At 39.9% G+C, this 72,089-nt stretch overlaps 2 protein-coding genes, 1 long non-coding RNA gene and 1 pseudogene across 3 annotated transcripts; all 4 read left to right on the top strand.

Moving 5' to 3' along the window:
• Positions 1 to 5,538: 5,538 nt before the first annotated feature.
• LOC147524216 (uncharacterized) lies at positions 5,539 to 6,003 on the top strand. Its single transcript, XM_086573907.1, has one exon. It carries the CDS (start codon positions 5,539 to 5,541, stop codon positions 6,001 to 6,003), a length of 465 nt encoding a protein of 154 aa, XP_086430033.1.
• A 1,298-nt stretch (positions 6,004 to 7,301) lies between these two features.
• Positions 7,302 to 8,501, top strand: LOC147524217 (uncharacterized). The gene has a single exon (XM_086573919.1). It carries the CDS (start codon positions 7,302 to 7,304, stop codon positions 8,499 to 8,501), a length of 1,200 nt encoding a protein of 399 aa, XP_086430045.1.
• Positions 8,502 to 13,308: 4,807 nt separating this feature from the next.
• Positions 13,309 to 14,838, top strand: LOC147524218 (uncharacterized). The gene is made up of 2 exons (XR_015196905.1): positions 13,309 to 13,488; positions 14,496 to 14,838. It is a non-coding gene; the product is annotated as an uncharacterized LOC147524218 (long non-coding RNA).
• A 27,851-nt stretch (positions 14,839 to 42,689) lies between these two features.
• Positions 42,690 to 46,980, top strand: LOC147524219 (putative sucrose-phosphate synthase 1; annotated as a pseudogene).
• Positions 46,981 to 72,089: the final 25,109 nt, after the last annotated feature.

Raw genomic sequence — 72,089 nt, forward strand, 5'->3', positions numbered from 1 at the left:
GACATTATATGGTATGTTATAGTTGTTGTTATGTTAAATGATATGATATGTTATGATATCTATTAAATGCGATATTTTTTTAGAAATAAATGTAAATGCTCAATTATTATATTTGTGAGATGCTATATGGGGTATTATAGTCTTTGTGAATATTTCCAAAGGGATTGTGGTTTAGTACAATAATTTTATTTGGCATGTTAAAGAGTCAAATGGTTATGAGATGGATGGTGATATTTTCAAACGTTGTGTTTTAGTGCAATATATTTTATTGGCACATGATAGAGTGTGGAATGATTACGAGATATAATTGTAAGATATTTGAATAAATTACGTAACGAAAATCCTAGAACCTAGCAACCACAACTCATGTGATTAGCCCTTGTGTAGGGCGTACGTAATATGATTGACCCTTGTATAGGGCGTATAAGATGCTGATTGACCCATGTGTAAGGCAACCGTAGCCGAATAGTGGTTTGATTATCTCGTTCTCAAAATTTAGAACGAGACGCGCGATATTTTATGCCAAATAGTGGCAATACTTACCTAATGGCATTCGTGTGAGGGTTACTTGGTATGCGATATCCCGGTTAGGGTAATTACCCACGGAGTGATTCATTACGTGTGGGGAGGCATGTGGATGTACATGTTCGGTGTTGGGAAGCGATTGTGGTAGCTAGGAAAACTAAGTAAAATATAGAGACGTCATGATTCTAGAGACACTTGAAGAAACTCTAAACAATAATTGTGATGATATATTAAAGTGTACGTTAAATCAATAGCTCATTCGCCAAAATCGGATTGTAATCGAATCGAAAATTTTAGTTTTAAGTTATACGAGGCATAGGACAAGATGGGTCTTACGGATTTGTTTTGGGCTTGGGCCCGAAAATTAAAAAAAAAAAACCCTACAGAGTCACGTGCCACGCACGTGACTCCTTATTTAAAAAAAAAAACCCCACATGTTTTTTTTTTCTTCTCTTCCTCGTCTCTATTACATAACACCGCCTAACCTTAGAAAAACATAGAGCGCGCACGCCCTCGCATTCGGACCATCTTGAGCGCTGCGCCCTTACCTCCACACAGCTACCCCCCAAATTTCAACCGAGTTATTTTTTTCTTCTTCCACACCTTACCCATCACCAAAATTTCTGATTCCAGATCTCAATGGCTCCTAAACCCAAAAATTCTTCCCGAACAAGTTTTTTTCCAGTGCACAGTTTGTGCCTTTCTTCGATACCGAGATGCGTATTTGGAAGTGGGAAAGGTTGTGGTATTCTACTGAGGATTTTTATCACACTGATTTGGTGTTTGCATTTTACAAGAAAAGGGAGATTAGTGGTCGTATGATTTTTCTGGATGTGAATGGTAGTCGTAAGGAGTTGACTATAACAGTGTTGACTGAGGTTACTGGCATTGAGGAAAGAGACATTGTAATCACCATGCAGGAATCTCACCTCGGGGGTATAGGTCCGCTGATGACAGAGACAGTGTTGGAAGGATGTTACAATACTGGGTCGCACTGTGTTCGTCAGACGTCTCTGAGAAGAAACCAACTGGCAGTGGCTCAGTGGGTTGGCATGAATGTTATTGCCACCACGAAAGCCAGTGACATCAATTTGAGTTGTCTACATATTCTCTGGACCCTTTAGAATAGAAGGTATGGGTTTTGCATCCTCGAATTTTTATTGAATGTGATTATAGCAGTTGGTCAACTTACCGCAGCTTTCCCTGCATTGATCACGAAGATTATGTTGTTTTGGGGATGTGTTCCGGAGTCTAGTAAGGTTAAGTTGAAGTTGCATGAGAATGCACGTATTTATTTGGAGTGTATTCAGAAGGAGTGGAATTTGCCTGAAGTTTTGGCTGCTGAGATGGAATTGAAAGAAGAGGAGGAAGATGCAGCCTGTTTTGATGTAGGAGCTTTAGAAAGGGCTACTACAGAGATAACCCGGATCTCATTACTTCATCGTGGCCTGCGAACTCTCTATAACCAGTATGAGACGATTCGTAAAGGCCAACGTTCTCTTAGTGATCTCTGTGAGGCTATCCAGACTAGGCAATGTACCATTCTTTATAGCCAAGAGAAGCTTTAGTCGAATATTGAGTTACTCAGTGATAGTCACGAGGATCTCTAGGCTAACATAGAGACTCTCGCTCGTACTCATACTGAGCGTTGGGAAGCCATGGATGTTGTATTAGAACAACAACGCATGTTTCAAGACAAAATTTCTACGACGCTTGCCATCTCATGATGGTTCTTCCTCTGCTGACTCTAGAAGGCATGAGCATCGTTGACGTAGGACTGATGGCTCTGGCCCTTCCTCATCTCGTGGCTAGTTCCTTTGTATTATTTTTAAGAATATTTCCCTATTTTAGTAGATTTATTATTCCCAGTTGTTAGTTTAAGTAGTTAATATTGGATTATATAAGTGGTTGTTATTTGAATTTTAAGTTGGTTTAATTTTTGTCCACACATGCTATCTATTTTTCATGAATCCCACCATTCCGACTTGTTTGGGGGTGACATTATTTGCATAGCATTGTATTTTACCATATCCACTTGCTTTTGGAATTGATATTGAAATGCTTAAGGAATATAGTTTATATGAGCATCCTGCTAATATAATGTAGCTAGAATTAGCTATTGTTGTTTGGTGCAACCTCATGGGTTAGAAGCATGGATATTGCTATTTTGATTTCATGTGTAAAATCATATAGATTTGGTGCTGAGTCTGCTCTCGGCTGTTTCTATTTTGGTTTTAGAAGCTTTTTTCTTGTTCCATCTCTTTCCTTATCAATTTGGGAACCTTGGGAACCTTTGTTTAAGAAACCAGTGCTCTATAAATACATGGCACGACATGTACTTCATTCTGCACCTCTCAAATTCATATCACAGATCTTGGTCAGAGCGCGTACGCCCTTATATTGCATTAACACAGAGTGCACCCGCGCTCTAATTCCAGTATCGCAGAATTTTCTTTTGTTAGAAGAGAGCGCCCCCGCCCTTGGACATAGACCATTCTGAGTGTGCCTGCGCCCTTACTTCAACATACTTCTAGTTCTTTTTTTTTTCTGGGGTTTTCTGCAGTCACTTCCAGGAGTTCATTAGTGTGTTTGTTTGCTATGAAATTTCCTCAAATCATACCCGAGCAGTCATTTGAAGAATTGCTCGAGAGTGACACCTATGGGTTTGGGTTCCACAACATGATTGTGCAGTCAGAATGGCAACCTCTAATGATAAGTACTAATGAATCTTATTCTCTTGCACTTACTACTTATTTCTATGATAATTGTATTGTTCGCTTTTCTTAATTAGCCCTTCACCCCTCCTCAGAATGTTATGCTCTCAAGTTACAGATTAGGTGGGTAGGTTGAGTGACTGTGTTTTGGAAAGGGTGTTTTTTAATATGAGAATTACAATTCTAAAAGTCTTTGATAGTTGAGGTAATTGCCCAATAGAAGCCTTTCGGAGATTCCATGGAGTAGTAAAGTTATGTCAGGGGTTCTTCTTAATCTTGAGGCTGCCTTTTGGTGTTCTCTGTGTATATTGCTTCAAGGTTTCTTGCATTACCTTGAGGCAACATATGAATGGATGAGAGGGGCGTTCCGAGAGTAACATATATATTGAACCATTAAAATTCTGCTTATTACCATCCATTTTTATTATCTGTGTCCAATATTTTACTCTAAGAAGCTGGCTTCTTCAGATTAATCCTTGTCTGTTTGACCAAAACAATACTTGTATGTGCCTTTTTATTTCTTCATCTATATTTCATGACTATATATTACATTTTTGTCCAATATTTACAGTTCTCTAGAAGCAGTAAATAGAATATACGAGATCAAAGGGCGCAAACAAACAAGCGCTTTAGCTATCTGTGTTGGGGATGTTTTGGACATAGAGCATTTTGCTGTCACAGACTACTTGCCTCATGGATTGTGTGGTGGTAGGGTAAAAGCCTTAGGAGATCAGCGGGCTGATACGCCCAAGTCAGCATATGGAACATAGCCACGGTTCACAGGATCAAAGCAAGGATAGTGGGTCACGACACGGAAACCCTATGCTTGGAAAGATAAGGATCGCGAGATTAGGGGACAGATGGAGGGAGGGCGGGATATAAAGGAAAAGGAGAGAGAGAAAAAGGGAGAGGAGGGATTCATTAGAAAAGGGGAGAAAGACCTAGAGAGGGAGGGAAGCGGCCAAGATAAAGAGAGAGTGAATAGTATTGGGAAGGGGAATAGTGGTGAAAAAGAGTGAATAATGATTGTATTAGAGCTAGGGGTGAAACATTTGGCACCGTCTGTGGGGACGATATCATAGAAATGGCACTGAAGAAGGCAGTGGGTAGACCCAAGAAAGTAAGGGTTCAGGAACCGATGCCGGAAGCAGTAATTGAGGAAGGGGAAGAACGAGAAGAGGGCCGAGCAGCAGAAGAAATGCAACTGATGCAAGAAGAGATCGAGAGGCTGAGGGAGGAAAATGAGGAGTTAAGAAGAGGAAGAGAGAGGGTGGAGGAAGAAATCGGGGAAGAGCCAAGTGAGGGGTCGGAGAGCGAGAAAGCGGGGGACGAGGAGGAGCATGGACCGACTCTAGTGGAAAACCCAGTGGCGGGGTTAACAGTGGAGCAAGTCCAGGAAATGATAAACAATGACTGAGAGGTGAATCTTCAGGAGACGAAAACTCAGGTAGGCGCGGCTAGCCAGGTGGTGGCTGGATTGAATCGCAACCCGTTGGCGGATGCGATATGGACTTCAGAGGTATCGAAGTGGTTTAACCAACCAAGGTTCGAAAGATACGATGGAACAGGGGACCCAGCAGATCACATTCACCATTTTAGACAACAGATGCCACTCTGGCAAGAGTCGCGGTATGATGGGTTGCGGTGCATGATGTTCCCGGCTAGCTTAAAGGGAAGAGTTTCGAACTGGTATTACAGGTTGCCGTCGAAGAGTATAACTAATTTTCAGGAGTTGTAGCAGGCATTCATAGATCATTTTATACATCAGAAGAGGCGGGTTATGGACATCGCGATCTTATTTAATGTAATACAAAGGTCTGCGGAATTGGTCAGGGAGTATCTGTGCTGCTTCAAGGCCGAGACCTTGAAGGTAGAGAATTTGGACGAAAGGACGGCGGTGATAGCATTTGAAAGGGGTCTGCGGCCTGGAACGGGGGTCCATCAGTCCGTGGTAAAGAATGAGATTGCAACCTTGCATGAGTTATATCCGCGGGTAGAGAAATATATCAGATATAAGGACACCATGCAAAAAGATTCTAAAAGGGGAGCAAAGGCAGTGTCATCGGTAAAGAAAGGGGGGGATCGCAGAAAGCCAGAGGCAGCGGACAAAAATAGCGAGCGGTATCGCGGCCAGTCATCGCGTCTGGAAAGGAGTAGAGAGGTAGCGTGGAAAGAACAGAGAGAAAGGAAGCCATACCACGAGCTAGAACACATGCCTTTAAATAGGCCATTGAGTTAGATATTGTCATTGATAAAAAACATGCAAGGGTATGAGGGACCTCGGACCGTCCCCGCCGAAATGCCAAACAAGCCGTACTGTGCGTACCACCAGGTACGCAACCATGAGACTAATGATTGCTACGCATTGAAATGGTTGGTCCAGAGGTTGGTAGAAAAGGGAATGATGAGAGAATTTATAGCGGAGGCCCTGAATGTGGAGCCGGTGCCAGCTCCAGTGAGAATATTGGGAACCATTAATGTTATCTTTAGTGGAGAAGTGCTGAGTCACAACGCCCACAGAGACAAGGTGAGGAGGACAACAAGTATTCAGCAGGTCAATGAGTCGACTAGAGGACCGCGATACAGTGCAGAGGCAATGGGCAGGGGAGACAAGATTACATTTTCTAGTGCAGATCTCCGAGCCGTCGATACCCCACATGAGGACGCGTTGGTCATTACTGTGGCAATGGGCAATTACATGGTCAAAAGGGTGTTGATTGATTGCGGCAGTGCGGTGGACTTATTGTTTAGGGGAGCATTGTAGGAAATGAGGATTGACCCGGGGAAACTAAGGCCGCCGCGGTCCAGTTTGTATGGATTTAATGGAAGCGTCACGGAGCCTATGGGAGAACTTTTACTACCCATGACGACAGGACTGGTGACTATGTTTTCAAGATTCATGGTGGTTGATTCCAACTCTCAATATAATGCGAGCCTAGGGAGGCGGTGGATTCATGAGATGAAAGCGGTGCCTTCGACATATTACCAAGTTATTCAATTCCCCACCCTGACTGCAATGTACGAGGTCCGCGGTGATCAGGTGGCATCGAAGAACAGCCATCAGGATACCGTTAAAAGGATGGTTCACGGGCCGGGAGGCGAACCATTCCACCCCAGGAAAAGGCAAGCATATCAATTACAGTGTGGGGTAGCGGAGGGGGATGATGAGGCCGCGGCGGGACCGAAGACTTTGGATGAGGTTAAGATAGTGAATTTGGGAGAGGGCGAAGAGGAGAAGTTTACATCAGTAGGGTCTAATTTGACGGAGGAGTGGAAAAATAAGTTGGTACAGTGCTTGGCAGAGAACAGGGATGTGTTTGCATGGGGGATAGAGGATATCACCGGGCTGGACCCTGATTTCGCATGTCACCGGTTACATATGAGATAGGACGCAAAACCAGTGAGACAGAAGATGAGGGGTGTGAGACCTAAATATGCGGAAGGAATCCGAGAGGAGGTTGCCATGTTGAAAGGAGCGGGGATCATAAGGGAGGTGGAGTTCACGGAATGGTTGTCCAATATAGTCACGGTCCCAAAGAAAAATGGCAAGGTGCGAATGTGTGTTGACTTTACGGACGTAAACTTGGAGTGCCCCAAGGACAGTTATCCTATGCCGCGAGCAGATGAGTTGGTGGATAGAATGGCCGGGTACAAAATGTTCTCATTTATGGATGCATCCATGGGGTACAACCAGGTTGCGATGTACGAACCTGATCAGGAAAAAACGTCATTCATAGTGGAAGGGGGTACATACTGCTATACGAGAATGCCGTTCGGGTTAAAAAACGCAGGAGCCACCTTCCAGCGGCTAGGGGAGAAAATGTTCGAGAGTAAGATTCGAAAGGAAATTGAGATATACATAGACGATATGGTGGAGAAGAGCATGTCAGAGTCAGAGCATTTGGAGGGGTTGAGGGAAACATTCGGGATACTACGAGCACACAATCTGAAACTCAATCAGAGAAGTGCACATTCGGAGTCACTATAGGGAAATTCCTGGGGTATATTGTGACACAGCGAGGAATAAAGGCAAATACCGAACATATAAGGTCATTGGTGGAGATGCCATCGCCTCAGACGGTGAAGGAGGTGCAGCGGTTGGCAGGACGAGTCGCGGCCCTGAACCGATCCATTTCAAAATCATCCGACAAGTGCAGGCCGCTGTACAGATTGCTGAGGAACACCATAGATTTTGCATGGACAGCAGAGTGTGAAAGAGCGTTTCAAGGGCTAAAAAGGTATCTTGGGGAAGTACCTCTGTTATCGCAGCCCGAAGTAGGAGAGAAATTGTATTTGTACCTGGGGGTCACGAAGTATGCTATCAGCTCGGTCCTCGTTCGTGTTGTGGATAAAATGGAAAAGCCGGTGTCTTTCCAGAGTATGACTTTGCTAGACGCGGAGACTAGATACAACCGAGTGGAGAAGTATGCTCTTGCCTTGGTATTTTTGGCCCTTAAGTTGAAGCCTTATTTTGAAGCTCATGCAGTGGTCGTGGTGACGAATTTGCCTCTCAACCAAGCTCTGAGAGCGGAGAAATCAAGAAGAATGCTAAAATGGGCCGTGATGCTAAGTTCATATGAAATCCAATATCAGATCAAAACGACGGAGAAAGCCCAGGCAGTGGTGGAGTTTTTGGTTGAGTTCCCTGCGGAAGATCCTATGTGGGGGGAAGAGATGGTCTTGGAGCCCGAGCGAGAAGAGGAACCGGATCGTTTGAATCCATGGGATGAAAGGAATGGATGGAGGGTCTTCGCGGATGGATCAGCAACAGATACAGGCAGCGAAATAGGTGTGGTGCTGGTCACACCGGATAACAATAGACTAGAACAAACAATGAGATTGGGATTCACGGCTTCAAATAATGAGACAGAATATGAAGCAGTGATTGCGGGCACGAGGATGTTTGAGAGTTTGGGCGTGAGGGAGCTTACCGTTTACTCTGACTCGAATTTAGTGGTATGTCAAGCGAACGGCGGGTTCATGGCAAGGTGCCCTAGAATGGCGAAATATTTGGGAATATTACGAAATTTGGCGGCGAAGTTCACACAGATCCGATTTGTACACTTAAACCGCGGGGAGAACCGCCATGCAGATGCTCTGGCCTATGTGGCCGCAGCCATGCCAGGATCCGAAGAAAGGATTATCGAAGTGAGGAAACTGGAAAGACCGAGTATCGAGGAGCCTCCGGAGGTACTGAACACCGCGGAGGAGGATGAAGGCCGGGTGGATGGAACCTTTCAAATAATTCTTGTCTGGAGTTGAGGTGAGTGACCCGCGAGAGAAACGAAGACTGGAACAGGCGTCCCAGAGGTATACACTGTTGGGAGGGGAATTATATATAAAGAATTTCAATGGGTCTTTACTGAAATGTCTGGGTCCGAGGCTGGCGCAAGAGGTGCTCGGGGAGTTACATGGGGGCGATTGTGGGAGTCATTCAGCGGGCAGGACAACAGCACACCGGCTGTTAACGCAGGGATATTTTTGGCCTCACATGAAGAGAGACGCTGTGGAGTTTGCCAAAAAATGTGAGAAATGTCAGAGATTTTCTCCACTGATATTTGCCCCAGCTGAGCCGCTGCACAACATGTCTAGTCCATGGTCATTCGCTATGTGGGCCCTCAATATAGTAAGGACCGCTGCCCATGGCCAGAGGAAAGAGGAGATTCATGTTGGCCGCGACCGACTACTTTACAAAGTGGATTGAGGCTGTGCCGGTGCAACAGGTGAAAGAGGTGCAAGTGATCAAATTCTTGTGGGAAAACAAAATGTTTCGGTTCGGGCTGCCCTATGCTATTATCGCGGACAATGGAACCAGTTCATGGGCTCTAAAGTGAAGAGGTTTTTGCAAGCGTATCATATAAAACAGGGATTCTCTGCCCCTTACAACCCCGAGGGTAATAGACAGGCTGAGTCCATCCAACAAAACTATACTTAACAATCTCAAGAGGAAATTGGAGGATAAAAAAGGGGCATGGGCCGACGAATTAAACCATGTGTTGTGGGCCTATCGAACTACTCCACGTACAACCACCAGGGAGACTCCCTTTTCTTTGGCATACGGCGTAGAGGCTGTGATACCGTCAGAAATGGTGGCGACTACCACTCGAACTCAAGCTGTCGAGAATGGGTCTAACTGGGGCATCTTGTCCAGGGACATGAATCTGGCTGAAAAAAGAAGGGACACCGTGCACATTAGACTTGAAAAGTATCATCGCCGCCTCCAAAGGCAGTACAACAAGAGGGTGAAGGTGAGGAGGTTCAAGATAGGAGATCTGGTACTCCGCAGAGTGACCCTCAGCACAAAGAAGGTGAGCAAAGGGAAGTTGGGCCCAAATTGGGAGGGACCCTATACGGTGGTCGATGTTGGAGGGACAGGAACATACAAGTTACAAACCTTGGAAGGGAAGATGGTAGAGAGACCTTGGAATGTAAGATTATTGAAAAAATTTCATGAATGAATGTAATGGGAAAGACCATCATCCGCATGAGCTATTTGTACATATATAAAACCATAACACTTTTGGGATGGACATTGTTGCATGAACTTCGCTTGCCCTTCAAAGTGAAGGCGGTGGAGGGGATGAGCCCTCCGCGGACGAGAGGTTCGAGTTAAACAGGGGCCAAATGAGTTGCCCTTGATGGGTATGAGGTCCCAATCGAACCGGGGCAAAATGAGTGACCCCGGACGACGGACATGAGATCCTAGGCATGTGTCAGCGAGGGAGTTTCCGCCGGCTGCGGACAAGGGGTCCGGCCTGAGTAGAAGAAGAGGGGCCCCAGCATAGGCAGGGGCAATCAAACCGTTGAGCCAAAGGAGGAGGGGCAAATCGAGTTGCCTCCAGTAGGGAAAGTAAATGTGGGAGCATGAGTTTCACTACGACAAGTGCATTACCGTGTAATGAGTCCATGAAGGGATAAAATATAGACAACGACATATGATGTAAAGCAGTTAACACAACCATCACAAGCAAAAGGAGGCCATGAGACCTCATCAACCATCATAAGGGGAATAAAAGGGAATAAAGTGTAGCATAACAAATGTAGCCAAAAAACAATGGCAATGGGAGCAAATACAAGATACACAGAAATTGTTCTCAAGAAAAGGGACATCTAAACTTTTTCTTGAATCATTGCATCTGCGGCCGCATCAATGGCCTAAGATACCAATTCCACTACCTCGGGAACGGTGATCGCGGTGGAAGAGGGAGGATCCACGGGTGCAACTGCGACCTCGGACCCAGAGACAGATACAGGGGCTTCGGGAAGGAGGCGGCCTTCTTTGATAAGCCTGTCATACTCCTCTTTGATTTTCTTAGCCACCCTCTTGTCTGCCTTAGCCCTGAAGTGATTCTGGAGATCATCCATGTCAGATTCATGTTGTTTGAGGAGGACTGTTGTATCTTCCTGATGTTTCTGGGAAAGAGATGAGATGGCGGCATTGTGCTGCAATAGGAGGGTTTCACGCTGTTGACTCAGACGATCATTAACCTTGTCCATATAGGCCAGATGGGAGGCCTCAACAAATTTGAGTTCATCCTGGGCCCTGAGTTTGTCCATCTCCGCGGCCTAACTAAGTTGTCCAAGTCGGGCAACTTCTGTCTCCAGCTATTCAACTTTGGACCTAGTGCCAAAGAGGCCGCAGATCATGTATGAGATATCCAGACTCATCTGAAAGAGAAAACAAGGGTCAGGCAACCTAGAAAAGAGGAGGAAAGCTATCTAGTGCAAGGAGGGGAGAGTACCTTTTCCCAGCCAGTATAAAATGAGGTTCGGTGATGATCAAATGAGCTCCTTTCTGCGTAAGCAAGATCTTTGGGAAGGTGCGACCCATAGAACAGGGAGGAGGCCACTGCGGGGTTCTCTAGGGCCGAATCATTGGTATTAATGACGCGATTCCGGACCTTAAAAGTGGGGTAGAAAGCAGGAACAGGATCAGCAGCCCCTTTGCTAGATCTGAGAGCCGGCTCCTTACCATGCTGCTGTTCTAGATGGGCGGGTGTAGCAAGCATTGTAGTAGGTAGATTGGCGGGGCGCTCATTAGATGCAGAAGGCCGCGGACGCTTGGAAGCCGGGCCAGGAGATGAGCGGGTAACAGTGGAAGGGGCAACTTTGGTGACAACATCTTCATCCGAGTTGCTGTCAAACAGCTTTCGTTTGTTAGCACCCATATCGAAAGGAGGGGAAGCCGCAGATGGGGAGTGAGGAGACAAGTATTGATCTTCCCAAGTGGTCAGGGAGTGGTAAGAGGGATGAACCGTGGAATGAGAGGGGGAATTGGAGGAACGAGTTGGGGGCTGGCGTGTAGCGATTGTAGGGTGTTGGGATTTCTGGGGATGGCGCCTTTTTGGGACAGGGGGTGAATTTCGAGGTTTTCGTTCTTTGGGTGGAGGGGGGCGAAAAAAGGGGGCGGTATATCCTCCGATGACCTTTAGTTGGGGATTGAACAGTAGCGGAGTGGCAGTGTTAGGATCGATTCCAAGGACGGCTGATTGTGAGGGTCCAAGATCGCGGAGTTTTTGGAAAATGGTGGAGGAAATGTGGTTGTAGGGTCGCGACTTCGAATATGGCCACCAACCTGCAAAAAAAAGTCGCAAGATCAGAGGAGGAACCAAGGTACATACACATCGAAGGATAAATAAAAGGGAGACTCACCACTGGGAAGGAAAGCCAGATGATTAAGGTTCAGTTCAGGAGGAAGATCTGCAGATAGGAAGTTTCCTGAGATATACAACGGATAATGGTGCCACATCTTGTCCGAAGAGGTGACACGAAGGACAAAATATTGTTTTCTAGGGCGGACATAGAAGGAATGATAGCCCACGCTGACATCCTTTGTGCTCTTTTTAATGTAAAAGTGAGCGACCATGTCACGAACCGTTATCTTGGGAATCCCAGATCTGTTGTAGTGGTTCGCGACATACATGACCCTCCAGAAATTGCCAATGCCTTGGCAAGGGGGTATGTTAAAATGGTTACACACCTCGACGTCCAGACGGGTGAGGGGTAAGCGAAGACCAGCAATGATTTGCCCTACCGTGGCCACGAGACACCCTGATTTGTAAGGGACCAAATGAGGATAGTAGGTTAGGTTAGGCACGTGTTCTAAAGTGACATCAGCAGGAATACCGTAGGCCGCCTTAACCACCTCTAGGTTAGGTCTATGGCTACGTGGGGGAGGCGGCGGAAGGGCAAAGGGGTTGGCCGGAGGTGGAGGGGGCCTCGGTCGGGTCAAGGGGAGGGGGAGAGGCAACACTGCGAGAGGGGGAGTTTGAAAAGTCATCGGATCTGGAGTCCGACATGTTGGGGAAGACTTCAAGGAAGAAGACACATGGTCACTGCAGGTGGGAGAGGGAGGAAAGAGAAATCATAGTTTAGGGGGGAAATACACAGTACCAAAAGAAAAGGGAAATAGAGAGAGAAGAAGGCCAACCTGAAGAAGGAAGGAGAGTGGCTGACACAGAAGTTGGAGCACAAAAAAAACACGGGAGACGACCACACGCTTGAGCTGAGCAACCGAAAGACAAGATGAAAGAGTGGAGGAGAGTAAATTTGGAAAAGAGTAAAGTGAGAGAGAAGAAGGAATCGAGCGGGTTTTTATAAAGGGGAGGGGTAAAAACCTAATTTGAGAGGAGCTGAAATCGAGGAGACCCCGAAGGGACCAGCCAGGGGATGATGCGTGGAAACACAAGAATCGAAGAGGCGCAGACCGTAGGCACATGCAAAGTGTGTGAATCCAGCGAGGCAAGGAAGGAGGAAAACCCCGGCCGACAGATAGAATAAGCCGGACTCTCGACTCCCCGATCATATGAGGATCGCGGACTCGAGAGGGGGCATCTGTGGTGCTAGGGTAAAAGCCCAAGGAGATCAACGAGCTGATACGCCCAAGTCAGTATATGGAACATAGTCGCGGTTCACAGGATCAAAGCAAGGATAGTGGGTCGCGGTACGGAAACCCTATGCGTGGAAAGATAAGGACCGCGAGATTAGGGGACAGATGGAAGGTTAGGATGGAGGGAGGGCGGGATATAAAGGAAAAGGAGAGAGAGAAAAAGGGAGAGGAGGGATTCATTAGAAAAGGGGAGAAAGACCTAGAAAGGGAGGGAGGTGGCCAAGATAGAGAGAGAGTGAATAGTGCTGGGAAGGGGAATATTGGTGAAAAAGAGTGAATAGTGATTGTATTAGAGCTAGGGGTGAAACAGATTGCTTGATAACTTGCTTCCGGAACCTATTATTGTTATGCTGAGTCGAGGTGTGCTCCCTATTTATGTGCTTGTTTATTATTTATGCCGAGTCCACTTGCCTATGCAAATTCATCATTTTGACCACACATGAAAACCCAGTAAATCGTCACCTCTGGTCGGTGTTCACGATTGTATATCCGCCTCATGTATTCTCAGTTGCTACTCCATTAAGAATGTCCTACACTCCTACACGCCACACTAGTACTTTGCTCGTTGTGTGTAGTGACTTTGAGTCATTTCCTTGTTAACAGGGAATATTGGTGAAAAACTTGAGAAATGAATAGATTGACAACATAGGAGTTCATGTTAGATTCTAACTTTATCCGAGCCATTGCTTGTGGTTCGAGGAGTGCATTTGCCCACGGTTGCTAATTTGATGCATCCTAGATTTCAAAACCTTTGGGAGCAATGTACATATGTGTATGATGGTGGTTTTGCTACCTTTTGGGACGTCTTTGGATCAAATTTGTGGACCTAGTGCTAGGAAAATACAAGATTCCGAGGCACGGAAGGTAAAAACCAAGTAGATTTATTTAGAAAATTGTCTCATGGCCGAGTTCAGTTTTGAGTTTCTTATTTGGATATACATAACACCATGAAAAAGCAGTACTTAATGATGTCTATATTGGATTGGTCGAGGTGCAGTTGAGTACTCTTTTGAGTTCTTTGATTATCTAGAAACCATATTAACCTGGCATTGTGCTTAACTATCTTTTCGAGCTCTAAAGTTTAAGTCGATTTGAATGCTTTCTCCCTCTTTTGTTTTGAATTCTGCTTTTATCCACTGCAACCTGAAAAAGAGTATTGGAATCATTTTGGTTTTGCTGCTAGCTGAATAAGAAGCTGGATGTTGTTTGGTTCAACCTAATTTAATCATTTGCCTATTATTAATTCAATTAGAGTAGAAGGGATGTGTTCACTGTTACCTGCTGGAAGAATATGCAAGATCTTTGCTATTTCCTTTTAATGGATAATATAAGCTATAATCATAATGAATCTTGTGCTTCTATTGCAGTGCCTTGGAGGAGACTCGATCTGTCCTTCAGAGATACTCTTTGCAAAAAGAGTAGGAAATTATTTTGAAGAAGACTGGACTGGTAGATGTTTGATTCTTCAGGCCTTCAGGTTGATTATGTCCATGGGTAATATGAAGTTATGAACTTAGCATAATGACATTTACTTGGATGAAAGATGCCCCTGCTGTGTCTCTGATTGGCGGCCTTAGATGCTAATTTATCTTTTTTCTGATAGAAAGTAGCTAATTTATCAAGGAATATTTGAGGGAGTTCTGCTAATCCTTGAATCCTTATTGTATTTTTGAGTCCATTTCTAATTAATTTATAATTTCATTCGACAAATGGTATATATTCAAGTTATACAAGGTTTTATACTGATCACAACATATTGAAGGACTCGTTTAATAGTGTTCCCTGTTAAGTTCTGCACTTGGTTGAAGTTTTGTAAATATATACCAGTTTTGTTTTTTTAATAACCATCTTCTGTTGATTGATTCACCGTCTACTGAAATGCTCTGTACCTCGATCGAAAATAAATTGCAAATTCTATTGGGACATTTTGTGTAATTTGTTTGCAATTCAACTATGATGCTACTATGTTTAGTGCATATTTTTCAGTCGGCATGGAAACAGAGACTGGTAACTTTTAAAAAAAATTTATAATCGGTTATGTTGCAGAAGACTATGTTACTTCTCAGATCCACGCTGATAATACTTACAAAACTATCCCCCTCCCCCTCTGTCAGGATTCAAGAATGTTATCAATCTACAACGTTCTTGAAAGGACGATGACTCAAACTTGTCGTTCAAAGATTTGGTCTAAAACCTAACAGGTCTAAATGTATCAATATTTCATATCAAAAGCAAGTTCGGACATCAAAAGTTAAAAGGGAGCTAGTAAGGCAACTACTCTATACAGAAAATAAAATCAGCTGCTCTCTCTGGATCACAACACTAGTATGAACACGGGAATACTGACTGTGGGGGCCTGTGGGAGTGTGGGCTAACTCTATGGGCTTTATTCTATTTCGAACACCAAATTAACAAAAAGCCCATTATATTTATTTGAACCAATGATCATAATGTGGTTGTAGGATCCGGGTGTGGAAAATCAGTGGTAGGATGAGCCTGGAGCAAGATATGCTGCGAAGGTGCGGGGTATAGGATCGGTTCACGAACTCATAGGTATGTTGCGGGAACCCTACACGTGGGGAAAAGAAGACCGAGAGATGGAGGGACAGGTGTACGACTAGGAGGAAATAAGAGTTGTATAAAGAGGAAAGAAACGGAGAGAGAAAAGGGGGATTTTCATAATTAGGAGAGGACTAGACCTAGAGAAAGGGAGAAAAAAGAGAGTGTAGAGTAAAGGGTGATACAACATTTGGCGCCGTCTGTGGGGACAGATCAAAGCAACTTAAAGATGGCAACAGTAGTGAAGAGAGGGGTAGGCAAACCAAAAACGGTGGTAGTACAGGAGCCAAAGGTAGAGGTGGTAAGCGATGAAAGGGGAGATTGAGCAGAGGAGACAGCCGTGGGTTCAGCGTCAGAGGAGACACGACTTATGCAAGAAGAGATCATGAGGTTAAGAGAGGAGAATGATGCACTTAGAAGAGAAAGAGAAATGGAGGAGGAGGAAACGAGATAGGAAGTAAGCGAGGAGTTTGATAATGAAGAAGTCGTGCCAGACCTCGTTGAAAACCCGGTGACCGGCCTTACGATGGAGCAAGTTCAGGAGATGATAAACAATGATCGTGAGGCGAACCTGTAGCAGGCAAAAGTCCAAGTAGGAGCGGCGGTTGGTCTGAACTGTAACCCGTTAACGGACACCATATGGGCTTCACAGGTTCTGAAGCATTTCAATCAGGCCCGCTTCAAAAGATATGAAGTCAAGGGAGACCCTGCGGATCACAGTCACCATTTTCAACATCAGATGCCTATTTGGAAAGAGGCTCGATACGATGGGTTGTGGTGCATTATGTTCCTAGCTAGCCTCAGGGGGGGGGGGCCCCAGCATCGGACTGGTACTATCGGTTGTCGTCAAGGAGCATAAATAGTTTTTATGAGTTAGAATAGGCGTTCATAGACCATTTCATACATCAGAAGAGGCAGGTGGTTGACATCGCGGCTTTCTTCAACATCAGGCAAAGATCCGCGGAATCAGGTAGGGATTATCTGTGCCGATTCAAAACTGAGACTTTGAAGGTGGAGAACATGGATGAAAGGACTACGGTAATAGTATTTGAAAGAGGTTTGCGACTAGGAATGGGAGTGCATCAGTCTGTGGCTAAGAATGAGATCGCGACCCTACATGAGTTGTATCCCCGGGTGGAAAAATACATAAGGTATGAGGACACAATGCAAAAGGATTCCAAAAAGTGAGGGAAGGCAGTATTATATTTAGAAATAGGTGGGAATCATTGGAAAATGGAGACGTCGGATAGAGGGAATAGTGGGTATCGCAGACACTCGTTGCGGCCCGAAAGAAGTAGGGAGGGAGAATAGGGAGAGAAAGTTATACCGCGAACTAGAACAGACGCCACTGAGTGAGATCTTGCCTTTGATAAAAAAAATTCAGGGTTATGAAGGACCGTGAAACACACCGATAGAGATGTCGAACAAGCCATATTGTGTATTGATAGGGTTATATACTAAAAACATTACTTTTGTATTAACTCTAATTCTTTATTTTTGAATGAGAATCATATGGGCAAATGTTATGCATATTATATATGTTATTAGTTATATGCATGTGCTTAATACTTTATGTTGTAGATGATATAGTGTGAACACACAGAAGATCATATCATCAGTACCTTATAAAGTATAAGTAATAGTTCACAACCTAGATGGATTTGGACAAACCATTAGTACGGTTGTAGTATAATCTGGTATTAGTCTATCTTGACTATAAGATTACAATAGTACACTTTGTGTGTATTGAACAGGACCAAGTGAGGTTGTTTTTCCTTATACTGACTATATAAGAGAACAAACGCCTCTGTTATTATGGATGCTTGTCCTCCTAATCTGGATATAATAACGGGCACTTACATGCATTGTACATTACTTTAAATCATCAATAAGTGAGATTCATTGGTGAATCAACAAACTCGATGGATTAGGTAATGACATTGTATGTAAGGTGTGCTGTTGATTATAGAAGGAATCCGTGTCTCGCAAGAAGTCGGGTTGATGATGTCCCCTTGAGGAGCTCAAAAAAGATTGTCATGTAAACCCCGCGGGTGGATTTATTCCGACATGACAATGAGGGTTGAGTGGTACTACTCAAGGACATAAAAAGTTGATTAATGTAGTTGTCGAAGAACTTGACTTAATCAACGGACATTCGATATCTTAAACACGGGGAGATCAACGAGCATATAATATGGAGCCCATAAACGCTGACACGTAATTTGGGATTAGGGGGGGGGGGGGTAGTGCAACAATGGCCTTTAATGGAATAAGCTATTTGTTGACGGACTTGGGCCGTGTGTTCGGGGCGAACATGGGAAGCCCAAGCCCGTCAGGATGCCCAACCCTAATTTCTCCTCATGTTCCCTGTTGTAGCCTATAAATAGAATACTCTTTCTCTTTGGCTGAAATTCACTATTCACTGATTCTGAAAAAGAGGCAAGAAAAGTAGATCTAAATTCCTTTATAATCTTGAGAGAAAGAAGGGGATTAGTAGATCGTTGTCCACACAACGTCCAATCTATTCTAAAGGAATACAACAGAAGATCAAGAGGTTGATTGTTGATTTTGGATTTGATAAAGCTTGGATTCTCAGAGTTATCTAAATCGGATTCAAAGGTATGTTTTCCAATCACAAATCGTGAGAACCCATTAATTCCGCTACGCGTGGTTCTCGCGGTTTGTAGAAATATTGCATTCTAAATAACGGTTCCTACATGTATATCACCAGGTACGAAATCATGAGACTAATGAATGCTATGCATTAAAATGGTTGATTCAGAGGCTGGTAGAGAAGGGAATGATGAGAGAGTTTATAACAGGTGCCATAATGAGGAGCATGTACCGGCTCAGGGTAGGATATTGGGAACAATTAATGTGATTTTCAGTAGGGAGGTTATGAGTCATAACGCCCATAGAGAAAAGATAAAGAGAACTGCGAGTATTCAGTAGGTCAATGAAGTATCATAAGCTCCGCGACCTGTCATGGTTTGTGGATGGAGGGGATCGGATTATATTCACAAGCATGGATCTCAAAGCTGTTGATTCCCCCCATGAAGACGCGTTGGTCATTACGGTAGCGATGGGCAATTACATGGTCAAGAGGGTGTTAATTGATTGCGGTAGTGTTGTGAACTTATTATTCAGAGGGGCCTTGGAGGAAATGAGGATTGATCCAAGGCAGCTAAGACCGCAGCGAATCAACTTGTATGGATTAAATGGGAGTATGACAGAGCCCATGGGAGAACTCTTGCTACTTGTGACAATGGGTCCGGTGACGGTATTCACCCAGTTCATGGTGGTGGATTCTAACTCACAATATAATGCAATTCTGGGGAGGCGTTGGATCCACGAGATGAAGGCGGTACCATCAACATACTATCAGGTGATTTGATTCCCCACCACGACAGAGATGTATGAAGTCCGCGGCGATCAAGTGGCGGCTAAGAATAGCCATTAGGGGATGGTGAAGGGGATGGTCCACGGAACAGAAGGAGAGGCATCAAACCCCAGGAAGAGGCCAACATAGCAATTACAGTGTGCCGCCACTGAGGAGGAAGCAGAAGCGTTGATGGGGCCGAAGACCCTCGATGAGGTCAAAATAGTGAACTTGGGGATGGGAGAGAAAGAGAAATTTACATCAGTAGGGTCCAATTTACCGGATGAGTGGGAGAGTAAGCTGGTACAGTTTTTGTCAGAAAATATTGATGTCTTTGCATGAGTAATTAAGGATATCACAGGGTTAGATCCAGGCTTCACATGTCACCGCTTGCACATGAATGAAGATGCAAAGCCTATGAGACAAAAGATGAGAAGCATTAGGCCAAAGTATGCTGAGGTGATTCAGGAGGAGGTTGTAAGGTTAAAAGGGGCGGGAATAATAAGAGAGGTGGAGTTCATAGACTGGTTGTCCAACGTCGTCATGGTACCAAAGAAAAATAATAAGGTCCGTATGTGTGTCGACTTTACAGACGTCAACTTAGAGTGTCCTAAAGACAATTACCCCATGCCGTGAGTTGATGAGTTAGTGGATAGAATGGCGGGATTCAAAATGTTTTCAGTCATGGATGCATCTATGGGGTATAATCAGGTTGCGATGTACGGACTGGATCAGGAGAAGACATCCATCGTGGTGGAAGGCGGTACATATTGGTATACGAGGATGTTGTTTGGTTTGAAGAATGTCGGGGCCACCTTCCAGCGGTTGGGAGAAAAGATGTTTGAGAGGAAGATCCGAAAAGGAATTGAAATATACATAGATGACATGGTGGAAAAGAGCATGTTAGAGGAAGAGCACTTAGAGGGTCTAAGGGAGACATTTAGCATTCCGCGGACACATAATTTGAAGCTCAATCTAGAGAAGTGCACATTCGGAGTGACCATAGGGAAGTTTCTGGGTTACATTGTTACTCATCGAGGAATAGAGGCAAACCCCGAACAAATAAGATCCTTGGTGGAAATTCCATCTCCTCAGAACGTCAAAGAAGTATAGCGACTAGCTGGAAGGTCGCGACATTAAACAGATTCATCTCGAAGTCGTCAGACAAGTATAGACCGCCGTATCGATTGTTGAGGAGTACACTGGATTTCTTATGGACGTTAGAATGTGAGAATGCATTTCAGGTGTTGAAGAGTTACTTGGGCAAGGCTCCTTTGTTGTCACGGCCGGAATAGGGGGAGAAATTGTATCTATATCTGGGGGTCACGGAGAGAACCGACATGCAGACGCATTGGCTTATGTGGTGGTAGCAATACTATGATCCATGGAAAGAACGATAAAAGTAGGGAGGTGGAAGAGGTATTCCAAACTGCGGAAGTGGAAGGGGGATGGATGGACCCTATCAAGCACTTTTTGTCCGGGAGAGAGGTGACTGATAAGAAAGAGAGGAGAAGGTTGTGACAGACTTCCCAGAGATACACATTGCTAGGTGGAGAGTTATACTGAAAGAATTTTGATGGGCCGTTACTGAAATGTCTTGGGCCGAGGTTGGCACAAAAGGTACTAGCAGAACTGCATGGGGGAGATTGTGGGAGCCATTTAGCGGGAAGAACCATAGCACACCGGCTTTTGACTCAGGGTTATTTTTGGCGCCATATGAAAAGAGACGTGGTGGAGTTTTCTAAGAAGTGTGAAAAATGTCAGAGGTTCTCTCAATTGATATTCGCACCTGCTGAGCCGCTGCACAACATGTTTAGTCTGTGGCCGTTCGCTATGTGGGCCATGGATATAGTAGGACCGCTACCCATGGCCAGCGGCAAGAGGAGATTCATGTTAGCGGCCACAGATTACTTCACCAAGTGGATAGAGGCTGTGGCATTGCAGCAGGTGAAGGAGGAGTAGGTGATTAAATTCTTATGGGAAGATATCATATGTAGATTTGGACTGCCGCATTCTATCATAGTGGACAATGGAACACAGTTCATGGGGTCAAAGGTGAAAGATTTCTTGCAAGCATACAATGTGAAACAAGGATTCTTTGCCCCATACAATCCAGAGGGCAACAGACAGGCTGAATCATCTAACAAGACCATAATGAACAACCTTAAGAGAAAGCTGGAGGATAGGAAGGGGGCGTGGGACGATGAGTTGTATCATGTCCTCTAGGCTTACCGAACTACACCGCGAACTTCCACCAGAGACTCCTTTCTCACTAGCTTATGGCATAGAGGTGGTGATTCCGTCGGAGATGGTGGCATCCACAACTCGGACTAAGGTTGTTGAGGAGGGTTTGAACTAGGGCATACTATCAAGGGATTTGAATTTGGCAGAGGAGAGAAGGGACTCCGCGTGTATCAGGCTGGAGGAGTATCACAAACGCTTGCAAAGGTAGTATAATAAGAGAGTAAAGCTATGACAATTCCAAATGGGAGATTTCGTGCTCCACAGAGTGACTCCAAGTACCAAGAGAGAGAATGATGAAAAGTTGGGCCCAAATTGGGAGGGGCCCTATACAGTGGTGGATATAGGAGGGGCTGACACCTACAAGTTGCAAACGGTGGGAGGGAAATTAATAGAGAGGCCATGGAATGTGAGAATGTTGAAAAAGTTTTACACTTGAATGTAATACGTACAGGTTTAGTGCAAGAGACTTGAGCTGTTTGCAAATATATAATACAACGACACTTTTGAGAAATATAAAGGCTTACAATTGAACACTTTTGAGAGATGAATTCGTGGACATGAGGTCTGAATCAAACTGATTAAAGGTTTCCCTCCCGATGGGATTCAATTGAAGACAGCCGGGGGTGGGGGATGAACCCTTCGTGGACATGAGGTCTGAATCAAACTGGGGGACAAGATGAGTTGCCCCTCCCCCCCGATGGGATTCACGACCAAACTAGAGAGGGGGGGGGGACGAGCCCTCCACAAAAGGAAGTTCCGAATTGTGCTTTGGGGCAAATTGAGCTGCCCTCAAATAGAGTTGGGACATATAGAGATGTCCCCGGAGCTTAAGGACAAAGTGGAGTCTATACAAGGAGAGTGAGAAAGAGATAGGGAAATGCATCAAAATGCTAAGGCAAAGAGCCACATAGATCCAATTGTCTAGAAAGTTGTCTAAGTTACAAATGCAAATAACGGGTATCAAGGGCCTATGCAAGTTAAGGAAATACCACAACATATATTAAAGCTGTAGAGTTAGATTTGCCAACCACCATAGAGACAATCTGGGAATAAATGCGAATAAGTTAAAGGATCAAGTGAATAACATCTCTCAATATAGAGTATCAAGAAATAGAGTATCAAACATAAATCACACATAGCTAAACAAAAAAAAATTACAATGCAACACTCAGACATTTTCGTTAATCACTTCATCCGCAGCTTCCACGATAGCGGCGTTTGCAGCTGCTTCATTGGCCACAACAATGCGTTCAGCGACATCTCTAGGAACTGAGACATCAATGGAAGATACAGGAGTTGTGGGGATCATAGCAACTGTGGACTCTTCAGCAGGGGTAGGCATCTTCGGAAGTAGATGACCTTTTTGGGTAAGGTGGGCGTATTCTTCCTTGATCTTTTTAGCCACCTGTTTGTTAGCCAAGGCCTTAAAGCGCTCCTGGAGTTTGTCTATATCAGCCTAGCCCTGATGTTGCTAAGAGAGAGATCTTTCACTGCTTCATTGTGCTGCTGGAGTAGGGCTTCGCGCTGATTGCTCAGGCGGTCGTTGACCCCATCCATATACTGTTGATGGGCAGCCTTAGCACTTTTGAGCTTATCCTGCGCTTTGAGCTTTGCCAATTCTGCGGCCTCTAATTCCTGTTGGAGACGAGAGCATATCTCCTTCAGCTTTTCAAGGTGGGTGACGTCCTTCTTCCATTACTCCACCTTGGATCTAGCTCCAAACAGTTCGCGGATCATATAGGAGATATCCAGGCTCACCTAAAATTAAGGAGAAGGTTAAGGCAACAAAGAGTAGACACAAATAAAGATAAAATCAAGAATGAGGATTACCTTCTCCCAGCTGGTATAGAAGGAAGTCCTGTGTTGATCAAATGAGCCCCCTTCCGCATAAGCTATATCTTTGGGAAGGTGTGACCCGTAGAACAGAGCAGAGGCCACAACATGGTTCTCCATGGCAGAGTCGCCAATGTTGATAGTGTGGCTGTAGACCTTAAAGGTGTGGCAGAAGGCGGCGAGTGTGTTGGCGGACTCTTTACCAGATTTACTCACTAGCTCCTTGCCAGGCCGATGGGCTGGGCGTGCGGGAGGAGCAAGGGAGGTGGGGATAGGAGCGAGTGATATGGAAATTGGCTCTTTGAATACAGAAGTCCACAAACGTTTGTGGGGCAGCCCAGGCGGAGAAGCAACGGTGGAAGAGAGTGGAACTTCAATCACCTCATCCTCATCAGAGTCACTGTCAAATAGTTTCCTCTTCGAGATATCCATATCAGAGTTGGGAGAATCCGCAGAAGGGGAGTGAGGGGATAAATATTGATCCTCCCAAGTGACGAGGGATTTGTAAGAATGGATGGTGGCTGGGGTTGATGGGGAGTTGAGAGAGGGTTGTGTGGATCCACAGTTAACATGTTTTGTGGAACGGCGTGTCTTGGTCTGAGGCCTTCTCTCAGGTAGAAGAGAGGCATGAGGTTTTCTCTCTTTAGGGGGAGGGGGACGGTAAAAGGGGGCGCTATATCTGCCAATGGTTTGAAGTTGTGGATTAGACAGCAGCGGAGTGCCAGTAGAGGGGTCGATACCTAGGACCACGGGTTGAGAAGATCCTAGTTTGCGGAGTTTCTGAAAAAGTGTAGAAGTTACGCCGGTGTAGACGCGCGACTCCGAGTTTGTTCTCCAACCTGTACAAGGAAATTGCAATATTACACTTCATAACACAAACTGCGCATACAAAGGGAAAGATGAAAAGGGGACTCACCATTGGGCAGGAAGGCAAGATGGTTCAGAGTCAATTCGGGTGGGAGATCCGCGGATAGAAAGTTCCCAGAAACATACAGTGGATAATGGTGCCATGTCTTGTCTGAGGTTGTGATACGAAGGACAAACGATTGTTTTTCAGGACGGACGCAAAAGGAGTGGTAACCTGATAAATGATAATAATTGAATAGTCTACCTACGAAATGAACGATGAAATCAAAACGTAAGTAAACTAAACTATTTTATGTGTCTATTTTTTATCAAAGATTCTACTATTAATTCAATCGAAATAAAGTGGAGTAACAAATTCGTTCCACTCCTAGTGCTCTAGCATGCTGTGTTTTCTAATCTAATTAGTCGGTCTTAAGTCTAATGAGAGTTTTACGAGGGGGAATTATACTACGATGCAATATGAAATTGATTATTTTAATTTAAACTACGAATGCTATGGAAATATGATTGTTTTTGAATCTAGATAAAGGATTAGAGGGGAATTGAATCCACCTCGAATCCAACTTAATAACCTAGCATAGATTGTTGTATCTCGATTCTTACGTTCTTACGGCAAGAATTTCGAGTTCTAATCCCTAGTGTTCGTGGCATTTCTACCAAATACTAACTAGCATGTGAGGTCGTCCACCCATTCTCATGGCGAAACACGACCTTCTAGAGTGGAATAGAATCTACAAACAATTCTACACTAACAACTAAGTTTTCATCAAGGCTTCATCAACCCCTCTAATGGAGGTTTTAGCCTTGATTCATCAAACCATCATTTCCCATTGAAATTGAATACAACATATTACAAAGATTCTAACTTTATGAAATTTAACTAAATAATAATCGAAATCTAATTAATTAACTAAGAATGAAATAAGAACAAGAATTTAAACTAGATCTATAAATGCAAATGACAAAAATCAAAATTGAATAATAATAACTATTTTATTTATCTCATTAAATGATGAACAATCATTCAAGGAGTTAAATAAAAACAAGATATGAAACTAATTAAATTAAACTAATTAAATCTAAGGAAAACTGGATCTAGAATTAATTAATGGAGGCTACTAATCTAATTTCTAATTTAGGTCTAACTATCTACCATTAACAAAGAGTGAAGCTTTGGTTTTTATACATTCAGATCCAAAAATCGTGCATGGGCTTGGAGCCATGTTTTGGGCCAGAGAATCAGGCCCAAAACCCAATTCTTTCAGTCCAAAAAGGCCTCTTCAGCTACAGTTGTCTTCAACAGACTTTTCGTCCACTTTTGCTCCTTTGATTGGGTCAAGGCTTGGACCATTGGAAAGCTCTTTCCGAGCCGGTCGTTTTGACATAAGGTAGGCCCCATTCCGAGATCCGAGTCCAAAGATACGGTCTTGGAAGTTCTCACGACTTTGTGTCTTGCATTTTACGCCCGCGTTGACTTTGACTTTTCAGCTTTGACCGGGCTTTAGAAAGGCTTTGTCTTCTTGAATCTTGGCCTTTAATCATGGAACTCCTTAGTAACCGACCTTTGCTCCTTTATCTCGCTAAAGTGGCACATTTCTGCACATAATGGACTTTGAAGCCTGAAATGCATAAAAACACGTAATCAGTATTAACTCTTACTTATTATTCACATAATTGGTCTAAAAGTATGATTGTTAAGGGGTTAAAACTACAGTTTTGGGCTCTTATCAAACCATTTGATAATTGATAAAATGATATGAATAGCTTACCTACGAAATGAACGATGAAATCAAAACGTAAGTAAACTAAACTATTTATGTTTCTATGTTATCAAGGTTTCCTACTCTCAATTCTATCGAAATAGAGTGGAGTAAGAAGTTCGTTCCACTCCTAGTGCTCTAGCATGTAATTGTTTTCTAATCTAATTAATCGGTCTTAAGTCTAATGAGAGTTTTACGAGGGGGAATTATACTACGATGCAATATGAAAAGCAATATGTTGAATGTCACTACGAAATATATGGAAATACTAATGTTCTTGAATCTAGATAAAGAATTAGAGGGGAATTGAATCCACCTCGAATCCAACTTAATCACCTAGAATAGACTGTTGTAATCCAATTCTTACGTTCTTACGGTAAGAATTGGTCGTTCTAATCCCTAATTAACATGACATTTCTACCAATTATAACTAGCATGTGAGGTCGTCCACCCATTCTCATGGCGAAACATGACCTTCTAGAATGGAATAGACTCTACAACGCTTCTACACTATACAACTAAGTTTTCATCAAGGCTTCATCAACCCCTCTAATGGAGGTTTTAGCCTTGATTCATCAAACCATCATTTCCCATTGAAATTGAATACAACATATTACAAAGATTCTAACTTTATGAAATTTAACTAAACAATAATCGAAATCTAATTAATAACTAAGAATTGAATGATAACAAGAATTGAAATTAGATCTAATAAATTGTAAATGACAAAAATCGAAATTGACAAGAATAACTATTTTATTTATCTAATCAATAAAGAACAATGATTTAAAGTTTTAATCTAAAACAGGGAATGAAATTCTAAAACTGAGATCTAAAACTAATTAATGGAGGCTACTAATCTAATTTCTAATCTAGGTCTAACTATCTACCATTAACAAAGAGCTAAGCTTTTGTTTTTATACATTCAGATCCAAAAATTGTGCATGGGCTTGGAGCCATGTTTTGGGCCAGAGAATCAGGCCCAAAACCCAATTCTTTCAGTCCAAAAAGGCCTCTTCAGCTATAGTTGGCTTAAACAGACTTTTCGTCCACTTTTGCTCCTCTGATTGGGTCAAGCCTTGGACCATTGGAAAGCTCTTTCCGAGCCGGTCGTGTTGAAATAAGGTAGGCCCCATTCCGAGGCCTGAGTCCAAAGATATGGCCTTCGGAAGTTCTGCTGACTTGTGTGCTGTTTCTGCCCGCGTCGACTTTTCAGCTTTTGACCGGGCTTTAGAAAGGCTTTATCTTCTTGAATCTTGGCCTTTAATCATGGAACTCCTTAGTAACCGACCTTTGCTCCTTTATCTCGCTAAAGTGGCACATTTCTGCACATAATGGACTTTGAAGCCTGAAATGCATAAAAACACGTAATCAGTGTTAACTCTTAATTATTACTCACATAATTGGTCTAATAGTATGATGGTTAAGGGGTTAAAACTACAGTTTTGGGCTCTTATCAAACCACCCCGAAACAGCATTTTGCTTGTCCTCAAGCAAAGATGAGAAATTAGAATAAGTGACCAAAAATGGAGTTCTATCTACTCGTTTATTTGAGTGCGATTGCATTGACCATATGCAACAAGGCCTTAAACCACTAGGAATTCCCTAGTGGACAAGTTATAGTCTCATGAGAGTTTTCCAGTGAAGGTACTCACAAACTTCATCTATACTACAACGACTAAGAAATAAAACTATTGTTTCCTTATTCATGCTCTAAAAATTAACTATACCTCTTACTAGCAATGCATATAGAGTAATCAAGTCGAAACCTAAGCTAATATATGCATAATAATTAATCATCTACGAATAAACATATATACAATGAGTAATGCTATGAAATGCAGTAACAGGTCCGTTTCTGAAACTTTGGAATAGCGTCCTTAAGTAGGTTCTCACATAAAAGTCAAGACAAAAATCACTCTGATTTTTCCACTCAAGTTTTGCTACTCTAGTGTGCAGTGGGCATACTTTACCTTACAATCTCAATGACACACAAGGAAGCCGAAGTTGATCAAACACATCTGCCACTTACTATCCCACTAACCTATTCCTAATTGAGCTAGAAGTCTTTTTATTAGGTGTCATGGGATTAGGAGATGGTTTAAGAAGGAAGGAAATGGATATTCAAAAGGGACAAGTCTGAGATAATAGAGTCTTCATATTATGTAACTAAAGAAAACCTTGTTATTTACTTTTGCTTCTACACTTTGTTTCCATCGTTAGCCATATTTTTTTTTCCTTTTTCTTTGGCTTTTGACTCATTTTATTCTATTTTTTTGGAGTTTTTATTTTATTTCTATTTTTATTTTTCTTTTCTTTGGATGGAAACTTCTTTTCTTTATTTTTTTGAAGCAATTAACTAACTTTTGTTTACACAGGTTTTTCTCTTCTTCTTTCTTCCTTATTCTATTCTCAGACTTATCTAAATTGGGTAGGTTGATTTTTTTTTTTTTTATTTTGTTACGTTTTGTAACAAGGTAAAAGGATTTGTGGTTTATGAAAGGGCTAATGAAAGGCTCGATTAGGCTGACTAGCGGAAAATATACTTAGGTCGAATTTCTAGCTATATCGATCCAAAAAGGCCTAAATTCTCTCTTAGGACATGGTATAGTGGTCAAGCAAGTGGACGTGTGATTTCTCTATTCGGAATATACTTCTCCCTTGTGTCATTTCTCAAATGTTTCACTCATATAAGGCTTTAGGCTATATTCTCACAGGATTTGTAGAATAAGTACTCTAGCCTAGATTTTAAACTTATTGCCAAACAATCATAGATACTCATGTAATATATTTATAGATAGATGCAACGATTATTACCTACATATTAACCTAAGTTTCTAAAAACTATTCTAATGCAAAAGCTACGTGAGACTTCTAGATTATTAAGAGCATAGAGAAAGAAACAATACCAATATTCCTAAGTGTATAGCATAAACTTTTTATTATTTTTATTATTTTTATTTATTTATTTATTTTTTTAAGACAAATAATACGTAATATACAACCTAATATGTGCTTAACATTTACATCGTGTTTCTATACCACCCCCAAACAATTTGGGAGAAGGGGGTTCATGAAACAATTCAATAGCACAATTAAATTATGTAACTAACTAATTTTTATAATTTTTAATATTTTATAAATAAAAGTGCATAATTTACATCCTAAAAGTGTCTAATTTTTGCAAATGTTTCTATCCCACCCCCAAACAATCGAACGCTTTGTTCTCAAAGTGTAAAGAGATAAGGAAAGAATTTACCATAAAAAGCGTGGCAAAATTGGCGCACTGCAATGAAATATTGTAAAGATGATATGATAATATGAAGCACAATTAAAAGCGTTGCGTACTAACTAACACAAACTCTCTTGGAGTAAACATGACAGGCTTAGGGTGGCAACAAGATTTGAAATGAATACCAAAATCACCACCCCCAAACAAAATTGGAAAACTCTTTTTAAGTTTGAAATTTTTGTTTGGCCTATACTCGAGAAGGTTGGTATTGTACTAAAAACTTGGGTCTTTTAATGTCGATTCGAGACTTGCTAGATTACTATTTTTATAGCTTTAAACTTTTTACTTTTTATGAATTAGGTTTAATATAAAGGAAAACAATAAGCGATAAAGACATAATTCACACCATAGAGAAACATGACTCAAAAATCAAGAAAACATGCAAGAGTGGAAAACGTGAATTATGTGAACCGTGGACTTAGGATCCGTACTTACAACCACACACTCCATAGGGGGGCCCGGTTACCTGAATGGTGCATTCACCAATATATGGAAATGAAAGGAAATGCACCAAACACAAAAATTGAGTCGATTTATAGTCGATACTCGAGACTTTATCTAAATATATGTATGAATATGCAGGTTTATCATATATCAACAACCGAAATAGTTGTGGATCATTCCATAAATAAATATCACAGAAAACATATCCAAACACAATCAAGCACCAAGATTTCCTACAACGCGCGACCTAGTGGAATGAAAGTTTAAGTCGGATAGACCTATAACATAACCGAGCATGCACCTTATGTTTCATCTTTGAACGAGAGGGTGTCCTAGTGAATAAGTGTGGAAAAGTGAATGGTTGTGGAAAATATGGTAGATTGGGATAAGTTTTAGAGGGAAAGCATGGAAAAAATGAGGATGTGCGTTTAGCACAAAACTCATTCATGGTGTAGTTAGGGACTGTCTCAAGTCTGAAAATGAAGGTGTCAAGTGGTTTATCCTTGGGAAGTATTTGTTTACTAGGTGGATTTAAAAAATCATGAAGCACAGGAGAAACTAAAGGATCGAGTGCAAACTCGAGGTTCCTTTGAAAAGGTGGAGGGTGGGAAATATTGGTGATGGAAGGTGAATGATTCTCAGCTAGAGCTCTCAAGTCCATATCATTAGAAATCTTGATATATGTAAGACATTCCTCAATAGGTGGGTCAAAAGGATCACTGGGATAGAGATTGAAAAATTCATCTTCCGTCATAGCATCAAGGGATGAATGGTTGTTGGCAAGGGGGGACTCGCGAAGTGGTAAAGAAGCGGTGCAAAAGAGTTGCAGGAATTCTTCTTCGATTTCGCCTACTACGGGAGTCATTGTTAAAGTCGGAATTTCGAAGGAAAGGAATTTGTTAACTGTTTCTCGGAAACATGTTTTGAAGTAATCTTGAGCTAAGCTCTCGATCATGCTAACCTCGCCATTTGTAGAGGAATCGGATATCGCGGTCCTCGCTTTTTGAAAACATTTACCTCAACGAAAGATGGCCAAAAAGACAAGGACATCGAACCATTGGGCAGGTTTATAAGCCGTTGGCAGTAGCCAAGAAGGGACGCCCTAAAATGATAGGTACAGAGTCATTAGTGACTTCTGTGTCGAGGATAACGAAGTCGGCTGGGTAGTAAAAATTTTGGACTTTAACCAGCACGTTTTCAACCACACCCTTAGGGTACTTAATAGACCGATCAGCTAATTGCAATGTCATTTTAGTAGGTTGCATCTCCTCTAGACTTATTTGTTTATACAAATAAAACGGGAGTAAGTTAACACTAGCCCCCAGGTTTAGTAGTGCGGTCATTGTGTGAGAATCTCCTAAGGTGCATTGTACAGTAGGACGACCAGGGTCCTTGTACTTAACAATTCCATTATTTTCGGATAAAGTTGGGAACTGTTCAGTTAGAAAGGCGTCTTTAGGTATGTTGGTCTTAAGCCTAGTAGTGCACAACTCCTTAAGAAACTTAGCGTGGTTAGGTAGCTTTTTTATAGCTTCGAGAAAAGGAAGGTTTATCGTTAGATTTTTGAAAACGTTCCTAATGTCCTCAAAGTTAGTATCCCTGGTTAGCATGGCTAATTTCTCGAGGGAACGGTGGTTTCATCTATATTTAGCGTATGGCTCGACTTGATGTGTAACCTTGGCTTCTCGTTTCTTAGGTTGTGGTTTAACCGGTACCTCTACAACGGTGGTAGGTTCTTCGGTTTCTATTTCGGTATCTAGTTCGACATCGGTGTAGGGAGTATTGATGGGGTAACTATAGGCATAGTTACTTTTTGTTATCAACCACTCTTCCGTAACGGAGAGTGGTGATGGCATTTAGCTTCACCTACGGTTGTCGCTTTCGCATACTAGTATTACCGTTTACCTCAAAGGCGTGGTTTGCTTTGTTCTAGGGTTGGGTATCGCTTGGCCGGAAACACGCCTTTTGGTTGGCTTTCTCTTGGGCTAACTGTTAGTTTAAATTATTAACGGATTGTAGAATGTGTTGGTTAGATTGAGCCATGGTTTGGAAAAGTTGTTGGCTCACTTGTATGAAGGTGTCAAGACGATCGGTTGTGTGGGTGTAGTAGTCATGGGTGGTGTGGATCGAACTATCTCGTTGATTATTTATGGGCGGATTGTGATAGTTATTATTTACGGAACGATACCTCTATTAGCATTATAATTATTATAACTACATTGACCTTGTGCTTGACTTTGTCGAGGTTGCGCTTTGGTTGTTATAATTATTATAATTACCCCGATCCTCGTCCTTGTTGTGGTGGAGCTTGGTTATAACTGCGTTGGCCTAACATATTGATTATTGTACCCTGTAGGTGTGACTTGTTGGTTATTTCTCCAACCGAAGTTGGGATTTTGTCTCCAAGGGGCGTTAGGTTCACTATTAATGGAACAAGAATGTTCATAGGCTATAGGACAGTGGGAGTCGGGATGCTCAGGACTCCAACAGAAACTACATGGATTTGAATTTACATTCATGACGGGGATAGGCTTTTGTTGTATAGAAATAGCCTCTACCTTTTTAGTTAGAGATTCGATTAAATTTTTAAGTTCTGGATCGGGTTTCATCTCAAACATACCGGCGGCCTTAACTGTTGAAGAAGAACTAGCAGAGCGGGGGATATCATCACTCCCCCCCAATTGTTATTGCGTTTAGTTTGTTCTTCTAAAAATTTGTAAGCCTCCGAGGCTCCTTTACTTAGGAAACTACCCCCATTCATTATGTCAAGGACTTCTTTATGGTGATATTAAAGTTTTTGAAAAAGGCATGCACTAATGTGTCTTTTGCTAGATTATGGTGTGGACACTCTATAAGCAGATCGGTGAAACGATTCCAAGCCTCTGAAAATGATTCATGAGGATTATGTCGAAAGAAGTGAATCTTGGAAAGCATTTCATCCGTCTTTAGGGGTGGGTAAAAATGTTCCATAAACAGCTGAACAAGTTTGGCCCATGAGTCCACAGAATTAGGAGCTTGGGCAGTTAACCAAAGACGCCTTTATCGCTAAGGTGAAAGGGAATACCCTCAATTTAATTTGTTCCGCTTTCAACCGTAGGATGGTGGGAATGTTGTAAGGACTTGTTCAATCCTACGCATGTGCTGATAAGGTTTTTCATGAAAAACGGGTAACAAATTAAATATATTTGTGGGGATGCGGAAATCCCCCACTAGGTCTGCTAGAACGATGCAAGATTTAGGGCTATCATTTCAAGGCTTTATAAAAGTCGAGAGAGAGGAGTCTCTCTTTCTTGACCATAATATCGTGGTGTGTGTGAAATAGTAGCTAGAGGTGTAGTGGGTGGGAAACTAGATAGACTTGTTTGTTGAAGTTGCCGTGTAATTACGTTAGTTGTTTTTCTTCGACCAGACCTTAATCTCATGCAAGACTAAGTCGAACTTAACTAAACATGCAACACTCCAAACAATTCGATATACTAGTAGAAACCTCTAACCGGAGATCGCGAGGTGTGGAAGAAAGGAATGACGATTGCGCCCTTGCTTCGCTTTATGAATAGCGTCTTGTTTACGCGTGTTTAGTGTATATAACAAGTTAAAACACTGAAAAACTTGAAAAATCGGGTTCAAAACAAACCGTAGAAACGGAAAATTTGGCTTAGTGGCGCTGGTTCGCATAGATAGCGCGGTCGCTCCATGTCCGATAAGTGGCTGGGTGGTCGCTTTGGTATGAGGGGTGGTCGCGACTCGAGGTCCAAGAATCGAGGGCTGGTCGCTACTGGGTATGAGGGCTGGTCGCTTCCGGGTCCAGAGTATAGCGCAGCAGCGCTCCTTATAAGCGTGGTCTTCGATTAATATATTTCGCGGAACTTTTCAACGCTGAAATGGACAACCACAGGATGAATCAAACAAGGGTGGGTGGGTTTAATGGGACTTAAAAATGACTAATTATACTATGAAAACAATTCTAAAGTACACTAAGATGGAAAGATGGGTTCCTACAGTGCTTCTCGGCTAGACAAGAAATGGTGTGACTCTTAGTTAGTGGGTATGGGCTTTGTTATTTGGTTATGGGCTGGTCTCTTTAGTTGCTAAGAATTGGCTTGGCACACATGGTCCAGTCTTAGGCTATTGGACCTAGACTAAACTTTAGGCCCAAATTCCATTTCCTTTTATTTCCTATTGTCTTTACTCACATGCTTTAACCAGGCCCAACCAGACTAGGGGAACTCATGACAGTGACATCCCGAATCTCGACAGTTTCCACACTTTTAATCATGTTAAGTCCAATTCCTGTAAAACCACCAAAAATACACTAACTAGATCAAACGAATAAATTAAACGAACTAACTAATATAAAATTGAGCGTGAATAATGTAATATTTATGCGCTTATCAAATACCCCCAAACTTACATTTTGCTAGTCCTCAAGCAAAACTAAATCTAAACTAATAACAAAAATTAAAAATCCTAACTCATTTTCGTAGGAATCACGATTACACTTAGCATGTGCAACAAGCCTTTTAAACCCCTAGGTTTACCCTAGTGGACGAGTTTAGTCTCGTGAGAGTTTTCAGAGAAGATACTCACAAACTTCATCTATACTATAATGACTAAGAAATAACAAGTAATGTTCCCTTTAATTTATCTCTCAGATATTCATACTTCTCACTAGCAAGGAATAAAGAATACTCGCTTTTAAAACCTAAGTTAACATATGCATAATAATCAAATCATCTACAAATAAACATACATGCAATGAACAAAACTATGAAATGCAAGTAAGGTGTTCGATTCTGAAACTTGAATAAGCGTCCCTAAGTAGGTCCTCACAAATATGTCAAGACAAAAATACTCTGATTTTTCCGCTCAGGTTTAAGCTTTCACTCTAGTGTCGCGGTGAGCACACTTTTCCTCTCAATCTCAATGACATCCAAAGGAGCCGAGGTTGATCAAACACATCTGCCACTTACTATCACACCAACATATTCCTAATTGAGCTAAATGTCTTTATTAGGTGTTATGTATGGCTTAGGTGATAGTTTAAAAATAACTGGAATGGATAAACAAAATAGACAAGTCTGAGAAAATATGGTCTTCAAATTCCGTAACTAGAGAAAGTCTTGTTCTTACTTTGCTTCTACACTTTGTTTCCATCCTTAGCCCTTTTGTTTCGGCTTTTTGACTCCTTTGATTCTATTTTTGGAGTTCTAACTTTTTTTTTTATTTTATTTCTATTCATTTTTCTTTTCTTTGGATGGAAACTTTCTTTTCTTTATTTTTCTTTTGAAGCAACTAACAAATTCTTGATTTTCCACAGGTCTTTCTCATTTCTTTTCTTCATTTCATCCTATTTCTCAAACTTATCAAATGGGTAGACTATTTTTATTTATTTGTTTATTTTTTTTATATAGGGTAAGGAATTTGTGGTTTATGAAAAAGCTAATGAAAGGCTCAGTGGGGCGACTAGCGGAAAAAATATTCTTTAGGTTTGAATTTCTGGCTATATCGATCCAAAGATTGCCTAAATTCTCTTTTAGGATATGGTATGATGATCAAGCAAGTGGACGTGTGTTTTCTCTACTCGGAATTAACCTCTCCCTTGTGTCATCACTCAGATATCAACTCATATGAGGCTTTTAGGCTAGATTCTCACCGGATATGTAAAATTAAGCACTCTAACCTAGGTCTTAGAAAAGTACTGCCAAGTACAAATATAACGCTCATGCAAGACATTTATGAAAAGATGCAGAGACTATTACCTATATCTTAACTTAAGTTTCTTAATAACCACTCTTAATTCTAATGCTAGCTGAGATTTCTAGACTATAATCATCATAGAAAAAGAAACAATACCACTTCCCCTAAGTGCATAGTATACATAAGTTTTATTTTTCGCTAAACAAAACATTTTGTTCCCACCCCCGAAACCCAATTCTTTCAGTCCAAAAAGGCCCAAAACCCAATTCTTTCAGTCCAAAAAGGCCTCTTCAGATGCAGTTGGATTCAACAGACTTTTCGTCCACTTCTGCTCCTCTTATTGGTTCAAGGCTTGGACCATCGGAAAGCTCTTTCCGAGCCGGTCGTTTTGACATAAGGTAGGCCCCATTCTGAGGTCTGAGTCCAAAGATACGGTCTTCGGAAGTTCTGCTGACTTTGTGTGCTGTTTCTGCCCGCGTTGACTTTGACTTTTCAGCTTTGAGCGGGCTTTAGAAAGGCTTTGTCTTCTTGAATCTTGGCCTTTAATCATGGAACTCCTTAGTAACCGACTTTTGCTCATTTATCTCGCTAAAGTGGCACATTTCTGCACATAATGGACTTTTAAGCCTGAAATGCATAAAAACACGTAATCAGTATTAACTTTTACTTATTATTCACATAATTGGTCTAAAAGTATGATTGTTAAGGGGTTAAAACTACAGTTTTGGGCTCTTATCATAACCCATGCTGACATCTTTGGTGCTCTTATTTATATAATAATGAGCAACTAATGTCGCGGCATGATATTTTGGGTACCCCGAACTTATTATAGTGGTTCGCGGCATACATGATCTTCCAAAAGTTGCTAATGCCTTGGCAAGGAGGTATATTGAAATGGTTGCATACCTCGACATCCAGGGTTGATAAGGGGAAGCGGAGTCCAGAGATGATTTGACTAACCGTGGCTATTAGACACCCCGGTCGGTAGGGAACTAAGTGAGGGAAATAGGTTAGGTCTAGCACATGTTCTAGTATGACATCAGCAGGGATGCCGTAGGGGGACTTGACCACCTCTAAATTAGGTTTACGACTTCGTTGCGGTGGTGGCGGAAGAGCAAAGGGTTGCCCTGAGGTGGAGGGTGCCGCAGATGGATCAATGGGTGGGGGAGACGCCACCATGTTAGAAGGGGAAGAAGAAAAGTCGCCGGAATGGGAGTCCGACATTAGAATGGGTGGCAGAAGAAGAGAACACACAATTTGAAAATGGCAGAGAGAAAAAGATACATATCAAAGATAGCGCAAGAAAGAGAAAGAGAGAGAAAGGGACCAACTTGAAAGAGGGAAAAACCAGTCTGGATCTCAGGCACCGGAATGCTTGCAATAGAAAGAGTAATAGGGAGCAACAACGCCACCAATCGGAGGGATGAAAACAAGAGCGTGAGGGAGGAGGAAGAAGAAATGCGAGAGGAAGAATAAGGGACTAAATGAAAAGGAAGGAAGATTGAGCAGGATTTTATAAGGTGGAAAGGCCAAACAATAATTAAAAGGTGCTGAAATTGAGGGGGCACTAAAAAGAACCGGCAAAAAGGCGACACATGGATGCACATAAAACAAAGAGACACTGACCTCATGAATGTGTTAAACATGTGAAGCCAGTTGTACATGCTAGGGGATAGGCCGTGACTTATAGAAAGAGTAAAAGCCGGGACTCTCGACCCCTCGATCTCAACCATGATCGCGGACTCGAGAGGGGGCATCTGTGGTGGTAGGATCCGGGGTGTGGAAGATCAGTGGTAGGATGAGCTTGGAGCAAGAGATGCTATGAATGTGTGGGGTATAGGATCGGTTCGCGAACTCGTAGGTATGTTGTGGGAACTTTACAAGTGGGGAAAAGAAGACCGAGAGATGGAGGGACAGGTGCACGACTAGGATGAAAGAAAAGTGTGGTATAAAGAGGAAGGAGACGGAGATAGAAAAGGGGGATTTTCATAATTAGGAGAGGACTAGACCTAGCGAAAAGGAAAAGAAATAGAGTGTAGAGTAAATAGTGATACAACACATACGCCATCTGTAACCTACAAAAACAAGTGTCACACAACTCAGTGTTATTCTCCAACAGTCTCAACTCCTATAAATACCTGACTCAACTCAGTTGTCACACCCCAAATTTCCAGACAATATTTAAAACAATGATATTCAATCATCTGGAACCCGGGGTGAAACAAAACTCAATACCCTGTTATCAAACACGATATAAAAAAAAACCTGAAATCAAAAGAAAACTAAAATGAACAACTCTTCATCACATTATTAAACTACAAAGAAACTAACCAACTCTATTACATCTGTCTCAAAACAAAACCGTACACTTCAGAAAAACTTAAACCAGAAGACTCCAAGAGTAACTCCAAATCACGTGTCCTCATCCACTGCACTCCACCATCTATGTTTCCAAGAACACACTCACGTTGCAAAACAAAGCAAACATGGGTCAGCAAATTGAATTTGCTAGTATGAGTAAAACTAAATATAAAATAGGAATACGTTCATATCTTTCGAATAAAGAAATATACTATTCAATCATTTCAACTTGGAAGACAAGTTAGTTATGTATTCTCAAAACAAAGCATGCAGTTTCTTCCCAAGTAAAATTTCAACCCCCAATATACATTTCCAAGAAATCTCAGATAACAGTATTCATCATGCTCACTTTCCAAAATAACTCAAAATATAATTTCCACTTACATTCAACTTATTACATACACATATGATAACTTAGTTAAATATGGGTTTGATACACTTTACCTTTAAGCCAACACGTCGTCTTAGGGTAGGATAACGTCTCTGCATAAAAAGTTAATAAGTCCTACCCTCATGCAAAACAAAGTTAGATTTCCCAAACGTAATCATTTATAATATACATCTATTTCACTCTCATTGCAACCATCATGTGTATATATAATCTAGCATAATATATCGCCAATACTAACTAACATTCATATCACACCACCATATCCATCATATCACGCTAACCATATTCACATTCTTTCGTAAGAAATTATATGCATCATATCATAATATATCACCAATCATATCCAACAACTCGCTCATACTTAAAGCTAATATTTTTCTTAAAAACCACTCGTCTACTGATGAGAACGAGGAACTATATCACAACTAGGGAGTACATTCATCCTTCGTGAGTATTAACTCACACAAACCACATAAACATTTCTCATAAGAAATCATATACATCATATGCAATAGCTCCATCGCACGTAAAATAAATATTTTACTTTGCTTATTAATTATCTTGTTGACTCATTTATTAAAAGACACAACCCAGCCTTTAGTTCCTACTCCACGATTTGCACTACACACATTTGTCAAATCATACATATTCGTGTGCCTCACTCACACCGAGTACCACTACAAGACATATGTCCCAAGCAGGGATATCACCTCCAGGAAATATATTTTCATCTTGTAAACTCATAACTTGTGAGTCACAGCCATCTTTGGGCTTTTCATACACATACACAAAGCCTCTTTTGGGCATAACAAAATATTAGGTCATTCATGGCACATTCAATGAATACCTTGGGTCATTCCCGCCACATTCAAGGAATACCTATCATAACACTAACAGGTCATTCATGGCATATTCAATGAATACCTTGGGTCATTCCTGCCACATTCAAGGAATACCCATACCTACATTCCCGTACACTCAAGGAATACAACCCACCCGCAAGGCGAATGCCTTAGTTCCTCTTTAAGGCGGCTTTTCATATGACATCATTAGTCATAAAAATTTCTTTTCATCAAAGAGGGGTGGAGAGATTTAAAGATGTGGGCGACACATTAAATTTTCACTGGACACTTTTACACCGAATTTTAACACTCAAGAGTTCTCATTTATTATAATATTTTCATTACAAAACAAACATCGTCTCAAACAATAATTCATTACTAAAGATTCCAAACATAATAACTAATCAACTCACATCATTATCAATTATATAAATCATAGATATCAAAAAGTTCAATGAGGAATAACGCATTAGTTAAATGTCTCGTGAATACATTTTAAACAACCACAATCACGTACACAATTAAGTACTAACATTGTTCACATATAGTTATCACAATAACTAATAACTAATAACTAATATATAATATAATGTAGTGTAGTGGCTGCACTTTTGCTCAAAGCTGTCTACGTATCCAAATCTTTCAAGATTGGAATCAAGCATTCGTAGTTCTTATAAGCCATATAGTCAAAGTCAAAGAACAATAAGAATTCATGTTTTAAGGTTGCACACTTTATTTCCCTTTCATTCCTCAATTATATATATATATATATATATTAAGCACAAACTTTAATTTAACATGTCACATGCAGTGATATAACATAAATCTATATTAACATTTAGTATATATGCAACAATTGTACTTGGAATATAATACAAATGTGAAATTTAAGCAATCAAGATTCAAGACACTTGTATGTCTAAGTAAAATCATTTATCTCATTACAATAAGAAAAGTTAACTAGAGCCCCCCTAAAAGGAAAACATGGTAGGTTATCTAGGTAACTTTCCAAAACAATAATGTTTCTTATAGCTATCCAAATGATACACCACTTGATTATTTGAAGACTAGGATAGGTACACTTATTTTTTCATGTAGAACTCGAAGTCCCAATGTCATTCTATCTCATAGTAAAAATAGTTCAAACTTGGTAAAAATCCTAATTTTCAGCAAACTAGATTTCTGATGGACTATCTTCTTAATGACACATCGCTTTCCACAGGTGTCCAAATGCATCGAGGCTTTTTGTGTTGAAAAGCTAACACACAGAATTTACTTTTTGCGAGTCAAACTTCCAGACATCATATCTACCACCACAGACCTTGGAATGCAACAAGGCCAATTGGGTTGGAAATAAGACTAAAAACTCACTTTTTCATGTTTTGGCAAGAGTTTGAATCTGACCCTAACTAGGTGAAAACCACTTCCAAACCAGGCACAGATTCGGCCCAAAAACAAACTCTAACCCAGAGCCCATCTAAATTAATAGAATCTGGTCCACTTAAAATAAAAAGGACCCAGCCCACAAAAATAATAGAAACCAGCCCAACAACTCAAGGCCCAAAACCATAAACTAGGGGTGGGCAATGGGCCGGGTCGGGCTAGCCCGGCCCTAAACATTTAAAGCCCTTCAGATATTAGGGCGGCCCGGCCCTAAAGTCAGCATAGGGCCGGGTCGGGCCGGGTCACAAGTCTAAATCTCAAGCCCTGACCCTGACCCTAGCCCTCTTTAAGGGCTTTAGGGTCGGGCTTTAGGGCCGGGCCTATATATTTTCTTTTTTTTTACTACATCAGTTTTAAAACTCATTTATATTACAAAAATGTACAATAATCTACAAACTCAAAGTCCAACCAATCTAGTAATAATCCTGTATAAGTCCAAAAATTTAAAATGCACATCCACAATAATCTAATGAACTGAAGTACATCGAGAGTTCGGAATTTGTTCTTCCTTGTACTCAAACCTCACTAAAATTACATTTAACATTGAAATACATAGACAAATAATTATATTATCATTTTAAAGGAAGAAGTAATAGATATAAAGAAGAAACATAATAGTTTTGGTTAAGGGTCATGGAAGTTGTTAAACTATTTGTAATATCATAAATTATTTCTATAATAGATTCAAACAAATATAATATTACCTTTCTTCTAATTTAAAAGTGATTCAAGCTTTGTATATGGAAATGAAAATATTGGCTTTTGAACAAGTGATGGAGAAAGGTTTGAGATTACAAATGTCATTTTTCTGACAAAGGGTGTTTTGGTTTCTATGTTACAAATGGTCGCTCAGATTTTGCTTTAATGGTGTGGAAGGAAACCTTTAGTTTTAGACTTGGCTTGGATGTGAATAAAAATATAATTTATAAGAAATAAGTGAGAAAAGAAATTGAGAATAATAAGTTATGGACTTTGACTTGATGATCAAAGGAATAAAGTCTTATTTTTATTAGGCTAGTGCTCATTGTTCTTCATGGCTGCTAAGTTGACAAGTTTTTGTTATATAAAACAAGTTATTGGAAGTACCCTTGGGTGTAAGTGATAAATTACAAAGGACAATGTTATTTTAATTGAAAATATTTAACAAAGAGTTGGACAATTATGGTATGTGTATTTATAGTGAAAGTATGAAACATGGCCGGTTAGGGCTTGGTTAGGGTCGGGCCTATGTTTTAGAATCTTAGCCCTAGCCCTGCCCTAGAAGGCATTAGGGCCGGGCCGGCCCGGCCCTAAACTCTGTGAGGGCTTTAGTTGTGAGGGCTTTATAGGGCTTAGGGTCGGGTCGGTCAGGGCCGGGTTAGGGTCGTTAGGGCCAAATTCCCACCCCTACCATAAACTACTTAAGCCGACAAGTTTATAAAACAACTCAAGCCCATCATTTAAATTAATTTCGGCCCAAGCCCAAACAAAATAAATAGGAACAACATCGCTACCTTCTTCTTCTTCCTCACAGCTCGCCACCTCCACCGAAATAACCACCACCACTCTCACTCACCACCACCGAAACAGTTCAGTTTTGAACCGCTACAAAAACCCAACATCTTGATATCACCAAAACTCGATTCCCCTCAGTTCCTAAAAACCGATCCCGACTCTATTACTGTCCTGCCCAAAGCTTCCACCGTACCCAAACCAACCACCCACATCTACCCTTCACTTGACAATAACAACCAAGAAATTTAAACAGCCAAACACTCGATTAAAACACAACAACCCATATATTCAATCTACAGTTCAAACAACACAATCCAATACAATCAATCAAATAATAATCAACCCATTCAAACATTTAAACCACCAAATCAACAACTCTAATAATAACAGTTTATATCAACAGTGTATAACTAATTAAAAAAACGATTAGTAGTCAAATATGTTTATCAATATAGCTTGGTTAATATAGATTGGTTTCAACAGTATGCAGAATAGTTCGAGAATAAGCAGAACAAAACGAAAAACATATATTTTCGATAGAAGTTTAAATAGGCTATAAGCCAAGTAAAAATCCAATAGTTCAGTGAATGATAATAAAATATCTACTCACCGGTTATACACTCTATCAGTATCTCCAGATAAGCCTCCCTTTTCCTCTCTCAGTAAAACTTTTTTTTTCTTCTGTGTAAAAAAAAAAAATCTCCTTGTAAACTCCTTTACGTGTTTCCCCTTTTTTTTTGAAAACCCCCGAAAACAGGGATGAAGGTTTATCTCTTTACCTTTCCTATCTCCACTAATCTTTATTCTTTTTTATTTTATTTGATCTATTCTTATTCTTATTATTATTATTATTATTTATTATACTAGGAAAATATTAATAAAAAAAATGGGGTGTTATATCAGTGAAATCCCACTAACCTTCTCACTTCTCATTTCCAAAACTCCACTAAAAAAAATGAGTTCTGTCACAGTAACTTCTAACCAATCAAATTTTTACTTTCTTCATTTATACTTTAATCTTGTTTATTACTTTATCTTTATTGAATTTTGTAGTTAACGTCACTGGAAACTGTTCAAACAAGTAGTAGTAAGAATAATAATTCAACGTTAATATGTGCACCAATAATGGGAGATTTAGTTTCACAAAAGTTAATTGATATGGGGAAAGCAAAAAAGAGTGGAGTTGATGTTGTTGAGAAAAGATTGGATCATCTTGAAATTCTTGTTAAACAATGTCCTTTGTCCACACTCTTCACTTACAAGTAAATATACATAACTTATACTTTTGGAGCTAATGTTGGCGTTAATGAACCTGCCCTGTTATATGAACTTTAAAAAAAAAAAAACTCCACCACGAAAAACAATGAATTAGAAGCTAATTTTTGGTAGAGAGGTTCTCCCCACAATATAGATTATCCTTAGAAAAAATCAGTACATTTGAAGATGTCTAGTCGTATCAAAATTTGATTACAATGTTATAAAATTATCCAACGGTCCAAAATTTTCAAATTTCAAAATAACTTTTGACAAGGTTAAACATTTTTATTTGGGCTGATTTTTTGTAGGGAGATTAATCTTCACCAAAAATCTGCCCTCCATTCATCTTATAAATCTACTTTTGATGGTGGAGTTCATTTGGAGTTTATATAAGGTGGAGTTCATATAACGGTCTCGTTTTAGTTTTGATAAATAGAGTTTTGTTTGATGTAATGAATAAAATAATGCACGACACCCTATACCTCCGTTGAGTTGGACTAAAGTTCAGTTTAAATGACTTAAAGTTGTTTGAGATTAGGTATTACCTAGATATATAGGCCTAGAGGGGATTATCTTATTCAATGCATCATTTGTCATTCTTTATTTTGCGTGCTTTACTCCATAGATATGGAGAAGAGGGGAGGTGTATGAGTGTTTGAGTGTACTTAGGGGTTGGTATATGCCTATCTTTGAGTTTTTGTAATGTTTGTGAGCCCAAATTATGATCCAAATGGCTTTTATTGGGAGCATTATATTTATTATGAGATGAATTTTGACCTGACTTTCAATACATTGGTTTTTTCATATGAATTTGGCAAAGCTTATAAAGCTTTATAGTCAAGCAACATTTGGTGATTTGGATAGCTTTTATAAAATTTTCATATACAAACATTATCTGTAAGTATTTTTCTAAGAGATAAAAAATGGCTAAATTTGGGTGCACCCTGCGCACTGTAGAAGAGTCCCTATCTATATCTTAAACTCTAGTATTACTAGCTATTTGGCCCGGTCTATGGCTGGACTTGCAATTTTTTTAAAGTTGATTTTGGGCTTGCTATATTTTTTTAGTTTATTATTATTATTATTATTATTATTTTATGATGAAATAGAAATAGATATTATATTAAACATTAAAAAAACATAAATATATATTGTTAAAAGAGATTATTAAAAACCAATTGTGCGTGGCTGAGAAGTGGAATGAGTAAATGAGTTGTAGGTGGAATTCATGTATGCGCAATCACAACCTAAGGACAAATAGTATAAAAACATTGATCAATTTTTTTATGTATCTCTCAAAGAGTAATCCCCATTATCTTCTAATGACAACAAAATTCAAATGAAAAAAATTTCGGGTTTACATGATAAAATACACGCTTCATTCCTTCATAAACTAAAATACGTGTCAAGTGCATAATTACATTGACTGAGGTTACTCCAAATAGTACACTATTAAACTAAAAAAACATAATTTAAGGAATGCACCCAACTAACGCCAAAATATCAAAAAACAACAAAGAATAAAATTCTTTCCTCGCTACATATGAAGACATGGACTCACCCTTGCACTTGCATCAGATGACATTTCGTGAGAGTGATAGCTTCTTGGATGTCCCATTGTAAAGCTCCTCTAAGCTAACCTTCAGTGGATGCGTCACATCCTCACCCATTCTCTGCCTTCGTCCTCTACTGCTACTAACACCACCTACTTCTTTACCCATTGTGTTTTGAACCCCTTTTGATACTTTTTCTCATTGCTTTTGTCTCCTTGATGCTTTGTGTGGTTATTGTAATCCAACTCCTTTGTTAGTTAATAGTGTATGCTCTAGTCCCCACCTTTTGTCGTGAGGCAAGCTTCATGTTTATTGAATGTATTTCCTTGCATGTGTCCAATTGCTATTATTCTCTCAGAGTCTCAATAAGTTTTCAATAACCAAATGTAAGCAAAACCTTCCTTAATCCTTCATTGCCTCCTTCCCGTTGAAATTGTGGAGACCAATTTGAGCCTAAGAAGCTCAAAGCCGAAATACATAGGACTATAGGAGACACAATGCACAAAAAGACTTTGATATAGGAACTTGCTTGTTCCCAGATAAAATTAGTAAATGTAAGTTACATTGACCATTTTATTGGAACTCAGGAGGGGCTGGTTTCAAAATGTACAAATATAAATGATTAAAATGAATGGCATCTGCTTCTCTTTCTGAAATATATTGAGCTGTCATGTCCGGTTTCAAAAACTATCTGTGTGCTCTTGTTTATATGCATGTACATAAACTTACTAATAACACTTTTTTCCTTCTAATTCTTATCAATACTCTCCAATTGGGGTACATAATTCATTGAGCATTATCTCTTTAAAATTTAGAAATAATTCTACACCTTAGGACTACAAATTCTACATAAATCTTTTTGGATGGGCAGTGAGTGTGGGATCCACTTAAATTAGTCGGTTCTGATTGCTTTATTTTAAATTATTCGTAGAGTTGATTACATTGAAATTTTCTTCAAGAGCTTCCGTTTGCTGAATTGCTGCAAGATCTTGGATCCTCATTATCCATGTGATGAAAGGAGGACATGAATTTGGTGAGTTTGGTCTATTTATCTTGCATTTTGAACGCTTGTTTTTGTTGGATTTTGTCAGATACAATGCTTTAGTAGTTTTCTTTACCTTATCAAGGCTTGCTACAGATTGGCTATTTCAGCTGTAATTGTAAGGATCTTTTTGGTCCCCTCCACCAATCCACCTTCTCAACACCTTCTTAAGTTTTCTAATTTCTTTTTTGATGTTATAACTTGTAGGGTGTCTTCATAAATATAGCTTTCATTGAACCATTTGGACTCACATTGAGAGCAAATCCAATGGGGGCTATATGGGCTTCTAAAGGTAAATATAGCACCCCAACCACAAAAATGTCATTCCAATGGGGCTGCTAAAAGGGTCTTAAATTTGGAAGGAGTAAAAAACCCAGCCAAAGTTAAGACCTTCACTAGCAATACACGGACAGCAGAAACTATGTCGTCCGTATCATTTAACACTTCAAAACAGAAAACGCGATTAGATTGGTTTTTTGATTTTGGGGTGCCAAATTTGGCTAGGCAAGCTAAAAGGCCTATGAGGCACCTTTTAGCTGCCCAATTTAGTAGCTTTCCATTGGACTTGCTCTGATAGAGGTGCTTATAGTTTATTCTTTATTGCTTGTAACTTTTTACAGTTCTATAGCTATATGCATGTGTTAAACATCATAACATAAGCTTTTCTATTTGCTGAGCAGGCTGCGCTCACGGCCTGCCTATGGTTGCTACAAAAACTGGAGGTCTTGTCGATATAAATCGTGTGCATCACAAACTTCACTTTTGAGTTGAACTCGTTATAAATTTTTATGTTGTGTTATGAGGTTGATTTTTTTCGTAGTTCTAATGCCAAAGTTTGACAGGTTCTTGACAATGGTCTCCTTGTTGACCCTCACGACCAGCAGGCTATTGTTGATGCTCTTTTGAAGCTTGTTGCTAATAAACAACTATGGGCTAGATGTCGAAAAAATGGGTTGAAGAATATCCACTTTTTCTCATGGCCTGAGCATTGCAAAACCTACCTATCCCGTATAGCCAGTTGCAGACCAAGGCAACCACAATGGAAAAGAAGTGATGAAGGGTTTGAAAATTCAGATTCATAATCACCAGGTGATTCATTGAGATACATACAAGACATATCTTTGAACTTAAGACTTTCAATGGATGGAGATAAAAATGAAGGGAGTGGCAATCTTGATAATACCTTAGATTCCAAAGATACTGTAGGCGGAAGGAGCAAATTAGAGAACGCTGTTTTTTCATGGTCAAAAGGTGTTCTTAGAGATACTCGTAAGGCTAGTCCCAGTGAGAAAATAGATCAGAATATTGGTTCTAATAAGTTCCCATTGCTTATTAACCCATGTAAATCACTACAGAAAAGAAGAGAGAGGTTGAGTTTAATCTACTTAGCTTAAAGCCCTAAAAAGTTTAATCTAATTTGGAACCTGCCTATTTTATAAGAAGAAAAGAGGTGTGAGACCATAGTTTAGAACGACACATTGATTTTAAGTACTATTCAAATACAAAAACAATAACAAAATTTAGGCCACCACTACATTGTCACGAAGGGAAATAATTTGGAGCTTTGAAATCTTGACAGATTGTGCATTTTCTTTTTTTGGGAAATTGTATTTCTATGTCGACTATCTCTATTTTTCCATACATGCTCAAAAATGTGAAAAACCAAGGTCCTTTATAATGAAAACAAAAATGAGGAAAATTTTACCCTGGTGTGGCAGAACCATTTGACAGAATGGGTGAAGGTGGGTGTCGTCCTGGTAATGGTATCTGCAACGACTTGAGAGCAAACATTTAAAGATCGCTGACCAAGCCATTCATCCTTTTAATGTTTGTCACCTAACACATCTCAAAAAATTGCACCCAAATTCAGAAAAAAAAAACTATTTGTTCTCAGCATTTTAAAATTAAACACCAACTAAGGGTAATGCATATTATGGAGAAAAATATAGCATACATACGATTTGTCTTATAAAGATTTTGCAAACACTACAATATTTGTATCCCTTCATCCCGGTTTTCTTATTGTATTTAAAATAGCTCTGGTTAAACAGGAAGCAAAAGTATTAAGACCTAGCAAAGACAAATCCATATTAAATTAAATTTTATTGAAGATAAATATGGCTTAGTTGCTTTCATAGCTTCCTTCCAGCCACTTTATAGTTTAACATGTAGCTCATATCAATCACCAACTCAATCATTTGAACCATTTAACCACCACCTACAAAATACATAAAACATGTAAAATTGATGTAATAAATTATGTTGCTTAGACTTTAGTGAAAATGTAACTAACATATCACCATATTAATACGACATTGATCTTATAAGCTCTACGCTTTATCAAGAAAATTCATGTAGGGTAAGGTCAGAGCATTTAGCAAGGGAACACTAAAAGTACGTATCCATTCGGCCTAGAAAAGAAATTCTTGTAGTGTAAGGTCAGAACCATCATAAACCTGCCCCCAAGGGGCTATGGATATATAAGAAAATGAAGATAAGTAACATACCATCTTATTGGCGATCCAATAACTGAGCAAGCCAATCCTGCGCCTATAGTAAGCCATAATGTGGTATATATTTTGGGTCTCCATTGAGATGAAACTGGTTAAAACAGTTATACTATGAGCTGAAAACTTCGCTAATCAGTATGAATTCAAGAGGGCTACCTTGAAGTCCAAGAGATTGTTTTTAACATCAACGTCAAAATGGAGAATCTTCACATTTGGGTAAACTGTCATAACAAAATTGTAATTCCTATCTGCATTCTCAAGACATAGGAATGCAATGAGTCAGTGATCCCACAAAAAATAACTTAGTTTATAAGTTCTTGTCAATGCATGTGTGGTGTTGTGATATATGAGGTGTGGAACCTTGTCAATGGTGATTTAGCATATCTACATTCCTCTAAAGTTAGTGTCTTAAATACATTAGCTAAAGTATATTAATATAACCATCCAAGTTTGCATATAATTGAACATAAATCAATCAAAGAAAAATCAATAAACATACAAAAAAAATGGCTTACCGTGCACGCGTAGAGAGAAATATATAGATATTCAATTCCATAATTCAGTAAAGTCTGGCTCATATAAAACCTATGCATTGTTTGGGACCTCATCCAATTTCTATTGTGATAAAATCATAAAAGCAATGTTCTACAATTGGCTAAGGACAAAGTGTAGTAAGTAAGAACATGCATTGCCCATTCCGCTTATCATTTCTCCTTCTTGTCTGTGAACATGATGATAAGTAGACTTGCTTTATATGTGAGGGCGGCTGTCAGGTAAATGTCAGGGTAATGACTAATAATCCAACTTAGAAAACACACCCACTTCCCTTATTCTAAGCTTCATGTGCTTATGAACCTCCAAAGTGTCTTTGTTGTTTTCACATGAAATGGTCCATCAACATATTTGTTTTCGAAACAGGGGCATTTTCCACATATAAGTGGCCTGATATGATAATACCCAATTCCATGAGCAATACTACTAATGCAATGCACCCAGATATATAACATAGTGATATTTATGATGTGTACCGGAAATTATTTAGACGGACTTTAGTAATCAACCCAATGCTAGATCTAGATAACTTCGTAATAACTATTTATATATTGCTCATGATAAGTTTTTTAGTTCGACTTCTAACCTGAGATCATTGCAAACCAGTAGAACATCACCCATTCACCTGAGATTACGATCAATACCCTGAAACATAAAAAAATATAGTTAATGAAAACTAACAATGTTGTTCACTGAATATCTTGTTAAGTCCAGGTCATAATGCATCTTGCTAATTCAAGGACATAAAGAAGAAATTCAGAGTAGGAAAACTTGTTAGTATCATACCTGAGCAAAAAAATAGTGACTTTCCGCCATGCTACTGTCATTGAAATTACATAAACATTATTAAGTAGGAGGAGGTAACAATAATGCTATTAATAGGGAATAAATTTATATTTTCATTTGAAGCAGGCTTTTCGCGTTGTACACTAAAAAAAAGTAACATGTTATAAGACTTGGTCGATGCCCGCAACCATTTGCAATCTCCCTAAAATGTAGTTATGATAAACATGACGTTGTGTCTCACCTGCATTTCAATGGGAAAAATTTGAGAAACAAAAACTGCAGTATAGAGCTTTGATGGATATGCAGGCAGACTCCACAAATTTATTTATAGTCACGTATACAAATCAACAATACATTTTAAACTAAAAATATATGAGAGAACTCAATGCTTTCAAATTTTACCATCAATGCATTTATAAAGCTTGGATGTGATGGTAGTACTGAGGACATTCTTCCTCGCTAAGGCAATATAATTTATATAGCTCCCTTAGGAGATATCATAAGTTGTTTTTATGTTAATCTCAGCAGCTGCTATCACACAAATTTCTATACCTCTAAACTCCAACAGTATAACAAATATAGGATTTGCACTACCATGATAGATTAACTCAGTCTCGCCATTGTTGTTCCTAATATTCCCTTGGTACCCATTTCCATTTGCATTTACTAAGCTTCCAAATTTCTTCAGGTGGTCTAGCCAACTTCAGTAATAATACAAATATATGAAAAAAAAAACAAAAACCAATAGATAATAATTTTAACCTGAAAATCCCAAATAAAATTAGGAAAAGCACTTACAACTATTTAGGTTTGTAAAATTTCTTTTGTGTCTACAATATAGATTATACCTATATAATACGTAACACCTAGGTCCAAATAAATCATTTGTGCTTTCATGAGATGAATCGATTAACACAAGCTACAAACTTCTGCTTGTACTCGATCAAGAGGAAATTCACCTACACAGATCAATCAAGATATTAGTTGTTGTTGTTTTTTTTTTTTGTTTTTTTTTAAGTGGAAATTTTATTGATATTGATAAGAAATTTTACAAATAATTAGGACAAGCGTGCAACAAGCTGCGCCGCAAGTCCTTTCTGAATAGCAAATCCTATTTTTCTAAAAACAAACTCGTTAGAACCAGCTGTCATAACGTTATTGTCCATAACTTTTTGAAGTCTCTTGAGAAGCTCAATAGATTGTTGTTCCAAGAAACCGAAAGGGTCGAAACTAAACAGAATGAAACAATGTTGGTTGGCCATGCAAGCTTCCTCATGCTTCTCCATCTTCCCTGTCGCTACTCTCTTAGCTGCTTCTCCCACCTCAAAGACTCCATTCCCAAGCCCTACCAACGGAGAGGCTCCAGTTACATCAACACATGCATGTCTCCCCTCAGACCGGCCAACTGTAGATCAATAGATTCGCAGGCATAAGTGTAGATCTTCCCTCATTCGGATCAGTGAGAAAATTCACGGGAGCCTCTTTCTTCACTTGTACCCCAGCCTTCCAAAATGCATCACATAAAATATCTCTGACATGATCATGTCGGTATTTGAAACCTGGAAAATGTCTACAATGTGCTGCATGGTCCCCGAAAGCATCTAGTATACTTTTTTTGCAAACAGGGCATAGACCACCATTAGAGTACAAAAGAATCATGAGACGGTACCGGAGAATAGAACGATACTCCACCGGCGACATACGCTGTCCAAGTCCCTCCATCGGAATAACAAGTAGAAAACCCTTTGCATGTTTTGACTGCAAGCATCTAATGACTGCTTTCTGATGAGCAGATAACACAAACTCCCTCTCAAGACCAACAACAATCTTACCATAGAACGCTTCCGCCAAAACTTTTTATGGTTTTGAGGGGACGGTAGCATTCACAGCCATATAACTGAGGTCAAAATCAAGTAGAAAAAGACTCAATGCACTGCTAGCAACATTAAGAATCTCATCCAAAGGCACTGGCCCATAACTCCTAAGAATGTGGTTATGAAGTTCAGAAGTCTGACAACGGGAGGCCACAAAAGCAAAAGTAGAGACATCAGTGGCACAATAAATACCTAACCCACCAAGACGTAATGGGAGTGTCGATAAACGCCACTACAAATCACCTAAGTTAGGACCATCAGAAACCACAACACCCTGGAGAACACTGCGGAGATGCCGATCAAAAATCTTAGCTGCCTCTCTAAAAAGGGATGGTGGACAAGTACAAATCGCAAAGACCAACTTAGAGAGCCCAGCACAAGCCCGTACGAGAGCTAACTCACACTGTGGATCTTCCAATATAGCTAAACTATCCATCAAAGTCGCAACCTTTTCAACACGCTTGCGAGCAAGGCCCATGACAAAGGATGAATCAGTGCTGACCGCACCTCCGAGCAACATGCCCCCTGATGAGGACGGGACAAATCTGAAGGAAAGAGACCAAGAGTGGTGATAAAACATATAATGATAGTTTACCTACGAAATGAACGATAAAACTCAAAACGTAAGTAAACTAAAACTTATCACGAGTCTATATTTATCAAGTTTTCTACTCTCAATTCTATCGAAATAGAGTGGAGTAACAAATTCGTTCCACTCCTAGTTCTCTAGCATGGAATGATTTCATAGTTAACTAATCGGTCTTAAGTCTAATGAGAGGTTTACGAGGGGAATTCTATACTACGAGGTGAATGAAATTAACAAGTTACGAATAACGAAATGATACTGAATACTGAATGTGAATCTAGATAAAGAATTAGAGGGGAATTGATTTCACCTCGAATCCAACATAATCACCTAGCATAAACTGTTGTAATCCAATTCTTACGTTCTTACTGTAAGAATTGCTCGTTCTAATCCCTAATTAACATGGCAATTCTACCAATTATAACTAGCATGTGAGGTCGTTTACCCATTCTCATGGCGAAACACGACCTTCTAGAATGGAATGGACTCTACAACGATTCTACACTTATACAACTAAGCTTTTATCATGGCTTCATCAACCCCTCTAATGGAGGTTTAGCCTTGATTCATCAAACCATCATTTCCCATATTATTATAACTAAACATCATATCAAAATTCTAACTTGACTAATTTAACTAACAATACTTCAATCTAATTTAACAACTCAGAAATGATAATCAACAAGAATTAAAACTAGATCTATAATTTGAAATGACAAAATCGAAATTGACAAATAGCTATTTTATTTATCAAACTAATTAAGAACAATGATTCTAAGAGTTTAATCTAAAACAAGAATTGAATTGAAGCTAAACTAAATTAAAAACAATTAAATCTAGATCTATAATTCTCTATAGTTTTAGGTCTAACTAGCTACCATTAACAAAGAGCTAAGCTTTTGTTTTTATATGTTTTCAGATCCAAAAATCGTGCATGGGCTTGGAGCCATGTTTTGGGCCAGAGAATCAGGCCCAAAACCCAATTCTTTCAGTCCAAAAAGGCTTATTCAGCTGCAGTTGGCTTCAACAGACTTTTCGTCCACTTTTGCTCCTTTGATTGAGTCAATTCTTAGACCATTGGAAATCTCTTTCCGAGCCGGTCGTTTTGACATAAGGTAGGCCCAATTCCGAGGTCAGAGTCCAAAGATACGGCCTTCGGAAGTTCTCACGACTTTGAGTCTTTGTTTTACGCCGTTGACTTTTCAGCTTTTGACCGGGCTTTAGAAAGGCTTTGTCTTCTTGAATCTTGGCCTTTAATCACAGAACTCCTTAGCAACCGACCTTTGCTCCGTTATCTCGCTAAATTGGCACATTTCTGCACATAATGGACTTTGAAGCCTGAAATGCATAAAAACACGTAATCAGTATTAACTCTTAATTATTACTTACATAATTGGTCTAAAAGTATGACTGTTACAGGGTTAGAACTACAGTTTTAGGCTCTTATCAAGTGGAGCGATGTGGATCCAGTGATGGCCAAAATATCTCAGTTTTAGCCACATTAAGAACCAGCCCATAAGAAAGCCCTTCTTCCTGAATCATACCCAAAGCTGTCACCACCTGTTCTGTATCTCTGATTAGAGTCCCATCATTTAGATACCAAGCCTGTAGTAACAACTGACAACTGGACTAGATCTGCAGAATCAGAGGATGCAACACCAGTGCAAATAGAAGGGGACCCAAAAGGTCGCTTTGCTGGACCCTAGTAGCAGACCATATGTAGCTATCCCCCACATATAACCTCGCAGGTTTATAAAACAAGTACTCAACCCAAGGGGCAATAGTTGGGTAACAGATACGAACCTCTCTCAACATGGTAGTCCGATAAACCATGTTAAAAGCATTCTAAAAATCTACAAGCAACATCGAAAGAGAGGTACTGTCACTGCTAGCATACATTATGCAGTTGACAGCGTGCAAAATCAATTCTGCTCCACCAGAAACACCAACCCACCCCATACTAAAAATCATGTAAGTATCCTACCACATCTTGGGAAACTCCTTTCATTGCAATCTTAGAGACCAGACAACGCCAAACCATCCTTACAGCTATAGGACGAATACCATTATCTGGCTTGAGAAGTAGAGTAAGCGGAGCACTCGCAATGAATTTTGCTAACGGCTGTGGACATCGTCCCTGTAACCAAAGATTCACCACAGGGGTCAATGCATCTAGTAAGTTAGATGATATAGCTGCTGCAGCACCACTCATGGCATCCAACAAATGCTGAGCTCGAAAACCTTCACGACCACAAGAAGTGCCTTTCGGAAATGACCTAATACATGACAATACAGCGTCTCTCTCTACCACTAAAGGGGGCTCAGCAAAAGGAATAGTCGGTCTCATAGGTGGTTGTCGCATCGGGTGCTTCTCCTCTAATGCACATATAGTCTCTACAGTATTAGAGGCAACTCCTAATGATGATAACACTTTAACCACTGTAGCAAAATGTCCATCATCAACTTTCTGTAAGCATTGATGCACATTCTGAGTGGAGGCAGATTTCCTGGTTGGCTGGATTGAAAGAGGCTCTATTACAAACTCTAAGAGACGAAACATCCCACCAGGCTCATTCCATGTCGTCAAAGCATGGAGAATCTATTTCTGCTGAAGGTTTTTTCTAGTACCAGAATGACGTTCTTGACAATTCTGTGGTTGAAAAACTTGCAGAGTACAAGGCGGCAGAAGAAGGAGACGAACCCAGGGCATAACTGAACTAGGATCAGCCGTAATATCCCAGAGAGCAGATTTCAGTACACCAGAAAAAGCCAAACGACAAGCACGTGGTATACTTTTCACAGTACGAAAAGGTATACGGAATGCACTATCAAGTAACGTCTCATCAAGATGCGAAACACTACCAACTTGATTAGGGGTATCACCGTCACCCCTGTGTGTCGTGAGTGTAAGATCCGTAGTGTTGGGCTTAGAGGGCAGCTGTGGTATGCCCACAATAACACATGCGGGTTCTCCACTCTCCATCAAAGCAGGTGGTTCTATGGTATCATCTGGATGATGACACGGTATCCCAAGTGCATGGATGCAGAGACAAATGCCACCAACCCATTTGTCAAATGACCTTAAGGAGTTTTCTAGTGACAAATACAATTCACGATCATCCTTAATTTCATCTCGTACCCTATCGATACTCAACTGGCAATCCAAATGTTGTTTCTCGAAATGTGTGAAAATGTAGGGGACAGTAAACCCATTACCGTTTACTCCATTGGTGCATCCATGACGATCTCGGAAAGGACAATGGACACATTTCTTAGGGGGTGGGGCACAGACCCCTGAAGAAGTCACTGAGAGGGCGAGACTTTTCTTCCCTCTCATAGCCAAATCCCGTAGCCAGGTCAACAAACCCTAAACCAAACAAATCCCAAACTATACATATCCCATACCCCAAAACCTGTCGAACAACAACACACAAAACCTAATACAGACAAATCCATAGACAAATCCCAAAACATTATACGACACTGTTCCAGCAAACAAAAATTCTGAAAAACAAAAACCAGTGAGTGCACTGTTGCACTATTGCTGATGGTAGAGAGTGAGTGATGGTGGTGCTGTGCTGTTAAGGTGGGAGGAGGAATCAGATGGATTGGAGACTATTGTGGGGGTTCGGTTGTGGCGGAAGTGCTGATGGTGGGAATGTGAACAAATTTGTTGGTGGTGGATGGGGGATGGTGAGGGCGGTACTGGGGAGGTGCAGTGGCAGGTGATGGGGGTGGTGTGGGGATGGGCGCGTGCTGGGTTTCTTGTTGGGGAAGAAGGGAGTTGTTTTTTTTTATTTGGTGGTCGATGACAGATGGTGGTGGTGGCGGGATATTATATAATGGAGGTGGTAGTTAGTGTTGGTGATGGCAGATGGAAGAGGCGCATCAGGAGTTGTGCAGCAAGGGCGTGGAAGAAGGTGGTGGTGGTGGTGGTGGTGCAACAAGGTCGGGTTTTTAATGGATGGTCATGGCAGTGGATGGTGAAGGGGGCTGGTGGCAGGTGATGGGGGTAGGGCTGGGCGCTTGTTGCACTAGAAGTGCAGCGTTGGTTTCTCGCTGGGGAAGAAGAGAGTGTTTTTTGTTTTTTTTTCGTGAAGGTATAAACCCTAAGATATCTGTTTTCTTTCTTGGCGTTTTGTTTTTTTATCTTTTTTTTAGGCTACGAACAATTGAAATTGTAAAAAGATGGCGTGTATTTCATTTTTTTTTTGCGAATCATTATAAAAGATGAGGTGGCCACCTTAGAGAAAAAAAGGGGTTGATGTGGCTTCTTAGGAGCATTCTCAACTCCTCATTATTAATGGTCCCTTCCTAATCATCGACATAATGAAACAACTGAAATATTATTCACTGTGAAATTGTCATGCATATAATAAAGTGAAAGAAGAACTTGATTATTAAAGTTTAGTTTTATCTGATCAGAACAAATTTAGTAGATAACCATGGCTGTATTATTAGCACATATGATTGTTTTAAGATAAAAATAGTAAGGGTAGAGTGTCAATGTCCAAGATACCACCTTAAGATTAATTAAAAGCTCATAATTTTACATATGATTACTGCTACATACTCTTGTGGAATAGATTATTAGAGAAGTATACTATCCTAGTAAAATATTGATGTTGAGACAAAAAATGATTTATGAGACAATACTACAACCCTACATGGGCCAATACTAACATGAACACGAAGGATGAAGGGAACCACATATCAATCTACTTATCGTCCTTCCTTTGAAATAAATAGAGCATAAAAGGGTATTGAAACAAAAACTCATCGGAAGTCAATGAGCACACATTCAGAGGCAACTGTCTATGTCTAGGCACATTTCTTCAACCCTCGGCTTAACTCATTAGCTCAAAAGTAGAATATATTGGTTTGTTGAGTGATTCACCTCATTCTTTTGCAGCTGCACACACTTTTCTAAGGTACTACCACCTTGTATTTCTTAATAGTGCAATATGCTAGACATGTTGATAATAATACAGTAGTTGAGTAAGAATCTACACGTTTCATCCAAAACACACATAATCAGCTAAAAGAACAAATTAAATGCTTATTTATCAAACCGAATGAAATTGTGGTAAGTATGACAATTCAACAATTAATAGCCATCCGGTCAAAGAATAGGTTAGCAATCTTTACAAAAAAAAACAATGACTAATGATCCATATAAGCACTTTGTGTATTATATTCTTCTTTAAATAAATAAATCAAACATCTCGGCATATTATTGTGGGGAGAGTTACCAGTTGAGGAACCGTTTCAAGCAAATGCAAGTACACAAAACACTTATCAAATTGCTAATAACCTTTAATATAAATGTTCAATAATTAGCAATAAACTATTAGCACCTTTCCCTCTTGGTTGTTGGATATAGACTCAAATCCACATTGTTTTCTTTACGGTTTGTTCTTGGATGAATACAGACCATGTCAATCCATCTAGCTGTTTGAGAAGCTCAAGCATGGTGCGCTGCACTTCACTGTGACCATTGTCACTCCCAGATTCCATTCCAGCAAATCCAATGCTATCAATTTCAGCCATAAATATGATTGAAGGGGCATGTTCTCTGTTGGAATATTAAAAGAATGGGGAAAATATTTATGCATATAACCCATGGAAGATATATTATGAACACTATAAGGAATTGAAAAAGAGGGTGAATCATGTTCCAACTTTCAATCACATAAACACTAAAGCTTGGTGATTAACTCATTATAGATCGAAGCACCCATATATCAAGAGTGATTATTATTCGAACAAAACAACCAATATTGCAAGAGGACTGGATGTCGACCGCCAATTTCACGTTTACCCACAATTTACATGCTATTATCAAATTACAAAATATACTGCAAATTTCAAACACATTGCGACTTTATTAAGATGGATAACTTGCAATACCTTGATTCATTCCAGTTAGCCATCCTGTTACGAAGATGAGCAATAACAACCTTCCTGGTAGCTTCAGTTGCAATAGGAAACACTTTAGATAAAGAATTGTGATTCTGAGTAGCCATAGAAAACCCCGTTTAGGTGATTGTCAACCAAATGCCAAGTTGCCAACTAACACAAATAAGACAAAAATGACATAATAAAGTTTGGCCAGTATACAATGGGTAAGAGAATATAACACAAAGGTAAAAAATCTACGACCTACAATAGTAATTAATCATTACTCAAAATATTTGTTCTATACATACACTTGCGAATGACTATAACTTGAAACTCAGTGGTAGGTATATACAATAGATTAATTTATGTACATATAAAATAGAAAGATACATATGAAACTTCAGGGAACTGTGTCATAGATATAAATAACATCGAAAAAATCATAATACGTATCACACAGAGTGAGGTTGCAACTGAGCAAAAAAAAAATTATGGTGAGGCTTAAATTATGCACCTTGAAGTAAGCCCCATGGCAAAGAAAGTTTAAGATTAAAAAAGGACGAAGCTATACATATATTTATTAATTGCCATGAGAAAAACTACATTTAAAGAGTCGAGTTCTAAGAAATTGGTGAGTTCCAAGAAAAACTTGAAGCGAAACAAATAATGAATCTAGAGATGCAAAAATTCAAGGTTTTTTTTTATCAAGGTGCAATAAAATCAATTTGAGGAGCCAAATGAAAGTCTAAACTAAAATTGTAGCAAATAGGTGCTAACTAAAATAATTAGCATGAAATAAGGACTGTTATTTAACGTTAAAAAAAATGAAAATGGATAGATCTAGTGAGCAACCCACATATTGGAAATTTTCTCCTATTCAGTTCCTTTTCAACTTAAGTTTAAAGTTTAAGTTCAACTCAGGGTAACAGTAACACATAAAGAGGAAAGATGGGTTAAATGGGAAAAGTCGGAGGTGGAGGCAGTGGTTCTTAACACAGATGGGTCGGTGCAAGAGGGGATGGCAGGCTATGGAGGCGTCTTGAGGGATAACGATGGGGAAGTGAAAATGGCGTACAGTGGAAATTCAAAGAAGTTATCGGTGATTTACCAGGAACTTCTAGCTGTCCTAAAGGGGTTGGAAGGTGCGGTAGAGCTGAGGATTAGACGCATTCAAGTGCAATCAGACTCTATGCAGGGGGTCCATATATTAACAAAGAAAGGGAAGCCACCCGTGGTAATCAGAGGAACCCGGTAGCCAGATTCAAATTTTTGTGAGTTCAAGTTTGACCAACTATCCTTTGTCCATGTCTTCCGGGAAGGTAACCAAGTAGCTAACTACTTATCGAAACTAAATCAAGACGAGTGTAATGGTTTTTTGCTCTTCCTTCCCCCGATGGATAAAAAAATGCATGTACTGATCACGAGGGATAAGGAAGGTATTATGTACTTGAGAACCTGAAGTTAATAAAGTTTGGGGGCTGAACCCCTAGATATTTCAAAAAAAAAAGTTTAAGTCATTTCACTCGAATTATTTTGTTATTGCTCCAAAGAAAAGAAACAAATCCGAGAATGTAAAAGTTTGTAGAGTGGCAGTCTAAAAACATCGGATGTTTAAAATCAAATTTCTACAAAAAAAGGAAATAAAACAGATGTCCCAGTGAAAATAACTTCTTTCCGTGTAAATAGACTGTAATAATCAAAGAATGAACATTAACACACTCCATAGACTGTGAATAGCCAAATAATTTGAGGGAGTAGTTGTCATATGTCAAGCAATTAAACCTGCCAATCAACAGTAATAACAACATCACGCCCAGAATGGCTATTCAAAAATCCACCATTAGAATACACGGAAACCGTGGTGTGCAAACAATTTGAGAAAAGCCCAAAATCTAAAAGATTGTTTTTAAAATGTTGCAAACCTATGTTACATGGGCACTCCATATTTAAAAAAATAATCTGTGTTGAATGTGAATCCACGTATCTGCATCCGACACATATTCTATGTGATATACCTCAAATTTTTATATTTCACTGTGTCAGACACTTCATATCAATGTCAAATACATACACACGTATTTGTGTCAATGTAACTTAGTTGCAAACAATCTTATAACACATAGAAACCTTAACGCCGAAAATTGAATGAGATGATAGTAAAAAAAGGAAGAATCAAAACTACCTAGTCTTGACGCATTTTGTTACTTATTTATTTAGTAAGATTAGGCCTAGGCCAACTCCCACCCGTCCAATCATGGTGAGTAGTATAAAAATTGTATATCATAGAGGTAAAAAAAATGAGAAATGGAAATACAAAATCAAAGTAATTGTTCGGATGAGAAGGGTACCTATTTTAGTACAAAAAAGTTTGCACGTGAACCCTCATTGTATAAACTCAAACTTGTTCTTGCTTGACGTTAGTTTACATATGCTACAATTCAAAATTAAAAGTTTGTTAAGTGATTTAAAAAAAAGGTAACAGACTAACACATAAGACCTATAATTAAAACCACACGATTTACAAATAGCAACCATATCAATCAAGTGACAAAGTCTCCCAAAAACAATTATATTTGGTGGTAAAAATCAACTACAATAAAAAAAAAAAAACTCCTCTTCAAAAAACAGGATTCTCCTCATTTCCTCTCCACGTCTCTCTCAGTGACATTTCCTCAAACACTTTCCAAACAAATCACCAACTCAACAACAATAAAGAATTTTTAACGCCATTTTTGTAAAAATAAGATCTTTAATTTATGTATGATGTGATTTTGGGCTCAATGGTGGTGGGGAAATCAAGTAATGTTGAGCCTAGTGGGTTTAAGTATGTGTCTATATTACATACACAACAGAAACATATGTGTTTAAGGTTTCAGAGGAAGCAATTGTTTTCACTTTCATTTATTTGTGGGTTAATGTTATTTGCATTGGGTTTGATTTCACTTTTTACTGGACATATTGCTTGTCATCTTGAGTGTTACTCCTTTCAGTTCATGAAAGGAACTTTGTCTACAAAATTGGTAAGAGAAATAGTATTTAAGAAAATTAATAACCTGTGTTTTCTCTTTCATGTTTGAAGACCATAGCAGGTTCATCGAATGGTGTATTGTTTGAGGGACTCATACAGCTTGAAACTCGACAGTGGATTGTTTCATTCATTCCACTAAGAATTTTCTCATGTTCTCCAAAATACTTTCTTCCAAATTTAAACAAAATTAATAAAAGCATAAAGAGAGATATTGCTAAGGATTAAAAAGAACAAGATGGGGGCCATACCTTAAATCTGATGGGATTATTTTGGATTTTTTTTTAGTACTAGGTTTCTCTTGTTTTGTTAGAGAAGGGATTTGTTTTTATTTGTTTTCTTTTTTCATAAAATTGAAGAGGAAGAGAGAGGTTGGGAGGGCACACAAAGGTTTATCTTTTGGGCTTTCTTTTTTTTTGGTTTATTTTTCCTTTACAAACATACAAACAATTGAAAAGGGCTTGGATTTGCCTTTTTTATCTACGGAAGCTGACGTGTCCGCCTCAGAGAAAAAAAAAAGGGATGACGTGGCTTCCTGGGAGCATTTTCAACTACTCAATATTAATGGTCTTTGATAACTATATACCTTCTTGGCTCTATTTTTTAAGCCTTTTGAGAGTGTCAAAATTTAGAAATTTGCAAAAAAAAAAAAAAACACGAAGGGTTTGGCGTTGATTCTCTTAAATCTCATAACAAAGGGCGTCAAATCCTAAAAATTAACTTTGAAGACTATAGACAACAAATGGGAGACTGCGCTATCTTTTGTCCTTACAAAGGCAAGTATTCTATTCACTCTCTTAGTATCAGGTTCATTTATTGATTTACTGTAATTATTCATTGAGTTGTGGCGGCAGCACCAAGAATCCTTCAAAATTATGTTTTTGGTATTTTTGAATAATTTAATCAAATATTATTTATGTGATGAGGCAGTCTTGTCATAAATTTTGTTTATAGGATCGCTCAAACTGATAAATTGCTCTATCTTTGTAGAAACTACTTGCATATATTATATTGTACGATGATAGTAGTACAAGTGCAAATCTATGAAGTAGTTTTAAAGTAATTGTTTTACTTTTGTATTCATGTTTAGGCCAATGTACAATGCACAACTATTATTAGCTATAACCTCTCTAGAAATCTTATATGGAAGATGGCATTGATGTTGTTACAAGAAACTCAGTTTCTAATGTAGCAGTTATAATTAACTAGTTGCCTATTGCCTTTTATGAGAAGGATGCCCTAGCCTACAATAACTCTCCCCATGGTTACTTTTGTTTTTCCCATCAAAATGTCACACTCCAAATTTTTAGAAAATTAAAATAGGGAATTATCCTCACCCTATTCCATCTTTTGAAAACCCAGGATGAAATGAAACCCTAATAACCCATTACTAAAGACGATAAAAAAAAAACTGAAATCAAATGAAAACAAAATGAACAACTCTTCATTCACAAATAAAAATATTATAAGAATTTCAACTTGGAAGACAAGTTAGTTCTGTTTTCTCATAACAACATGTAGTTTCTTCCCAAGTAAGATTTCAATCCCAATATACATTTTCAAGAAACTCATATAACAGTACTCATCATTCCCATTTTCTAAATTAACTCACAATATAAATACCACTTACCTTCCACTTATTAAATGCACATATGATAACTTATTTAAATATGAGTTTAATACACTTTACCTTTATATGCCAGCATGTCGTCTTAGGGTAGGATATTTAAGTCCCTACATACAAGATTAATGGATCTTACCCTCCTGCAAAGACAGAGTTAGACATCACAATACAAAAATTTATCTCAACCAGTCAAATTTTCATTCATAATCAAAACCTCATTTAAGACATTTAAGTCTAATTGATACCACATGGTTCGTCCCGCATATTAGGAAATACCACTTATCATTACATTAATAGGTCATTCATGGCACATTCAATGAATACCTTGGGTCATTCCCATCACATTCAAGGAATACCCATCATAACACTAACAGGTCATTCATGGCACATTCAATGAATACCTTGGGTCATTCCTGCCACATTCAAGGAATACCCCTCATAACACCAACAAGTCATTCATGGCACATTCAATGAATACCTTGGGTCATTCTCGCCACATTCAAGGAATACCCATCATAACGCCAACAGGTATTTCATGGCATATTCAATGAATACCTTGGATCATTCCCGTCACATTCAAGGAATACCCATCATAACACCAACATGTCATTCATGGCACATTCAATGAATACCTTGGGTCATTCCCACCACATTCAAGGAATACCCATCATAACACCAACAGGTCATTCATGGAACATTCAATGAATACCTTGTTAAACAACCACTATCACGTACCTAATTTAATACTAACATTACACATATAGTTATCACTAAAACTAATATATAATATATAATATAGTGGCTGCACCTTTACATAAGGCTGCCTACGTATCCAATCTTTCAAGATTAGAATCAAGCCTTACGTAGCTCTTAACCAATTTATCAATATCCTTGTATGTGCCTTTAAAGAAAACAACAATTTATACTATATATAATCACATACAATAAGTTTTAAATACTCCCACAATCATATACCTAAAGTTTCATCCCCAGAGATACACTATGAACCTTTAAGTCCAAAAAACTAAAAAATTGATATTTCTCTACTTTTGATTATCCAAAAACGATCTTATGAACCATGTCGGTTCCAAATAAAACCACAGTCTAAAAGTAGGCTACAAACACTATATAAAACACCCAAGAAAATTTTAAGAGACTCCTAGTTCATTACTAGATATATTTCTCAAAATAGGTTCATGCACATAAAAGGATACCACGGTAGGTTTTCTAGCCAACTTGTCAATATTATAGTTTTTCCTACATTCATCCAAAAGACACCCAACTTAATTATTTAGAAACTAGGGTATGTCGACTTAGTTTTTCATGTAGAACTTGAAGTCCCAACCTCAGCCCATCTAAAAGAAAACTTAGGTCGAAAACGGTAAAAATCCTAATTTTCAATAAACTAGAATTCCGATGCATTATTTTCCGGATACCACAATTCTTTCCACAAGTGTCCAAATGGTACAAGGCATTATGCGTTGAAAATAAGATTCTCAGAACTTACTCTTTCATGTTTTACAAAAATACTTACTCTCAATCTAACTATATGAAAACTGGACTCGAACACAGTGCGTAGAAACTGAATTCTGCCGCATTGTTTTCTGTCAACCAAACTTCCAGACCTCATAGTTGTCTCCACAGGACTCGGAATGGGACGAGGCCAATTGAGTTAGAACGAAGACTCATAAAACTTACTGTTTCATGTTTTACAAAAAATCTAAATCTCCCCCTAGCTTTATGCAATATGTGATCAAACCTTATGCAGAAAACTGTTTTTTGACGAATAGAATTTCTGACGCATAGAATTGTCGAGCTCATATCTTTTCTGTCACTCATTCAAATTAAGTGAGGCTCACTGTGTTGGATTAAAGACTAATGGGCACGCCATTATTCATGGTAAGTGTATGGGGATTTTCCATCATTGAATAGATGACACGTGTATGAGAAATAACCTAAGACTATAGATGTCCAGAATGAGACGATGACCATCAGATCAGTTCTGTGAATAAGTGATCTCGTGCCCAGCATGAGTATTTAGTGGACATGTGCCAAGTATATGACTGACCGCCTTCAAGCATAACAATTACCCCAGTCGTTAGGAATTGATATAGACAGTTCCTGAACAGAAGGAAACTGAAGATGGCGATCTTTGATGATAAGAAAGGAATCGTGATGACATATCTTAGGAGTTACCTTTTAGATATAATCTTCCCATACATGATAGGACATTATGATAAACAAGAAAACTTACATCTCATAAGATATGGTCTAGATTCAGACTTCCATAAGAAGAGGAATCCTAATAGAAAGGCAGAGTCCAAAGATGGAAGGGAACTCGCAAGCGGTGAAGATAGCCCTAACCCTAGGACTCTCGTAGCCCTTCCTATATAAACCATAGGGATTCGCTCTTAGGAACTACACAAAATAGGGTTTGATTCTCCAATATAACAAAGGAAATATGTAGGCAGCCGTTAGACGGTTCAACCCAGAACTCACCATCATCTCATCCCTTCTTTATTTAGCAAAGGATTCCAGATCACAAGGCACAGAGGAAGATCAGGGGATACTTGGAATTTCTACGACATCTTTTGGCGCCGTCTGTGGGGACGGAAGCAGGTAAATATTCTTTTCAAACGATGGATTTATTCTAAAAACTTTTACTGTTGTGATGGCAGGAGCAAAGAAAACAAAGGGTGACGTTAGCACGCACAGCGTGGCCATTAGAGAAGAAGTGCACGAGATGCCTGAAGGGGGTGAAAATGTCGGTCGCCAAGATGCAAATGATCCCCCCCAAGGACCTATGACCAGCACCGATGAACCAGTTGTTCCCGTAGCAGGTCCCAAGAATAACGCTCAGGAGGAACGTCAAAATGGCGAGAATGCTATCCTCACCAACCTAGAGTCTGTTCAGGCGAGTTAGGCGGTGTAGGCTCTGGAACAGCAAAGGAGCAACCTTGAGCGAGAATTACAGTTGCTAAGGCACTTATATCAGTCTGACACAAGGAAGGAGCCACTCATCGATCTCGATGATGACGACCCTCTTGAAGCTGGTCGTACTAGGAACCTAAGGCGTGGGGACCTAGTTCGGCACGAGCTATCTGAGTCAGAATACAACAACTCAGATGAGGACTCAGGAATAGCCTTAGAGCCGGAGTCTACTGACTAGGATCGTGATGTTGACCCTCGACACCGAAATAGAACTCAGAACAGGAAACTTTCTACCAAAGAAAGTGCATGGGAAAATGAGAAGAATTACCTGATCTGTCAGATGAATCGGATGATAGGCAAGGGGAGAAAAATGCAAGACTCCCTTGTTCAATCCGCTATAATGGGAGCAAGCAGATCTCCTTTTGCATCACGGGTGATGAGGAAGCCATACCCCCGTGGGTACAGATAATCGAAGTTCAGTGTCTTTAGTGGCAAGTCAGACCCGGTCGATCACGTATTCAGGTATCGTGCCACTATGGGACAATATGAGAGATATGACCATGTCATATGTCAGTAGTTTAAAACTTCCCTATCTGGATCAACACTCCAGTGGTATCACAGATTACCTGAGCATCAGATCAGGTCCTCAGAAGAACTATTTAGGACTTTCATAGACAGATACTCATGCAACAAGCATCATCCAAAATGGATCGATGCACTGTTCAACATCAAGAAAAAGGAGGGAGAGACATTGAGATCCTACATGCAACGGTTCATGGAAAATTTCAATCCAAATAGAGTCTTGTGACAAATAGATTGCTATAATAGCTTCCAAACAAGGATTGGATGAAAACAACGCCTTATTCGGATCTCTCTCCAGGAAACCACCCCGCGATTTAGAGGAACTCCTTGACAGGGTTGAAACTCATACGGGGTGGGAAGAAGATGTCCTGAACAGACGCTAGGAAGCGAAGAAGATTAATCGGACAGTTCCTGGGCTTCCCCAGGAAAGGAATGGAAATTCTTCCCCTTAAAAATCAAAGAGAGACCGTAATTGTAATTGCCAAAGTGCCGAATCTCCATCAAAGGGACGAATGCCCAGAGGATAATATCAAAATGTAGCCAGTAGTGTAGATGGAAAATCACAGAAGAAGCCACGTGTGGAAGGAACTGAAGAAACTCTTCCCTCGATGGACAAAAACTTTGCCCCTCTGAAAAAAATGGCAGATAAGGTTCTGGACTCGATAAAAAATTAGAGCTACCTCAAATGGCCATCTCCGCTAAAGCCAGGCTCCCTGGGTACCAAAGACCAAAGGACCTACTGCAAGTTCCATAAGAGTAAGGGTCACAACACCAGAGCCTGCAGAACCTTGAAAAATGAACTACAGGATCTGATTGAAAGGGGGTATCTGAAGCAATTTGTGGCACCGAACTTAATGCAAATCTGTCGACTGAAGATTAGCACGTCAGTTAAGGATCCCAGTGTGCATGGGACCGCCAATGGTGACTCGGATAAATATGATTTCTGGAAAAGCAAGTAAACGGAATGGACAGATCACTAAAAAGGGTCTGCGATATCAAATGCGCATCGCCAAGTAGATAAGGATCATGAACAACGACTTGACTACAGGAGCTTAGGTTAATATGGTACCCCACAAAGATCCGCTCATCCTCTTCACTGAGGCTGACTGTTGCAGCATCGAGACCCCCCCATGAGGATGCTCTTGTTTTGACACTTCCTTTTGGAGATTATAATTTGCATCGCATATTGGTTGATCCTGGCAGCTCAGCAGATGTGCTATACTACGCCGCATTCAAAAAGTTGCAAATTCCTGACTATGAAATGGTCGCAACCAACTCCAAACTATATAGATTCAGTAGGGACAAAGCTCTGACAGTTAGAGAGATCCAACTACCCGTAGTTACTGGTCTAGTAACTCTTATCATAAACTTTGTCGTAGTAAAAGCTAACACACCCTATCATATGATCTTGGGTAGGACCTAGCTGCACAGACTCTGAGCTATTCCTTAGCACCTATCACCAATGTTTGAAGTTCCTACATAATGGGATAATTGAGACGATCAGAGGGGATTAGGTGGTTGCCAAAGCATGCTACGTGCTAGCGACAAAGCAGTCCCAACTCCTTTTTGAACCAATGGAGGTGGGGCGGCCCGCCAAATAGCAATTACAGTTGGATCCACCTCTCCCAGACCTGGTCCTAAGAGAGAAGGAGGATCCCCCTTCACTGGAGTTGTTAGAGGAAGTGGAAATTGTAGGTGGTAGCTCGCCAAAGATAACTTTCATCGGCACCTTGTTGAGTTCTGAAGAGCACCAAGCTCTGATATAGTTCCTCCGAGAGCACAGAGATGTGTTTGCTTGGTCATTCAAAGAAATGCCAGGAATTGATCCCCACGTGGCATGCCACCAGCTCAATGTCCACAATGATGTAGTAGTAGTCAAGCAAAAACCAAAAAGGATAGGTGCTGATAGATCCAAGGCAGTAAAAGCAGAAGTTGAAAAACTAAAGGCATATAATTTTGTCAGGGAAATTAATTTCCCCACCTGGATTTCTAATATTATCCTAGTAAGAAAGAAGAATGGGTCATGGAGAATCTGTATTGACTTCACGGATCTAAACCGTGCATGTTCGAAAGACAGCTACCCTCTGCCACGAATTGACAAGTTGCTGGATGCGACGACTGGACATGAACTGTTATCCTTCACAGATAGGTCGTTAGGATACAACCAGATCCCTTTACATGAAGATGACCTCAAGCATGCCAGTTTCACAACCGAGGATGGCATGTACTGCTATCAAGTTATGCCATTCGGATTGAAAAATGCAGGAGCCACATACCAGCTTTTGGTAAACAAGATGTTCAAAGGATTAATAGGCGACATTATGGAGGTGTATGTAGACGATCTCCTGATAAAGAGTCTGAAACGGGGAGATCATCTCTCCCATTTGAAACGTGCATTTGCTGTTTTTCAAGAATATCGCATGAAACTTAACCCTGCAAAATGTGCTTTTGTTGTATCATCAAGAAAGTTTTTAGGGTACCTAGTTACTAAGAGAGGGATTGAGGCAAACCCAAATCAGATCCGAGAGCTCATAGAGATGCCCTCACCTAAAAACATGAAAGAGGTTCAAAAAGTTACATGCAGGTTAGCAACTCTTAACAGGTTCATCTCCAAGAGTTCAGATAAGTGCAAACCCCTCTTCAAGTTACTGTGAAAGAACACCTCCTTTGCATGGATGGAAGAGTACCAAAAGGCGTTCAATCAACTCAAAACATACCTGGGGGCACTGCCAATCCTTTCGAAACCTGTTTAGGGAGAAGTCATGCGTCTTTAACTTTGTTCATCTGACTATGGCATCAGTTTTGTACTGATACGCGTGGATGAAAAGAAGGTTTAAAAACTTGTCTATTTCTTGAGCCGGACACTCCTACCAGCAGAAACAAGGTACCCTAAACTCGAAAGAGTCACTTTAGCACTTGTTTTTATCGTAGAGAAATTACAACCGTACTTCCAGTCCTACACCATCAGAATGATGACAGAGTACCAATTGCGATCAGTTCTGGAACGACCGAACAGGTCAGGAAGGCTAGCTAAATGGTCCATGCAACTGTCAGAATATGATATTATTTACGCTCCCAGAATCTCAGAGAAGGGTCAAGCACTAGCAGAATTCTTGGGAGATTTCCCAATGACCTACACGGGGTACGATTCAACCACCCCCAGTTCTGATGATGGCATCCTGCCTGAATCTCCAAACTCCCGTCCAGACCGATGGGAGTCGAGCTTCGGCTGGCGGCTGTTTGTGGATGGATCTTCAAATGATAGAGGTGCAAGAGTTGGAGCTGTGTTAGTTACTCCTGACAATATATGGCTAGAGAAGTCTATCCAATTAGGTTGGAATGCCTCTAACAATGAGGCAAAGTATGAGGCGACACTTGCTGGGCCTAACACACCTCACAGTTTTAGTGACTCACAGGTACTTGTGTTCCAAGTTGATGGAGGGTATGAGACCAGGGACGAACGAATGGCCAAATACCTAGAACTAGTAAGGGGTATTCAAGGAAAGTTTAAAAAAATTCAGTTCTATTAGCTGCCTCGATCCAAAAATAAACATGCAGATGCTTTGACATATGTTACCTCGATGTTGGGCAACAGTGAGTCATGTTCTATCCCTATATATTTCCAGGAGAAATCTAGCATTCAGATCCCAGTTACAACAATTTGTGTTATTCCAGCCATTACTCCAAGTTGGATGGATCCATATAAGTAATACCTCAAAGAGGGAACACTCCTTGAGGATAAGAATGTAGCAAGGCGTCTACTTGCAAAGATACAAAGATTCACCCTCGTTGGAGACGATCTGTACAAAAAGTTCTTTCTGGGACCTCATCTCAGATGTTTCTCCTAACACCTCACTAAACAGGTTATGCGAGAAGTTCATGAAGGAATTTGTGGCAACCATGTTGGGGGCAGAACATTAGCTCTCAAGATCCTAAGGCAAGGATACTTTTGGCCTTATATACAAAAGGATGCATAGGTTTTTGCCTGCAAATGTGAAAAATGTCAACGATATGCTCCGCTAATCCATGCTCCAGCAATAGAACTGCACCCATTGGCCAGTCCATGGCCATTTGCACAGTGGGGAATTGATATCGTAGGACCTCTGCCACCTGCTCCTGGCAATGTCCGATTCCTACTAGTTGCGACGGATTACTTCACCAAGTGGATAGAAGTAGTTCCCCTTGTCTTCATTTGAGAACATGATGTCAGAAAGTTCATTTGGAACAACATTGTCTGCAGGTTCGGCATACCCAAAGTTATCATCTCAGATAATGGGCAATAGTTCGCTGGAGGATTGGTCGCTGAATTCTGTGAGGAGTTTCACATTACCCACCTGTTCTCAACTCCAAGGTACCCACAAGGCAATGGCCAGGCTGAAGCCTCTAACAGGGTCATCTTGGATAACATGAAGCGTAAATTAGACGATGTGAAAGATTTATGGGTTGAGGAACTACCTAAGGTCCTATGGGCATACCGAACTACGCCCAGATGGTCAACTGGTGAATCACCATTTTCACTAACCTACAGAAATGAGGCTATCATACCTCCAGAACTAGTAGCTCCCACTCAAAATTCAGATGTTGTACACACTCTGGACAATGAGGAATTGTTATGTAGAGAAATGGATCTCCTAGAAGAAAGACGAGAAGGTGCCGCACTTCGCTTAGCTACTAACCAGCAGATTCTGAAGAGATCATACGACAAGAGAGTCTGGATTTGATCTTTCAAATCTAGAGATCTAGTCTTGTACGAGATCCCAAATCCCAACGGCAAGCTTAGGCCCAACTGGGAAAGACCTTACATCATTGACAAGGTTGGTTGAACTGGTTTTTATTATCTCCGCACTGTTAAAGGGGACGTTCTTGTCAAACCATGGAATGTGCAACACCTTCGCAAGTACTATTAGTAAATTGTTATTCTATGCTTTTCTATGCATTATTCACTCCTCTCCAATTCATCAATAAAGTGCTCCACATTTCCATCGAATTTATTCTTTGCATTAATTTTTTATTTATGATCCACAATGGACTAAGCCATTAGGAAATTATCTTCTCACTATCTATTCAAGAATATTGTATGCCAATTTGCTTTAGAACCAGTGATACTGAGTATGGGAAAGTTGAACTCTATGCCAGATCCTTTCCCATTCCCACTCAACTAGAACTGTATGCCAGTTCTTTCAAACTGTGATTATCCTCGATGGGTTAAGCCTTTAGGGAATCCGACCACACTAACTGTTCAGTAAACTGTATGCCAGTTTGACTTGGAGCAAGAGATAATGTTCTTGAGAGCTTGAACTGTATGCTAGTTCCTAGCACTCTCGAAACATCAATATAGGAATTGTTGGGAAGATCTGGGTTGTATCCAGATCCTAGCACGCAAATCATGGGCCTAGAACAGTATCGGCATAATGGCGCTGAGGAAGACTCCCCTCCTGCTGTTCTGGCGATAATCTATTTATTTTTTAAATAAATAGGACCTATCATTATTAAACATAGTGTCGTGCTCATGGCACCAAGTTACTTTCGCAAAGACATATGACTCTATTGCAATCGAACTCCTACTTACAATTAACACATAGCTCCCATGATATCTTGATCAGATTCTGGTCATGCCTCATTTTAATCTGTTTAGCCTACTAGGGTCACCTATTGTTGTTCCAAATGAACTTTGGGGGCATTAGTGGTAGAGTATGCATAATAGCACATGTCATATAATATAAAGTGCTTCTAATGTATACATAAACTAGAAGAGCTACAGAGCTCAGTAAGTAAATAGTATGCATGCATAAAATAGAAGAGTTGCAGAGCTCAGTAAATAAATTGTATGTGAGCTGCATAGCTCAATATTATAGATCTATAGAATAATTGTTTAAAAATAATTGTTTATGTGAATCATCAACTGAAAAGCTTATAAAGCAGGAGTAGAATCAAACTTCGGTTCACTATCAGTGCTTGCTGTTGCACCATTGTCAAGAACTCGTGTTTCACTTTCAAGAACAGACTATGTGGTTGGATTAGCTGGAACGGTTAAAGGCTAAACAAAACACTCACCTGAAACTAGATCTGGCAGAAAAGGAAGTTGAACGGGAGGCATGTCATCATCGGTGTCTTCTTCAGAGGATGAAGAGG

Source organism: Coptis chinensis, chromosome 1 (genome assembly GCF_015680905.1).
Source record: "Coptis chinensis isolate HL-2020 chromosome 1, ASM1568090v1, whole genome shotgun sequence".
NCBI classification, from domain to species: Eukaryota; Viridiplantae; Streptophyta; class Magnoliopsida; order Ranunculales; family Ranunculaceae; genus Coptis; species Coptis chinensis.

Coding starts and splice junctions, on each gene's coding strand:
- LOC147524216 (XM_086573907.1), top strand. CDS start 5,539: ATGCCAAACAAGCCGTACTGTGCGTACCACCAGGTACGCAACCATGAG.
- LOC147524217 (XM_086573919.1), top strand. CDS start 7,302: ATGCCATCGCCTCAGACGGTGAAGGAGGTGCAGCGGTTGGCAGGACGA.